This window comes from Ptychodera flava, chromosome 13, assembly GCF_041260155.1.
Source record: "Ptychodera flava strain L36383 chromosome 13, AS_Pfla_20210202, whole genome shotgun sequence".
NCBI lineage: Eukaryota > Metazoa > Hemichordata > Enteropneusta > Ptychoderidae > Ptychodera > Ptychodera flava.
In genome coordinates this window covers 37,859,263-37,928,470 of record NC_091940.1, presented here as the reverse complement: position 1 = coordinate 37,928,470, position 69,208 = coordinate 37,859,263, and the positions used below count along the sequence as shown (strand labels likewise).

The window sequence follows — 69,208 nt, the reverse complement described above, 5'->3', positions numbered from 1 at the left end:
TCTCGTGAGCACAAGACAGTTTTTTAATTTTTTGCTTTCAAACATGTCCCTTGTGGGCTTTCATACTATTTATACATTGGAGTATACAGTTTTCCCTTTACAAACTGGCAGTACAAGAGATTATAATAACAAGAGATTTACTCGGCAAATCAAACACAGAATATGAATACAATCATATAATTACAATAATTACAAACTGTAAAAACGATGTGTAACACATCAGACAGTATCTGCAATATTGTGTATTTTCAAATCGAGGGGTTATACATCATATGGGAAGCAAGCATTTGTGCATCTCCTTCGGGATTCGAAAATTTTCTACCAGCTGGATTCTTTGAAGGATGTAGATACTCGCCATTGAATACATGGCCCTATATCAGTGGGCTGTTGTTTGAAATCGGGTCATTCCAATTTCTCGCATACCATACCAAGTTTACTAAGTTTCAAGGCAATGGGACAAGCGATGTTAGAGGAAAAGATTTTTTTATCAATAACGGGAAAATTGCCCCAAAAATACAGCTATCACATTTTCACCACGATTTGAACAATTCTAACTAAAGTCACCCTGCATACCAAGTTTCAACCAAATCTGGCCTGTGGTTACCGAATTTTAGCAATTTGGAGGATTTTCCCTTTTTTACCTCATTCGAACAAATTCAAATCTCTACCCCTGGGTGCATCTGTACACCAAATACTAAGATAGTTGGTGCTGTGGTTTTGAAGTTTTTGATGTGGACGGACATACATCCGCACCAATATACATAAAAACGTACAGACATATAGACGCCACCGACCTACCATATAAGCTCTTTGGTATATATACATATAGCAATGTGAGCTAAAATCTTAACGAGAATCTGATATATGTATCTGATGCCAACCAATAAGCAGCCAATTTGAGTATTTGTCGGAAAGTGAAGTAAGTAGTGACCAAATTATGACTGGCGCAGATTTCTGACCTTAACTCTGCATACAAGTTGGCACCGCAAAAGAGTTGGAACAAGGAACTTGCAATGAATGTTAGTGTCAAGGGGTCAAATTTTGAAAAGGAAAACTATTTGCTAGTTAGAATTCTGACCAAACTTCTTGTAAGATTTAATCGTTCCCCTAAACAGCTATCAATACAATGTCATCATTGTTCACATTACGTGGTGCAGTAAAACCCTGCACTCAACACATGTTCACACCAGGAGTACAAATAGGTTGTAACAGTTGTTTCAGTCAAAACCAATATTTATCCAGAAAACTTCGGTGACCATGCCTCGCCCGCTTTTCATTTCCAAACACTTCTACTCTTCTTCTCCGTAGATTAACCTTTAGTTTGTTCAAACTCTCATGAAATCAGCCAGATTGCACTTTAAGGCAGTTTTTGTCATTTTGGTCAAGAAGACTGTTTCTCAAAACTTCTCCTCTTATAACCTCGAAGTTTTGTTTACATGTCTCCGGAGGTGACCCAAGTCCAATTTTTTTCAATTTATGACGAAATAAGTGTACTTCTGAGATGATTTTGGAGTTTTGAAAAGTTGGTGGAAAATGACTCAGATCGAACTTGCCCATGTTACTCGAGTCAACCAATTACTTTATATTCCATCCCTACGTAAATTGAAGTCAACTATGAAGGGGTAATGCTTGAATACCCTGATTCTACGGAAATTATGTTTGTGTTATTTTAGCTCCTGTATTGCAAGAAAGATTCCGAACACTAATGTAGACGTTTATACAAAATAAATATATCTGACCTTATCTTTCTTGTACTATTTCAGACCAGTTTGTGTTTCTGAAGAAGGGGAAAAATGTTTGACCTGACAACACTGAATTTTCACTCAAACTAAGATATCAGCCCGTCACTGGTTTCCAGTAGCTCATCGTGTGGTGCTCAAACTTTTGCTCCCTACTTACACGGCCCTCTAAGTAGACGTTCTCCACAATATCACAGGAACTTAACTACATACTCTTCGTTCATCGGATAATGTCTTTTGCACAGATATACAAGGAATCAGACTTCATATTTTCACCTCTCATTCTCCTTAACAGCTCCTGTCCTTTGAACTCTTTACCCGTGGACATAAATGTCAACATTTTCAAAAAGAGCCTTAAAAACGTGCATCTTTCAGAGAGCATTTTCATTCTCCTCAAAGAACCACTGAGCATTGTTTAACTTCGAATATTAGACGCTATATGACTTTGTTGGATAGTTAGACAGACAATGACAAAAATTGCAAGGTATTGCTGCACCAAAGATGTCACAACAACTAAGGGTGTTACCTATGATTAGCTTCTACCGTTTGCAAATTGCCAAACACACTCGTTCAATGAAAATGAAAACGGCGGGAATCAAAAGTCGATGTAGCTTAAATTTACGATAAAACATGCTACAGTAAACGAACTTTTAAAAAAAATCAGACTGATTACTGTAAACGGATCTGAATTTTATATGGAATTACTTTGGCCACTACTTACCTTTAGTTCACTTTCCGACAAAAGATACAGAATTTAAACTTTCTCCCTCATTAAACCTACATCATACGCAATGAACGACAGGTTTATTTAATTTTCCCCTTTCTATAGACTAACTGTCCATGACATTCTGTTTTCCTCATTGTCTTTATATTGTACAGCATTGTTTGCCTCTTTAAATGATCACAGGAACTTCATTTTCCCAACAGTCATTTTCACTATGATGAAACCAATGATAGCCAATCAAAAGCAGCATTCCCGTCCCGAATGTATCAATAGATTTACAAGTGAATTGAATATCAATCGCTCCTATTTGGAGTCAAACCCTTTTCTCTGTTGAAGTTAATGATAAAAATAATTTGAAAATTATTTGTATCATTAATACCAAATTTAAATTTTTCTACCCCTAATATGTACCTCTTATTCTTCAAGTAAACTATTACTACCGTACCGAACTGTAGATTTTGTACTTTTTGAAAATATATAGTGTGAGGGGACTTCATGTAATCTTTGATAACAAATGTTACTTTGTCAGCCTTTGAACGAATCGGGTTGGTGAAGTGCAACTCCACCTTAAAACCCATCTTTTCCATATAACATCAGTTCCACTGTGCTCAATAGTACATTCCTTCTTATCAGGAATTACTTGCTTTTAGTAAGAAACCTCTCATCTGATTACCTTGAATTTTTCTTTACAGGTCTCTGACGATGATCTGAACCACATTTGTTCAAAGTGCGATGAAATTGGCAAGAATATAAATTTGAGTCAATTTTTGCAATATCGTAAGAAATTTTCTCAACTGACATTTGTCCAATAGCTTTAAAATTTGGTATACAGGTTCCAAGTGGTTCCTTTTTTGCAAACCTTTGAAAGCATGACGATGTTATGAAGATTGTAATTTTGGAGCTCCGTCTTCACTTTTGGTTTAAATCGTTTTAGAAGCCACTGGACTAGTAACTTGGATGATATTAAGTATAGATGTCCTTTGTTTCAAACGAAGCCACGCATCTGTAAGGGGCACTTCAGATCTATATGTTTGCATTAGTTGTGAACGATTCCAAAGCCGTTTAATACTGGAAGTTACCTGTCTGTTGGTACTGGTGCCATCACATCATTGGTTGAATCTCACTGAACAGCTGTACATCGTTTATTGAATGGTTCATTCCTTTGGTGCACAGGAGTCACAATGCCATCAACACTACTGACATATACTGCATATTTGAATTTAAAAAAAAATTTTTTTTTGCCTCAGACAAAGCATATGATTATTCACACTGCTAGTCTGATAGCTACGAAATTTGGATGGTGACTTCCCGAGTATGACCTCATTCTGATTTGTTCCAATGATAGCCTTTTACTACAATTTTAGGGGGAAGTTTCTCTGTTTTTATGTCTGATAGCGTTCATATTTGATGTTGATGCCCAGAGAGGACTTCATTACTTTTGGTCACTTAGGGACTGGTCAGTTTCTTTGGCCTGGGGGGGGGGGGCGGTGGTTTATTTTTTGCCAACGTCAAAAAGTGGCTGAACCCACCTATTCCAAATTTTGAAAACAGGGTGACCCCCCTATTCCAAATTCCGAAAACAGGGTGACCCCCCCCCCACACGCGACAACTGCAAAACAAAAGGTGGACACAAATTATATATATATATATATATATATATATATTATATATATATATATATATATATATATATATATATAATATATATATATATATATATATATATATATATATATATATATATATATATATATATATATTATATTTTACATATATTTATATTTTAACAGTCATTCTGTGTTTTTAAAGAAATGGTTGACGTGTCAGTTGTAAGATAGGAATTTCAAAGTGTCAATCTTAAAGTTTGAATACAGTACAATAGTACATTTTGAATGAGCTGTGAATGTATTTCACACTTTCTATGCTTAACCAGATGTCCTGAACTGTTGTACAGAAATGGATGTCAATCATTAATATCAAAGAGGAAAAAGCAGTAAATCAAAAATTTTGATGGGTGTTAAGACTTGTCTGCCATCCAATTAAATCTCCTGAGGAGCCATAGAGAGGCATTTTAGCCAAATCTGATTTGTGCAGTGTCTGAGATGACCTTTTCTTGTAACATTGAAACCATAAAAGCACAGCTAATAATGACAAAAACTGCCTTTTTTAACTGTTATTTTGGTCATAAAAAAGCATTCTACAGAAAACTTGAGACACAAAGGAAAACAGTTGCATCAATGAGAACGAAAGATATCTTGTCATTTTCTATCTCTAAAATAAGTGACTGTATCAAATATATATTGTGAAATATTTGTGCATGTTGCTTTCTCATACTGAATTCTCATAGAGAGAACAGAAAAGTATCAGGAATTTGTCTTGCTTATCATATGAAATGCAGATTTCATAACGGTACACTTTCACTTAGCAAACATCAAGATATCTCTGGCATATATCTCTGATTTATTAAAGTATGGCGCCCGAAGGGCGCGGAGAAAAATATGAAACATCCTGATATCTCTGATATATATGTCTTGTATATTAAAGTCATGTACAGGAAGGGCGAGCTGAAAAATGTCTGATATATTAAAGTAATGCGCTCGAAGAGCATGCTGAAAAATATTGAACATACAGATATCTCTGATATATGTATGCCTGATATCTTAAAGTTGGGCGCGCTGAAAAATAGTTCTGATTATTAAGTTATGCGCCCGAAGGGCGCGCCGAAAAATGCAACTGAATGATGAAATTTGAGGCTGACACGATGCATTTTAGGCAATGATGAGCCTGTGTCGAAATTCAAAAACACACTGACCCCCCTATTGGGCATTTCAAAAACATGGTGACCCCCCTATCACCAAAGTCAAAAATAGGGTGACCCCCCATGAATCCACCGGCCCCCCAGGCCGAAGAAACTGACCAGTCCCTTAAGCTTGTAATTCTTCTCAAATACGAAAACACCATTGCATTATCTGGTTTCACATGCCAATACTTCGGAAAAATGGTTTGTTTGTCCACAGGGATGACCGTAATCATTCTCATTTGTAAAATTTTGTAAATATAACGCATTTTTGTCAGGATAGCTGCCATAATGAAACAGCCTACCCGTTAGCGCTCAAGTTTTGCATGTGAAACCCGCATAAACGCAGATCTACTGGGAAAATAGCGTCACTGACGCTATTTTAACCAATATCCTTTTCATTTCTTGCGGTTCTACTTGATACATCACCTAGTGTGTCTAAGCCCTACCACGTCGAGCATTACGACACCGACGTAGGCTCCCTGTATCAAAACATTGCACATTTCGTTGGAGTATTCTTTTAGAAAGTACACTTTGCTCACGCACATAACTTGCAAGTCAGTTTACATACTTGTAGTTTTGGTATTATATCACATATTCAGTTAACAGAGTCGAGCATTCCATCATTTACACACATGAAAAAAGAAAATTATCGCTTTACAATTGAAACAATGTAAAAGACTCTTAGAGGTTAATCGTATTTTAATTACTTACATAAAATCATTTACAGATCAAAGCTTACGGAAAGTTGACCTATTAAGTATCGTAGTAATCATGTACATGGGAATGCATCAGTCAAGATCTTTGATGTCGTCATAAGTACAACCGAATAGCAAATCTTCAATTAACATTGGTTGGATCACACATGTATTCGTAGTTCGAATTATAAAATAAACTTTTCCATTCGTTTCAGATAGACGCCTTTGGGATAAATAAATACTTATAGGTCTGTGGGTTGATGTAATTGAATCATTTTAAAGTTATACAGCCACTGAAAAATAAACGAGGGAAAATCCGGAATCAAGAATAACACGATGGAAAAATGAGAAGCATAACGTCATAACATATAATTTTATGCACCATAAAACACCACTGTGAATTAAAACTATGATTATTTACATCGAACCATTTTAGCGTTTGCATCGGAGTATTGACGAACGATTACGATGCTCACTAATACAAAAAGTTAGAAAGGAATGAACGGAGAAAACCGAAGTACATCTAATTATCCTGGATTTGTAAGTTCGTCACAGATGTCTCTTCTGGCAATTTCTTTCGACACCTTGTCAAATTCTCTCACAGAAACTTGCCTTCGTAATTTCTGTTGCCACTTGATCAACATTTGAAAGCTTGTTATGCAACAACAACATAGTTCCTGTGGTTTACCTAGATGGTTTAATTTCTATTTCGGCGTTGGACTGGATTGGTCGGATCTGTACTGTGTTAACATAGTTATTATTGGAGTAAACAAGTGTCTTTCATGAAAGCAGTGCAGCAGATCAAACTGCGTTACAGGAGAACAATTGATTTTTGGGGCTGCTTTTTGAAAAACGAATTTTTCAGCTTGTGAAGGAAAAAAGTTATTTGATCCCATTACGGCTTGTCAGCGAGAATAGATTTGTTCAAACAGACAAAGTAAATTTATGTAGCCGGACTTGCCTGAAGTGAACTAAATTTGGTCGAATTCAGTCATATTCTCATGACGCGCGCCACCTATGGCGACGCTGATAAAGCCCCGGCATTTATGATAAGAGCACGTAGCCCATATCCAGTTAAAACTGATTGCACACAATGTTTTGTCGCGATGGCATACCCTTGAAAATATTCAGGGGTGTTGTTACAGTGTAATAACACTGACAATATCAATATTGAAATACAGGAATATACTTTATGAGTTATTCTATAGTTTTCAAAGCGTAAAAACACCACAAGACGGGATTCAATAAACTATTTACAAATTATCAAACTTAATATACTTTTTCTCTATGCATGCAAAATATTTTCTTCCGGCTCACGGTTTTATCATGACCGCCTAAAGGAAAGGAACTCTGAGGGATCAGGAGTACAGCAATCTTCTGATCAGTCAGCCCAGAGTGGATTTTGACCAGTTATTTTTTGTTACGTAAATTTGAAATAACAGAAAAAATGACCGTAAACTTCTTATCATTGCTACTTACAAAGAACACTACAATCTATTTGTAAGTGTAGTTGTGAATCAGGGACATGTATGACATGAGGGTATAGTTATGAACCGCATGCTATAAACCTAGTAAACCGATGAAAAATTACATTGTTTCTGCATATGGAACAGGTGATTTGATGCAGGCAGACAGAAAATATCGCTGCCATACCATTTCCTTCATCCCCCAATCAAATTCTCTCAGGAATCTTGATAAATATAGTCCTACGCGATGCTCAGTATCTGTGGCAAATTCACAAGGTTGTAGTATTGCACACAATGTACAGCAATGCACGTTTACAGGTATTTATATAAGTGTACTGATCTGAAACACGGTTTAAATAATTGATCAACTGGATGTCTGGATAGATATATTATTCTTTGCAATAAAATGTACAGCATATGACACATTGTTCTCGATATGCAAATGCAAAACAAGGTTATCGATATTTAAACTTTCTAAATCGGATATGTCAGTATTTACACTCGTGTGTCTTGCAATGACACTTGCTTGTTTCGCTGTTATTATCGTTGTTCTTGATGTTGTGCCTGTTGTTCGATAGGTAAATCGAGGTTTTGAGTTTCGTCGTGGGTGTTCTGAATGCCTACATCCATTTGTTCTTGTCCTGTGAAGAAGATATAACAATGCATCAATGACCGTGGAATGTCACCTGAGAAACGTGAAACAGTTCGGGGACAAAGTAGCGCATTACTGTAAATTGTTTTGTTCAAAGCATGGACGTAACAAAAAGGGTGTTTAAAGGTACTCTACGTTTTTATTAATGATAATTCTTCAAGCAACAAATTTTGCATACAAACTATGTACAGAAGGGAAAGCCCTGAACTGCATACGCCAATACTGTTATAATCTACCAAGTTATTACATGATTCAGTAATACTATTTACTTTTTGTATGAAAAGAAAAGGTACTGTATCCTGTATTGCACGATACATTTTTGGTTTTCTGAAGTTTAACGATTTTCCCCCGAGTATAGTGACAGCCCCGAGGAAGTAGTATGTTTAGGTCATAAACATACGAAATGCGAAGAATAGCCGCTCCTAGTGTAACCTTGTTTTAACAGAATCCGCATCGCAAAATATTTTACACAGTGTCCGGTGATGAGCCAAGACTATGTCGTTTACGGCTCTTGACCTACCCCCCCCCTCCCCCCCCCCCCCCCCCGAAAAAGTACTGTTGACCATTTCAAACCGACAGATTTGGCGAATTCAATGATTCAGTGCTGTGCATAAAGTAGACTGGGCCCAGTGCATTGCTTTGGCTTTTCTTGGCAGCAGTTACTGGCTGGCCTATAAGCGCGTTCACCCACGATCTATGGAACAACCTGCCAGAGTATATTGCTTCGATTTCGCGATCACGTCACTACCAAACGCGACAGTTTGCTGAAGTTTGTTCCTTCAATTTACTGTATTTTGATATTCATGTACCCATGGACTTGTCTATGCAGAAGGTTAGAAGGTCAGAATACGCATTGAACCGAGTGCTTTAAATACACCTGTCAACAGAGATTATTACCCAATGAAAACTGGAAAGAAAGTGGCAGCAAAACTAGCAGGTGGTAAAATGTTCGGTGTTTTACATACAGGAAATACCTTCCGACAGATGAAAGTGTACGACGAACGTTTCTAAATTACCAACATTTAACAAGCTATTTGAAATTCTGAGACTCTTCTTTGGAATTTCATCAGCTCCAGGAATTTTTCAGAGATTATTTTTTTTCACAAACGTACAAACAGTATAAAATCCTGATTGTATAGCTGCTACGATGACAAACATCATTGCCTGGAGTTCACACGAAAACAACACGTTATGTCAAGAACACGTGGTGTAAAGGTAAGAACATGTGACAGAAATTTAAACTTAAATAGGAAAAAGTGCAATATCACTTTATAACAAACAGATGGTGTTTGTTGGGCACACATAAGACTGAAGGGACTTAACATTGATGAAGAGTGACGGAATACCAGAACCACAAAACTCAAGAATTGCAAAGATTAATGCTATGCTGAACTATGCTAAATTTATCCCAAACGTTGCAACTTAGAGAATTGAATGTACGGGGCATAGCCTGGCATCGGAAGAAAAGACATACTGTATATGTTCACGATTTTACCGATGCACCTGTACTGAAGAAACCCTGGATAGACAATATACATGAAGTAAATTTGCGAACTTGCAAAATTCTCGGGATTGAGACTTTCGTGTTTTATCAAAGTGAAATCACACTCGATGTACAGTATTAGCATGTCCAGATCATCCCTTTGCATGTTACGACCAGACTCCTGCGCCTGTTGTATGACTTGCTTGTTACCAATCTCTGTTTGCAATAAGCTCCATTTGCAAAGCTGACTTCAAATCATCCAGCGGGATTTAAATCCTAACAAACATTTTTTATGTTGTCTCTATTCTGTCCCGTCTTTAGAGAATAAAATCACTTTGATAAAGTAATCATGAAGTGCATTCAATGCCACGTTCAATGTTGTCCTCGTCATTCAAATCTCCGAGAATTGTTTGGTGTAGACTTGAATTTGTTACACTACACGTTACATATCAATTATTCGATGACGGTCTTATCAAAGTCATTTCAAATGCTACACTAAAATAGGCAGCTCACTCTGTTTTTGCAAACTAATGTTTGAATCTGCCCCTAAGTCTCTGAATATAACTCGACCAGGACGTATTAATCATTAAAGGGTTACACATATGTCAAAACTTGAATCGCCATCCAAATGAACCCAGTGTCACGAGTCAATTGCTGGAAAAAGGAAATAACTTCCACCGAATGGAATAATCATGAAATGTTTCAATGACACGAGAGACATTGAGAAAAGAGATTAACAGAGTCGCACTACAATGACGATTATCATTGTCGAAGTATTGTTTTGTTGCCCAAGCCGTTTGACCAGGCTTAGGCGAAGTGGAAGAGTCAATAAAACAGATAATATCTGAATATTGTCCTGGAGTTCACAGCAAACAATAGAGGATCAAAGTCGAATGTTTCATGATGGCAGTTTTAAACGCTTAGTAGGGAGGTATGGTTACCGATATCTAAAGTTGACGGCACCTACAGATTCTGATATAAGATCGCGTCGAAGTTAATGCAGTGGCACTACTTTTAACAGTTGTACAAAATGTTTAACAAGCAATTCGTTGGTTAGCTGTGGGTTTATAGCTGTGGTGGTTACAGACGGGATTCCTGCCTTTTACGGACTAGTTTTGACTTTTATGACTTTTAACTCCTCAAAACCAGCCCTTAAAAGGCAGGAATCCTGTTCTGTAACTACCACAGCTATGGACCCACAGCTATTTGTTGGTCAGCTACCATGATGTTCTCAGCCAGATTAGCATTTTCATCTACAACGGTATGTATATCTATTACGTTCACATAGTGTTATCATTTAAAAGGGAGAATCATATTTACCTCCTTGAAGTGTACTTTCTAATTCCTTCTGTTGTTCTGAGATTTGCTGGTTGTCATTAGTAGTTAACGCCAAGAGCAATCCCGACTCCAAACGATTTAGGCGATGATTTAAATCCTGAAAATTGCGTTTAATTTTGTGTCTTTTCAACACTCTATCAACGCGGCTCATACCACGGAAATCGCCCAAGAATAACTTTGCATCATTTAGATAACTATAAAATGCGGAAAATGCGCGGTTGAATCGCGTCCTGTCGTCTTCATTCAAGTTGTCAATTTCTTGTTTGGTACACGTTAAATCAGTGATCCTTTCTGCTAGCATCTGACATCTGTCCTGATTTCTTCCCCCTTCTTTCGAGATTTTGTTGATTTCTTCGACAAGCGAAACAACACGTATGAATGTTCCGGTAGCCATGATGGTGTGTGTGAAAAACGATGTACTTGCATATCTACCATGATGACGACTGTTGCTACAACAAACCACATTTTTGATAGTGATAGATACTGTTTAACATTATTTAAGATAAAAGGACATTTGTTGGTGCAAGAAAAGCCTATTTTTCCGAATGTTTACAGCCCATTGACCACCCTGTATGATAAGCAAATAAGACAAAACATTGTTGTGTAGTTAATAAATGAGCAATTTTTATTTTTGTTCCTGTTCTGCATGTACTGAATCAAGGGAAAAAAACGCTTGGTTTTTCTAGGGTTGAAGAAGAAAGAGGTGGTTGTTTGGTACACATTGCAATAAATATCTCTATGCCAGGCATTTCCAGTTTCTTTTTTGACAATATTCCATGCCTGGCATTCAGTGTAAAAATGATAGAATTATATCGTAAAGGTCTTGTTTGTAGTAACAATTCGCAAATTCTACAGTACAAAGTCATCTGAACTCAAATAAAAAGCGAGTTTGCCACTTGTTGGTGATAGACGATGGACACCAAGCAAGTAACTTGTCAGCGGTGAACCATGGGGGTTTACCCTGTCTGATGTGATGGGGTCACAATTTTGAAATGCTCAATGGGGAGGGGAGGTGGGGGGCGGGGATATCAGTGCATTATTTAATTACAACACGGGCTCGTAATTAAATAAAATGCATCATACCAGCCACGAATTGCATCATTCAGTTACAGTTTTCAGCGTGTCATTTTAATATATCAGAGATATCTGGAAGTTTGCAAATTTGAAAATCTGTGTTGCAATACCCTGTGGTAATTGTATGAAGTGCATTCACTGTTGTTCTCTTCATCCAAATCATCAAGAACCGTCTAATATAGGTTTTAATTATGCTAGCTTCTTGCATCTATCCCAATTACCGGTACATGTATATCCAACTTCATCAGCGATTTGGTCGATTACCTTGCGAAGTGATAAGACGGTGAAGAATGTTACCCCCGCTATATCGTGCGAGCAGAACGATTTACTGCCCATCTAATGTGCCTGCGGATGGTACAAAGGACTTGTAGTTATCGCTGTGCTTTAACAATTTTTTTTTTTATACAAGTAAATTCTTATTGGCCTGTTACATTCCGTCAACTTCAATTGAACTAGAGACTGACACACATACACACACACACACACACACACACACACACAACACACACTCTCTCTCTCTCTCTCTCTCTCTCTCTCTCTCTCTCTCTCTCTCTCTCTCTCTCTCTCTCTTTCATTTATCTCTACCATATGGCAAGCGATTGAATTTTTTACCTTGGGTAAGGCATTTAAGTTTTTAGTTGTGTAAAAGCATCGAACTTTTTTCGAAATTTTGTTGTTAATTGCTATTTTTGTCAGCATAATGGTGAGATGCTTTAGATATGAGAAAGTGGTAACGGAACTCTGAGTAAAAACGTGCTGTTTACATACGTTTTAAAGTTGCTGAATTTAGAAATACTGTGAGCGTTTACTGATAGTCTATTTATGTATTGGAGTATACAGTTTTCCCTTTACAAACTGGCAGTAAAGAGATTATAATAACAAAAGATTCGCTCGGCAAATCAAACACAGTGTATAGATACAATTATGTATCATATAATTACGATAAGACTAAGATCAAATATTGTTGTAGCACATTAGACAGTATCTGCAATGTGTATTTTCAAATCTAGGGGGTTATACATCATATAGGAAGTAAGCATTTGTTCATCTCCTTCGGGATAATGAATTAAGATAAAAGTGTCTATCAATTGGATTTTGTGAAGGATGGTAGATACTTGCCGTGAATACAAAGCTCTACATTGGTGGGCTATCGTTTGAAATCGGGTCATTTTAATTTCACGCACACCATAGTAACCATGCAAAGGTAACCTTTATATATAGCTTCACAAGCTAAAAAAACCCCAACGATAATTCAATAAATTGTACCTGATGACAACCCATAAACTACCAACTCGCGTTGTTTTTCCGAAAGACTCTGGCAGATTTCTGACCTTAACTCTCCAATAAAGTTGGCACGGCAAGATATCACTACAGCATCAATGCCCACATTGTTCTCTGTTCACCGTATAGTATACTTAGTTTAGATCTAGACCATCATTATATACTTTATGCTAACATGGCGCAGTAAAACTCTAAACTCAACACATGTACACAGCTTCAAGTACAAAGGGATTATAACAGTTGTTTCACTCAAAACCAATATTTATCCAGAGCACAGGTGTCTGGAGTTGCCGGTGTACATGCATAGATGTATACTACACGGCAACTCCACGGACCTGTGATCCAGAGAACTTCGGTGACAGTGCCCCGCCCATTTTTCATTTCCAAACTTTTCTACTCTTCTTCTCTGTAACCACTTTCCATTAGCGTTGAAATTCATTCTACAAGTCCCTTGGGTAACTTTCGCTTTATTTTGTTCAAACTCTGATGAAATCAGACAGATTGCATTTTGAGGCAGTTTTTGTCATTTTTGGTCAAAAAGACTTTCTCTCGAAAACTTCTCAATTTTCTTCTTATATCCTCGAAATTTTGTTTACATGTCTCTGGGAGTGACCCAAGCCTAATTTCTTCAATTTATGACGAAATAAGCAAAAGTGTATTTCTGAGAAGATTTTGGACTTTGAAAAGTTGGTGGAAAACGACTCTGGTCAAACTTGTCCTTCTTACTCAATTAATTACTTTAAATACCATCCCTACGTGAACAATGAAGTGTTCGTGCTTGAATACTGAATTTTCACTCAAAGTAAGAAATCGGACCGTCACTGGTTTCCTGTAGCTCATCGTATGGGGCTCAAACTTTCACTTACATGGCCCTCTCAGTAGACCTGCTCCACAATATCACAGGAACTTCATTACTCCGCGTTCTTCATTACATACTCTTCGTTCATCGGATGATGCAATTTTGCACACATATAGATGGAATCAGACTTCACATTTTCACCGCTCATTCTCCTTAACAGCTCCTGTCCTTTGGAACTCTTTACCCGTGGACATACATGTCGACACTTTCAAAAGAGGCTTAAAAACGTGCATCTTTCAGATAGCATTTTCATTCTCCTCAAAGAACCACTGAGCATTGTTTAACTTCGAATATTAGACTATATATGAATTTGTTGGATAGTTAGACAGACAATGACAAAAATTGCGAGGTGTTGCTGCACCAAACATCTCGCAACCAGTAAGGGTGCTACTGCTGGCCGGGGGTGGGAATGGGTGGATGGTAGGACGGCTCTTCGTCCATACCACTCTCCAGAGTCTCACCTCAGCAAAGCATCTACCAGGTGAGCGAGTTCAAGGAGATCGTTTAAACAGTACATAAACTAGGTCAAAGCCTGGAAGCCCTAGCATACGAGACTGTCAGAACGTACCTGGGATACGCTTGATATCGCAGAGTTCTTTCACATACTTCTCTGTATTTAAATCCCAATGCATAAATCTAAACTCTAGTTTCAGTTCATTTCACATTAAACCGACTGTGATAATGCGCGGACAGAAATCGTATCTCGTGATGATAACAACGTATGGGAAATAGAGAAAAAGGGAGAGCACATGGTAAACGATGATTACGTTTAATTGATAGAGAAATTTTTGGTCAAAGTTTCTTACCCTGCGTTCAACATCTATGTTGAACTTTTCACAAATCTACTTAGAAAATGCTTATGAATTTAGCCAAGACCTTACATGCTACATAATTAACTTGGAACTAATCAATTAACACCTTAAGGCAGTATGGGCCTCAAAAGTACAAGACTTAACGTTTGTACAAACTTTCCTCAAGGAATGTTTCAACCATTCTCTTTCAACATCAAGAATTAATCTTGGGGTCACCGTGCAAAGTTTTCAGAGAAACAAATTCCCCAAGATTTACCGATGTTTAAAATTCAAAATGGCTGCCAACCCTTGTGTTAACTTCATGGAGAAAAAAAAATCGATTTTCAAAAAAACCTAAGACGGTGAATTTTTTTCTTATACCAAGAATTTTAAAATGAGCCCCAACAATTAAGTAGACCAGAAGAGAATTGGAAAAGTTTGAGAGTCTGAGTATCTGTCCCCGAGGCGCGTTCTACCTTAAAAATGTTTCAAAATAAGTCGACATAAGCAGAAGACCATTATTTTACAGATGTGAGAATCTGAAAACTCTCTAAGTACATTCTTCATTATTTCTGATTTCTCTGGAGTTCGTATGGAGTGAGATCATAACACTTCAGTGTTTGACCATCCATGAATGAGCAAATTTTGCCACTTTATAATCTCTTTATATTCCAGTGTAGAGTCCTTATTGATCTTGCAAAAGCTGGAATCATGAATTAAAAGAGTATTCTCAACTTAAATAAAATATCTATCCTTTCTTATGGAATGAGGAGACGGTGATGATAGAGTGATTTCAAACAGTCATGTGGAAATGTATACAATAGTCAGAATCAGTGTCAAATCTATCCAAATTTGCAGTATCCATTTGTGATAAAATATCACTACTTATTTTGTAACCTTTCCAAGAATGACAGAAAATACCAGATTACATTGGAATTGATAAATTTTATAGTTTAATGGTTGTGACAATGGATTACAAAATCAAAACCCCTCCTATAACATGTACAGAATTGTAATCTTGTGTTCTGTAAGGCTTCTTTTGATTCCTAAGAGATGACTCTTATTTATCAATTTTATCAAATTAATTTCTGATGTTTAATGAAAATTTTACAAATTCAAATTCATTAACGATCTATCAGTACATACATCAGCTTCAAAATGAATGAGGTACAGCTGTGTGACATCATTGTCAAGTCACAAACTGTCATTTTGCTCTGCTGCTTTTCCACATTAAGACCACTAACTGTTCTCTGTGCTGGTGTTTTTCATCTTTACTGTACAGTCATGCAATCAAGATGATGAGAGTCATCCCTTACACCACAGCCAGAATGTGATTGTTGACAGTCACATGTGTGCTCACCTCTTGCCTGTACAGCACTTCTATGAAATCTCAATCATGATCAATTACAAGAGAACTATCCAATTTACATATCACTCACACTTGTCTGAGCATTCTCTCAAATTTCAGTTTTGGTCTGTTTCTATTTTGCTTTCATCAAACATTAAACCATACATGTAGTATAGACACTGAACTGTTTCCGTGAAAGCTCATTTTCAAGCTCATATCAGTGGAAAGTGGCAGTTTAATGTATACATGACATCAATGTCATTCATCATTGAAAAATCACATAAAAAATAAACTTTACTGAAAAAAGTAATGGTTTCATTTCTGCCAGTGAATTATTTTGAAAAAATTCTCCACAATGGCTTAGCAGAATTGATTTCTGTATCAAGATTTCACAAAAAACCCTGGTTTATAGGGACAAAGTTACACCTTTTGTTCAGATTTTCATGACAAGAAAAAGTGCCATCTTAATCTGTTCACCCCAATTCCTTGTAAAAAGGCCCACAGTCGCCATTGATAACAATGGTTTTGGGCCAAACCACGGAGGTGAAAGTGTCCATGAAGTCAAATAATGCTGAGTTATGTTGATGATTGTAAAAATATTATTTCCCTGTACTAATCACTTACGGTTTTCAGTTTCACAGAAAAGTTGTTGGCTCATTTGTATATTTTTCAAAACAATATAAAAATTTTAACACTTCTTTTTTTCTAGGTTGGAGGGATATGTTTCGTAGAACTAATTTTACAATGCTCAATCAAGTGACTAACTTCTCAAATAATAGAAACTTGACAAGGGCGTTGCAAGAGAGAACAACTTTGTCCCATGAAATATTTACAAATTTGTCAGTGTGAAAGGGCAGTCATTTCATTTGGTCTTCCTTGTATTTGATAAATCTGACGAGGTTTGTCTTGGCATTCATCACCACTGGGTAATGTTCCTTCAAATGAATTCTTCCCTGTCTTATCTGAAAACACAGAAAAAATGAGTAAAATTCATAATTAGAAAGTCAATGTACAGCATAACATTCCTTGAATCTTGGTTGTTACAAATCATCAGGCAACTCTACCCTGTAGCTTACCTTTGGTGCATTACCAGTGTTTACACTTTACACTGAGTTCACAAATGGTCACCATGGCCATTTCTACTCGTGAACAAGAAAGCATTTTCTTGCAAAAATGAAGTTGCACAGAGCTAGGCGAATCATACATGGTAAAGAATGAATTAATTGACAAAATGTGCACATATAAATCTTTCAAATATATGTTCAATACTAACTGGAACTTGGACTGGGCTGGGCTGGACTGAGCTTGGAGACCAAAGTGACATAATAATGTGTAGTCAAACTGTGCTCACTACTTGGGGTCAGAAGAGTCATTCAAATGCATTCCTAATCATATGCATTTATTTCGTACATAATGCACCATTGCGAGCTTCAAAGTCAAATGTACTTTGACAAATCATAAGTCAAACAAAAGTATTATAATTCATGTACAGATAGATGAGACGGAACAAGTTCATTGACAACTCTTTTTGATGGTAGTTAGTAATGAACAGGGTGTTCTTGTATTTAGGTTGCAATGACTCAATACAGCTGTCCACTTTAAAACGCATAGATTGATCCTTTGGGAAAATGATGCCCCTGCCAGGCATGACTCTGTCACAACACCAATCATCTGCAATGGATTGTGGGTAATGTGACACCTTAACTGATCTTTCCCTATAGGAATTAGCCCTAACCTCACAGAAATAAATAGGGATTCAACATTACAAAGGTATTAGAAATGGCATTGGAAACTGATAATTGCTTTGGATACAAACTCCTCCAAAATCTCAATCTGAAAACTTACAGGTAAGTTTCTTTTGAAAACTCAAAACTTTCTTTGCATTTGTAACTTTTCCTTTTGGCTACAATTGGTGAGATAAAAGTACCAAACTCATGATAAATAATTTTATATTTTAATTAGGCTTAGTTCAGAAAGCTTGAACCAGTTGAAACTACCTGCCTATTATAGTACCTCTTGTGTGAAAGGTCAGAAAAGGCCTAATGGCAGTAATGCTCTTATGACCTAGTGATGCAGATTTGGGTCTGAAAGCAACTGACATCAACGGGGTACATGCTCACTTACCTTTGATTTGAGTACTGGCAGCATTTGTTTTAACTTATCAACAAGACATATCTGTAAAGCTACATCATCAGCTACCTGTCCATCACCAAATGTGTCAAATATCGCATCTAAAGCCTCAGCGATGACCCACAGTTTCGGCTCTTTTGATAAAACATTTATCAGGTGACTGCCAATTGCCTGTGTAAATCAATAAATAATATGTACAATTTGATAGAAAACTTTAATATAACATTTAAAATAAAGACGTAAAAGATAACAAATTATACATTGCTCCCTCTACCCCACAGAATCATCCTGCCAAATTTCATGAAATTTGGTATGTTACAATTATTGTGTCATCTTCATAGACAGGATAAGGGTATCTGCAAAGGCCATAAAGAGACATGAAGTAGAGCCAGGCCATTCAGCTGCTGCAGTGCATCATGCCACATAACAGAGATTATAACACGCCACATGCTCATTCCGTGTCGCGATTCGCCAGAATACGTCACGTGACGAGAAAATAGATACGTCTTGTCCCCATTGAATCGACAAAAGTGACGTCAGAGGGTATTTTTTGAAAAGCTATTTCCCTAAGGAAATAGTTCTGACCAAATTTGGAAAAGTGCCCGGTCACATGACCGTAGTGTCGTCTGCAGCTTTGCAACAATGGCAGGTGACTAGAACGTGATGTGCGTCCGGGATAGGTGACGACACATTCTCTAAAACAGATTTTCCAACATTTTCCAACATTCCAACAGCGTAGGAACTTGAACAGCTCATCGACGGAAAAGATTAAGGTGCAACTAAGGATGTCGCTGGGTATGCTTAGAATATTTTTTGAAAGAAAGTGGTACCACGTACAACTGAAAGCGCTGTGGAAACATCGCCCAGTAAACTTGTCACAATGGATGGTTGCGGTGCAAAATATCAAAACACATTAAAAACTATATAACAATACAACATGAGCATGTGGTGTGTTATAAAACACCTATAGCCTGGTCTTTATTCGGGCTATAGCGCTCGTCTATTACCCCAGTGGCCATGTGTTACCAGAAACACATCACTATACCCCTCGGCCTACGGCCTCGGGGAATAGCGATGTGTTTCTGGTAACACACGGCCCCTGGGGGTTATAGACGGGCGATATAGCCCTCATAACCAGGCAATAGGTGTTTACTATAAAATGTGTCTGCCAATGTGTCTGCCAATGTGCATCATAAATCAAACAGGAAATAAGTCTTCATATTCTGGAGAAGACAAACCACATGAACAAGTTCACATGACAGGCAGCCATACAACTTTGACCGTTGTAAATCCAGACAAGTCTGAATAATTACTTAGTAAATGGATTTCTTTTGTAACGAACTAGCCAGTTTTGAAGCCATGGCAGATCAGTAATAGACGAACTGAAAGACGGTCAGCTAGTTCACGATTTGTTGTTCTAGTTTAAGGTTTGAAAGATAATCTCTGAAAGCATGTCTGGATAAAGGTTGTGGATGAAAAAGCAAACAAACTACAGAAACTAAATTGTGTTGAGTTTATTGGAAGTTAAAATTGAGCATATATAGTACTTACACTGAGCAATGCATTTGTATTTGGTTGTTTAGCCAATAGATTTCCAATGCTACCAAGAATTCCTAAAATGTTTGCTCTCACATTACTGCACTCCGATGAATGGGATAATTCACATAGCCTCAAAAGATGGTCCTCAGTTAAACCCTGTATGATGCAAAAATACAACACATGTTTGTGATCAACTTGAAATCATGGAGGAATATTGGTTTAAACCTTTTCACCCCCAGGCTTTGGTTCATTCCAATGATTTTCAAAAGGATGAGAGGACTCACATACAGTAATATGGGGATGATAGGATCAATATCACACATTACACAGACCTCCTTGATGGTACTTGACACAGATTAATTATAATACAATAGTATGAACACAGACTTAAAAATTCTGCGAAATTCTTCCATGAGTTAAACAGATGTGTGAACACACTTCAACATGATGCATTTTTCAAAATTCATGTTAACAAACCTGTGGTGCTTGTTGACCTGCGGCCATTTTTTGGAGGAGCGCCCTCATGGCACTTGTCATTGCTTCAACATACTCATCTGTAATATTATCTGTGAATATAAAGAAAAGTACCAGAAAAAAATTTTTAGTACTTAGTATTTAGTACTTTAAGATTTCAAAAATTAAAGACTACAGACAGAATTCATGCAACAACAATTGATTCTATTGGTGAAGATGACCAAATGGGATAAAATTGGACGCCATTGCAACGGTGGTATTGCCACAAACGGAAGACGTAATACCTGCCATAGACAAAGCATAGTAGTCCGTAATGGCAGCACTGACAGCAGTGTATTATGGGTACCACTTTTGTAATAGTGTCCAAAACTATTAAAGGTTGTAATGAACTGATATAAAATTGATCTTGGTTTTCATCTGAAGCAGAAAACTGAAATTTGTTTTGACCTTAACATGAACTTTAGAATAAATTCAAATTATAAATGCCAAGACCCAAATTACCATACAGACACATGAGTATGACCAGATGTTGAATGTTTGTTGTAAAGTTGATTCTTATTGTTACATGGAACTGTAAAGGTTTTTTAAACCAGTCTGAAAAAGGTACACAAGTTGCATGAATGATGCAACCACTGAGATACTGGTAAAACCTTTATATAAGTGTTGTACACTGTCACTGACGTAAATGTTTCCCCTGCCATGAAATGAGAGACGGACTCTCTTGAAGACTGGTACACCATATAATTCATCCTCATATAATTGTTGGAAACTGAAGCCAAACAATTGGTTGACTTTTACACAAAACTGCTATCAAAATGTATCTTATCAAACAGTTGCATCACAGTTTTGTGATTTCTATGAAACACAACAATGAAGGGCCACTGTATTGAATACAAGGATTGTCTGGTACAATAACAATTGTGTCTATGTTACTGACCTTTTTTCTCAAATGTTTGTGCCAACAAGAGCTGCCACAATTTGTTCAATGCATCATTTCCACCAAGCGATTCAGTTTCCACAACTGAAACCATGTTATGCAGACATATCAAAGCTCTATTCTGTATTGTCTGTAAGCTGAAAATAACAAGAATTTAACTAAAGTCAGTGAGATTGTTTCTGTAAAACAACAAAAATTAAGATGATTTATGATGATTAATGTAATGGCATGGAAGCTTGTTGGGACTATCATGTTCATCCAATACAGTATGTCACACAGTGATGTTATTTGAATTGTGCAACATTTGAATTTCATGTCTCTGTGTAAAGTCATGAAAAAAGGTCATGAAGACAGAAATGTGCACAATTGAATTATTTAGAAAGACTTGAGAAAAAAGTGAAATTTTCTTTGGAACCATAAACAAGCAGTCTATTTTCTCAAGATGTTGAAATATGAACGCTTTGCAAGTTTGTTGACAGAAATTGCATTTGGTACTGACAGCTGCATATAGCACAAGTAAAAGACAGTCCTTAATCAATGTAATCTTGAAGTGAGGTGAACTGACAGCAAGAAAAACTGAGAGTAAGTTGAAATGTACTGCAAATAGTCTGTCAAATCATGATGAATTCCTTAAAAGCTGGCAATATTGGATAGAGTGTAAACAAGTTGCAAAGACCATGAACAGATCTCAGCCCTTCACCATAGTCAAATTCAGTAATTTAGACTTACCCTTTCATTAATATTTGGCCTTTTGGATGACTTGTAATAACCGTGGTGTTTTTATCTGCTATTGACGTCTTGTCCAGAATCTAAAAAATACAGTGATGGATACTTAAAACAAATTTTCAAAACTCAAACATTTAATAGACAGATACCAGGATGGTCACCCCCTGGTTATTTACCATCTGGACATTTCCAAGCCACCAATTTGGGTAGGTATCATTGGCGTTCATGTCCAGGGGGTAACTTTCCTAGAACCAATATAGACGGGATAATATTTGCAGCAATGTCAAATTATGAGCAAAAAATGAACAAAAAAAGCATAGAGCCACATCTACTCGGTTTACCTCTCATTTTGAACTGGCTCTAAAATTGTAATATTCTCACTAGTCATGCTTACATCTCTTCAATTCAAACAAACAAATCTTCAAGTCTGAGATAGGTACTTTTAAATGATGCATACTTAGGTAAGTTGAAGATACATAGACAGTGACACACAATCCAATAATGACTGTGTATCATGGAGCACTATTAAAGAGACAATGTCAAGAGACACTGCTGAAAGTCATTACTGGCACAAGACCACAACCATAAAGATAGTTTGGGTGAAAAATAGTGCAGACCTTTGAGTTTTGATACCTGCATGGATGCTTGTTTGGTTTGAACTTAAATTTGAAGTATTTTTGTAAAGATAATTGCCTGCTTGAATCAAAATGCAGACTGTTGTGAATGATGGCTGTAGCATTCTGTGGTAATATTAGGAGTTGTAGGGCCCATGGAAATCATAGCAATCAGCCTGAATTTTGGCAAAAACACCACTGAGGGCGCTATTTTCATCACTAACTCAAAATTTCCGTGGACATGGTGGTAGTCAAGCTGACATTAACCTAGCACCTATCAAGAGGATTCGTTCCGCTGAATGTTTTAAAATAGGAAAATTGAGCTCAATGCTACTGTGGTGGCCTTTGGGAAATTAATTATTGGTCTTGTGCCCACTAATCTAAGTACAAACCTGTTTAGGGACATTTTGCGCTATCAAAGCAGAATGGATCTCTGCAGACAGGCACAAAGGTGACTGCAAAGAAGATGAGAAAAATTCCTGTTTAGAAGAATACATTTGCCACTTAGTTTCATTGATTTCTGTTTGATCTGTTTCTTACTTACTTACCAGATTGGTATATTAACAAAAGGAGAGAAAACTGTTACAAAATACTCCCCACACATACATTATACTTCTCTTTTTTTCTTCTGCTAAGTCTACATACAATGCAGTTAGGACCATTTTTTCATGAATATATGCATGTACGTTTTAGTCAATGTATAGCTTCAACATGCATTAAGTTTAAAGGAAGTTATTTCCTGCTTGTCTGAGTGTGAACAATGATGGCTATAGTTGACTGGTAGCCACATTGAGTCATATCACGCAACAAAATGACATGCATCTGTATAGTACAAAGTTGAAAGGAAACGCTGAAGGTACAGTATAAAATGGCACAAGAAAGCTAGATGATCAGACAGGATGAAAACAGTCACCTTTAAGATTTTGAATTCCCTTGATTGATGAATTAAAGGGGATCAAAATATCTCTATTCCAAGTTCCCTTAAACAATCCCTCACATCCCTCCTGCCTAATTCAGAAATGGTACACAATTTTTTTCAAAAGAAATTACCAAGAACGGCGAATTAGTGTCTGTGATGTCCATGTCTTCAGTTTGATCATCACTACTACTGCTACTTGTTGCATCCATATCTTCCCACTCTTCATCATCATCGTCATCTGTACAGAACAAAAAATACAGAGATGAAGTAAAATTTCCTTAAGCTGAGACAACATCCTGTACATGTAAGAGCCATAATTGATCTGCAGAAATCCCAAGTACACTGGTAAACACTATTGTGGAAAGTTTTTGTCTGACTAGAGTTACTTTAATTTTTCCTGTGATGGTAATAATGTTAATTAATACCCATAACTTGATAAGAGCTGGCCACATATATTTTCAGATTGAAGAAGTCAACTTAATGTTTCAAATCAGGTAGGATTTCACTGAATATGATATCTTACCATCTGGTACACACATATTAGATATGATTTCCAAAGCAACTTGTTGAGAAGTTAGCAAACATTTGATTTCTTCCATCCGTTCTTCCTTGTCTTTGAAATCCTGAAAATATCAAAATAAAACTGTCAAAATCAAGTCTGCTAACAAGACTTGCAGTAATATCAGTGTTCCCGGTGACTTTTTTCTCCTCGCGTACAGCATACGCATTAGTCTGCTAAAATTGCGTAATGGCTGGATTTGAGTGCGTAATTTCACTTCCACACTCGATTGATGAAAAAACTGACTGCAAAATACAATGTGCTGTTGAATAAACTACACTACATATTCGGATTGTATGATGTAACATTATTTTAATGAAAACAGTTTAACAAGCAACTTGAACAATGTTGAAATGTAACAGCGAAGGGTATACATGCGACCGTCAAAACCAGTTAGAGTTAGAGTTATGGCAGCTTATCCAGACACTTCTGCAGTGTTCAAAATTTATCAAGATTCTGACAAGCTCTACCAATGAATCATTTTTTCACAGACTCGTAGAGCAAACTTGAAAGAAAACAGATTTGTCTGCTTCGACGCCATGCTGCATGTGTGCTTGATCAAAATTTGGGAACAGCGAGACGCGATGATGGTGCACGGTTGGCATTTATAAAATTTGTCGCAACATTTCTGTCAATCACTCACTTTGTGTCATAAGTTTCAGAAACTATCGCTCGCCTGAAAATTAGCAATGTAATTCATAGGCACAGCTGACATGATAACGTGCCTGTGAACTACGCTGCCGATTTTTCAGACAACGCCCAGAGAATCTGAAACTTTCCACACAAAATGAGTGATTGACAGAAGTGTTGCAACAAATTTCGTCTGGTTGTCGCCTAAGCTCAGTCGCGGGGAGTGCTTTCGGAAACATTTTACTGTTATCCTTTGTGTATAGAAAACGCATAACAATGAAAAAAGCGTAGAGAGTCAATTTCATTGCGTAAATACGCACGATTTTTGCATAAACGCGAACTCTGAATATGATTAAATATTTTGTTGTACAGTGTATTCAGGTTGAAATTTTTACCAAATCTACATTGATGCCATTGGTGACAATTACATTTGATAGAAAGGAAATCCTGTTATCACATGCTGTCAGTCAATTGTAAAGCAAACAAGATAGATATGATGCCAGTACCATGTAGGGTAAAGGGATGGAGGGAATACGGTGAATTGCAATGAGACACTAAGCATGTAAATGGTTTTTTGTGTCATTTAAATTAATATGTTACTATCATTTTATGACAAGCTGCTTATATTGAAATAGAGACTGAATTAAAACACAAACAGACATTAAAACATAAAGCCATATCACCTTGTCCTCTTCTCTGACATCTTTGACAGGAATTTGGGAATTTTCTCCTCCATCTAAGTCTGTATGGTTGATACCCTGATTTGAAAACAAGACGGTAAAAGTAACTCCCAAAATTATCAAAATACTGTGGTGTATCATCAGCCTTTGAGGAACAAATATTTATTTTCATTTTAAGTAATCATTGGCAATATTGCCAGACACTAGGTCTCTGTATTTAAAGCATTACTTTAGAGATTACATAAGAGATCTTAAATTCTACTACGTTGCTATCAAAGTCCCGATGACTGCAACAATAGCACTAATTTTTCTGAATCTGGAAACACAGACTTTTGTTTTCCCAATTTATTGTATTCAACAAGATCATCAAATGTCAGCGAGTATGAAGTACTTCTTCAACACATTTGCTTTCCTGATCCTGTAGAAAGGGGGCGTTGCGTTTTCCATAAAATATCATCTTGTGGTTTATTTTGCTGACATAAATACGGTATTGTTTGTTTGATGTCAAACTATGAAAATAACCATTTCTGTATGGTGATCACTAATTATTTAGAAGGTACAATTACAAAAATATCAGACTTACATTGGTAGCTGCAAATTGTGTTAGGAATCTTTGTAGAGCTTCTAAAATATCAATCTCCAGTGTTTGTGAGAGAACTTTGACGATGGCCTGTACAGTTTCACTCTGCATGCCAGATGGGAGACAAGCTTTAATGTTGAGTAAAGTTCCTGGAATGGAGAAAAAGAATTTAAAAAAATACCCGACACACAGAGTCATTGATCATAATGTGGTACATTAAAAAACGGGTGACTGATGCCCTTACAGAATAACTGGCACTGTGATATCTAAGGTGATACTTGAATGCTTCTAGAATATCAAAGCCAATCTGGGGAGGAACTGAAGTGGCCATTAACTACCATTGCATGACCTTACCATGTATCTTGGTACTTTTACAGGTATAAATTCATTATATGAACTAGAATCTCAGTAACAGTCAACCTTCTTTACTAAATATTCTATTCTGAACTGCCAATTTCACTTCTTTTCTTGCAAAAAAACTTGCATTTTTGATACATTACAAAATCAAGATATCAAGATGTGGAGTCACTTTGGGGTCATAAAAATGGCATATAGTTAAATCATAACTGAAAAAATCTTTATTTGATATTCATAAATATAAGCTCTTTTTGGTATTTATGTACAAAACCAAATATGAGCTAAAAAATTGCATCTCGGGAATGTGGAAGTAAAACTGTATTGTACTTACCTGCAATTAAAGTTTTCAGCAAACAGTGCCGATAGCTGGATCCACTTGACATCATATGTGATTCCAAGACACTCAACATCTCAGGCACGCACAGTACTTGAGCACCTGTTCTGTTCTCTTCAGAAACAACATGGAGGCATTGTGCTTGGGATAAAAATAAACAGAGAACAGTTAAACCGGTAACTCTCGGTAGGGCCCTACCGAGAAAAATCGATAAAAATGGGCGGAGCAAAACATAACTAATATGGTATCTTAGTGAACAAAAAGTAGCAAATTAAAACAGCTGGTTGAACATCTCCAAAATAGAACGTGCACGCCACATAATGTAAACATTGACTGCACGGTGACTTTACGTATACTATTTTCACCCAATTTTACGGTTTACTTTCCATACGATACATCCACTCATTTCCCCAATAGGTTTGTCTTGAACATAGACTTTTTCGAAGTCTTACTGGAGCAGAGGTTCGGCGCGGCGTCGCCTCGGATTTGTACAAACCGTGATGACGTTGCCAGGCGATCGATCGACACTCCTTAGTTCTCATGCGTCATGGTATACGTTTCTCGTCCGAAAACGAAGCGTTTGTCATTGTATTCAGCGCGTTTTTGAATGATTCAACATAATGCATATCATGACAGTGGCAATAGCTATCCGCATCTTTGTATACGGGTAAACGATGCAGAAATCGTAGAAAATGTAGTTTTTCTGCCACGGGATCTATTATCGGGGTTTTCCTCGGCTCAGTCATAGTATATATAGTGTACATCACTCTTGCAGGGAGTCTTGATTGAAGATAATAATGAAGCACCGTTTTGTCCAAACGCCGTCCTAGAAATGCCGCATTTCAGGAAAGAACGGGGAAAAATCAAAACAGTTCTGAAAGAACAGCAAATTCGCCTACTAGATGTCCAAATTTATCGAGTGTGGTTATTTCAATGGATGACGGACATTTACCACAATGCTCAACGGCCAAGTCGTCTACCAAATTTTGTAGAGCTTTTGTCTTACAAACAATCCTTTCCTCATTCGACCTTAGTTCAGCGAGGCAGGGCTGTGTCTCCATTATAAAACGTAGTTTTCCACAGTTCTTGGATGGTAGTTGTAGTTTCCTTTTCAAAAATTTCGTTGTCTCATGAACTCGGCGCTGTCGGATGGGAGGGTACCGACGACTATTCCCCCGGCTTCGATTACAAGTTTTATGGTGACCGAAATGAAATGTGGTGTCGATTTGTTGTCTTATGATTATTTCAAAAAGCTTCTGAAAAGTACTTATTTTAGAAATCAAACCTGTTAATATTTAATCACCAAAAATAAAATCAGAATAAACTGATTTCATGAATTCTCGGAGCATTCGTTTCAATGTTCATCCCTCCTTATAAAATGGTGAGTTCTAGTATTTCGCTACTTTGAACGATCCCGCCAAAATCGAGTGCACTGCACTTCTACACTCTCCACGCAGTCGCGATACTAGTTCATTACAAACGCGTGGTAGTCAGAGTCAGACTGCTAATCACACTATGTCAGCTGGCTTTATGAAGATAGCGGTCACTGATGAGCACTAGAGGTAGCCTCGGGAATTTTCTTTGCCAGGAATGAATTGGAGCTAGCTGTGATGATGGGGATCGAGCGCGGACATTTGAGTGCAACTTATGGGACTGATAAGTATGTACGGTGACCTCAGCTGCCGCCGGCGACATTTGTCAAATCGACGTCTGATCACTGAGATCAGCACAAGTGACCCAGCAGTGACGACCGAATATGCCGAAGGCGATTGCAGGCGTCAAAAAAATCCCGGTTTTGTCAGCACATTGGAGGCTACTTGTTTTTTGAATTTTGACTTTGTTCGCTTTGTGTTACATAGGCATGCACGGCTTTAGATCGGGAAAGAAAATGTATATCACTTTTGGAAACAGCTAAGCGATAGTTACGCATATCGCATTGCGATGATTGCGCTTTCAACAGTACGTTGACTAGAGGGTAAAACTTGAAATTTGAAAAGAAGACAGAAGATATACAGACAGTGTAGACAAAGTGAAAGATCATGCCAGAATTTGTGCTGGTACTTGTCCGTGGTCTCAACCCGAACATACCAGACGTACTTTATGCCGGGCATGAATGACAGCATAGGCCTTCCTGTCTGTAAAATGTACGGCTCAGGTAGGCCAACATAAATGAAAACGGTCCTTTTCAGGACCAACAAATTTTCCAAAAAGAGAACTACCGAATCAAATGTGTTTGCATGTATTTGTTCTACACAGTGTGTGTGCGTTTGTATCTTTCGGTACGCTCCGAGTATTTGGTGTTTTTCCCCGCCTTGAACAATCAACGCTACGTACGGAAAAAGTAAACAACGTATCGCTAATGACTCATTTGCAATTTGCATATCATGTCAATCATGCAGATTCAAACTGAACATCGAACATTATACCGGCGATATTACCGGCAAATATTTTATCCTTTTTCTGGTTCCAGACGTCATTTCAAATTTAATTTCGTCAGAAACCAAGTATATTGTGCTCCAAATACTTATACACATATCCCATAATTTCCAAGAAAAAATTAATCGGTAGATTTCTAAATTAACGGTTTTTATGGACGGCGTCCAGAGCGTACCGAGTACGTTTGAATATCCCACCATTATGACCACTCTCGTAGGTTCTCGCGCTTTTATACGGGAGTTGGGGCTTTAAGTAAAATAACGGGGTGTGTATGATTGATGAATAATCAGCAATGACTACTAGGGAATTTTAGACAGAGACCCAAAATTTTATCCACATATTGAGAACATGTGGTGTAAGGTTGCGTGACGATTTAACAATGTTGTTGAGCATCTGTTTCTTTCATTCTGTGGGAAAGTTAACCCCTATCTCTTTATAGTGAGGTGTTTCCTCTGCATGCTGACAATCGTGAAACCATCTGTCAATACCGCAAGTGAATACAATCATAGAGTGTCTTTACAGCGCTTATTGTGAAGGAGTCTGTCTCCGCCTTGCTAATGTGACAGGATTTGTCAGCATCTGTACTAATGCAAGGATATCTACAAACACTTTTACTATTGTACATTGGTTTGTCTCACCCTGACTACTGCGACAGCTTTTCTATAGTCTTTGTGTCAGTAACCAAATTACAGAGTATGTCATGTTCATGTTATGTGTATAAAGTAGTCCTACTCGCTGACTATTATGGAAGTTTGTCTGCAGTGTACTATTGACGTTGTGAGAGCACGCTGACACTCAAATGACTATGTTAAAGAATGGTTGCAACTAGATAAAATTATAGTAAACACTCTACACAGCCTGCAAGGCTTCAATCTACATACACAATCCTGAATAGGGCTGTTCGTAAATAACATCGTTCTCTCATTTACATGCAAAAAATAGATGTCTATTAGCATATTAAATGACATTTTTGCAAATTACGTGTGCAAGAACAACAAAAATTATCTTAAAGATGATTACCAATGCTAAGATGAACACCAGAAAGACATATCAACCATACCACACAAGCTCCAACAGTAGCAACCCATGCAACACTGACAATTTCTAACTGCATTGTCAAATGTCACACACATGCAGCTATATTTAGTAACAAATCTGCAACTGCAACCGCAAACAACCCTGTTTGAAGTTCAAGATTCAAAAGCATATAGGAACTTGTATTCCCACAACAAAACTAACTTACCTGATGGAATGGCTAGCTCTATACCATATTTATCAACTTTCAGACATTCCACTATGGTACAGATCATACTTTCACTGCTCACTGTGTTCACGGCTACCGGACTACTTTCACTGAAATATCAGAACAAAAATATGAGAACGTAACATACAAAGACAATCTATCATCAACATCTTACCCTAGGAACTTCATCACCATTTCAATTCCGAATACTATACAAACATCAAAATGTATGACTTTCATCTTACCATAAATTCCACAGCAGATGAAGACTTTGAACCATAATGTCCTTGGTGGGGTCCTTGTTTGTTTTATTTTCAGACACTAGTTTTAGGTTTTCAGAACACTGAGGAAAAAATAAAATAATTACAACAAATGACGATAATCATATCTATTATTATTGTAACAATCATTTTGTGTTGTTGGCAAGCTGGCACGTAAAAGAGCATTGCTAAGTCATGTAGGAGAAGTACTGTACAGCCAAACAAGTTTTATTTATTCTAATAACATTGTTGTTAGTGGAAAATGCAGAAATTTGCTTCAGAAGAGGGGACTGGACTGTACAAATACTCTTCTGTCTGCTCTGAATATACGAGGAGAAAGTTGTTATAATGACACTGTGGGATGCATTATGATAAAGAACTCTTGCAGACTGTACGTATTGTGCTTCATTTTGTATCAAATATGCATATGTACATGTACATGTACACAAGAAGTATTGGTGACAGAGTTTTACAAACAGATCGCTTGTTATATAATTACATATAGTCTGCAATCATTTTTCCATTACAAAGTTCAATACCTGATTCAATAGGTGGACCAATGGAGTCATAACATCATCTTCCACCATTGTGATGCAGACTTTGTGTCCTCCACTTATGCTCAAATTCCTGTGAAAAAGAAGTACAAACATGTGTTATTAAAATGTTTGATATTGTGCAAATTGAATATAATGCCAGATGTGCTAACCTTCTTAGATATTTCACATGTGCACTTGATTTAGCTTTCGAAAATTCTGTATAAAATATATTTTTTAATAGAAATACCAAGAAAGTACTTTGGTTTATTGTCTGATTTAGTAAGATTTTTTGCAACCCAATACACAAACTAATATTTTTCCTTTCTTTAATTATTTTTAAATATACTCCATTTGTGAAATTATTTATCAGATCCCAACGTACAGGTTTCATCTCATTGATCAAGGAAATTCATGAAATACAGCTGCATATTGTAAAGATGAAAGTAAACTTGACCATACAAAGTGGCTTTCAATTACCAATTTTGTAAAACGGTAAGTAGCAGACAGTTTGCTCACATACTTCCTCCTCCATGTCTTTCCTATCCATCTCTTTTTGTCCATGCATTAAAGGGAGGCGGTTGTCAGAACTGCCCATGTGCGACTTTCTTGTTCACAAATAAATTTATTTCATGCACTGTATATAGATACATGATATCAACACAGGCTGCAACATTTAAATTTTATGATTTAGATTATAACAAACATGTTTTAACTTTCATCAATCGCCAACGTACCTTGGATACAGTATTTACATCGGTCATAGGAGTTCCTAGTGACCTTTGAGCGCAGTTCTGACAACTGCCTCACTTTAAGCTTATATAGTGTTCTACAGTACTGTTGTTTTTCTTTTTCTTAATAAAATATTGATCTTTTCAGGGTAAATCATCAAAACGTCAAGCCTGAAAGAGTTAAATGCTTCAATAAAAGTACTTTTTGATCTACTTAAGGCATTTCCTATGTTAAAGCCAAGTGCATCTGATACAGGGTACTGAATTAAACCTGGTAGATGTGCTGTTAGACGTACTCACACCAACCTGATCACCCCAATTCCCTGTAAACTGGTCCATACTCACAATTGATAATAATGTGATTGGGCTAAACCATGGTGGGGAATGGGTAAAACATTGACAAGATATTCTGCCAAGTGATGAGGGAATAGTGCACTGGCATACTCCATTGATAAAAGTGACTCACCTCAGAGCTCCAGCAGCAGCTTCTCTCACTGCCATACATTTGTCAATGAGTAACGGCCCAGCACATTTCACAATACCATTTTCTAACAAAGGCTGTACCATTTTCTCATCAAACACTGTCATTGCCAAGGATGAACAGCCACACTGGCGATCTTCTTCTTCTGGACTTTGAAGCTGTAACAAGTTTACAGGATGTGACAGAATACATCACAAAAGAACTTTGAGCATCATTATTTGCATGTCTTTTTCTACATGACTGAAAATACAAATGGTATCACAGTCAAAGGATAAAACTGATCAATCTTACATAATGAAATAACTTGTCTGAATCCAGCAATCTGATTGGCTTAGCTACAGAACATGAGGCCCCTGAACTTGCATGATGTATCCCATTCTGGAACAATACCTTTTACACCTCACTTTCATCGGCTTATATCATATTGGTCATTAAATGAGGTTATAGATTGTGTGCCAACATATATTGTTAAAAGATGTAGGACTCAAATATGTCAGCAAATTAGCTCAAATAATTGCCTTACGTTTCAAACAAATATGCTTATTTTACCCAGTGAGGCGTTATATCCAATATCAAATATCCTGCTAACCATTTATAACATCTTAATATTTCATTGATATTAAAATTATGGATAAAGACAATGTGAAATTTTATAGTCTTATTTATTGTAATTTTGCACTATAGTGGGTCTAAACAATGATCCAAAACAACTCCTTGTAACAAGCCTTCAATGATGATATCACTGAACTGACATTTTCTAAATTACATGTTCCATGTTTGCGCCAAATATGCCAACTATTTTTCTCAGATGGACCACTATGGTAGAAAAGTTGACTCTCTTGGCAAAATCCATCTATCTCTAGTGGCATGGAGTTCCATAGAACTGTAAACAATTGGAGCAAGGCTAAATACTGACTAAAGATCTGTTGAATTTTACAAGAGGACGGATCAAAACTTCTGAATGAGAAATCATAGCTGTGAATTAAAACTCAATGATATCAATAGGGTGCAGAGGGGCTACTGCACTTTGACCAAAGATGGCCACCAGAATCCTTGATTTAATTATGTAAATTTCAATGGAAGGTAATCACTATAGGTGTAAGGGTGAGCAAATTTGGATAACTGAGGTTACTATGATGGATGGATGTGCCACAGGAATTTTAAAGAATTGAGTTTTAAAAAAGAGACATCATGAGAAGTGGAGACAATACTAAATTTAACAGGCAGAATTTATAAACCTGGCCATGGTTATAGAGGGAATATGATCTGGCAAACTACTTCCATTCTTCAAGTTCAATCCTTCATTTGCATATTACTGTCAGTGTCACTGTCAATGACGTGTCGTGTTGGGCTCTATGTATGAACTAAAATTGAATAGTGTATCTCCACCTGTGACGGTGTTGGGACGGACAAAGCAGCTTTTCCTTTTTCCTTTTGTTGAAACGCACAACGGTGATGATATACAAATCATATTATCTATTCTATCAGTGTCACCTGTGGGCACTACTGATGTTCAAGCCATGCAGGTTAGACGGCAATGTCTGAAAAACATACCGGTGCCCAATACTGCCTGCTCATTGTACATGGCACACCTTCTAAAAAGTCTTTTACAATCATAATTCTGAAAACTGCCAAACTCACCTTTTCCAAAATTGCCGCTGTTTGCGTTTGCGTTGCGTTTGGGGGAACTTCAAGTTCATTCTTAGCTGTCTCAGCGTCTTTCACACTGCACAAACCTGTTGGCTGTGGCTTTTTCACCGTATACATTTTGTTTTTACTTTTACCCATGATGGCACATAAGAGTGCAAGTGAAACAAAGACATCACACTTACACTCGGTAGAATTTACGTTTCCTTCGCGATGTTTCTCACAGTTTTAGCTCAAAGCATGAAGCGAACAACCTCACGTTGTACACAGAACAGCTGGAAACCATGCTGCACATTTCAACTTCCGGATTGCGTGATGCACTTCCGGTCAGTAACGTCAGAGTACGTCGACTGCTCGTTGAACATGTCACCGGTCATCAGTTGACCAGTTAGATACCGCCCCTTTTCACAGAAAGTATTTGAAACTCCTAGACCTCAGATGCGTCGTTATTTCAGCTGAAAACGCCAGAGTTCAAGTTGTCCATATCTCGAAGAGAGAGATTTCATCAAAAAGCATGGCTGACTTCGACGTTTGCTCAACGTTCTGTCTTATTGTTCTCGCGGTCACTTTTCTCTGGACGTTCATTGGCCGAAGATGGGAGTTAAAAACGTTGGCATTGGCTATGTTTTTTCCCGGGCTCACTGCTATTACTTTTGAAATAGGCAATATCCACGACTTCATCAGGCACGTTCTTGGCCTTGGCAGTCACCATGGAAAGGTCTACACGCATGATATTAAACAGGTACTTTTACAATGAAATATGTTCTTGTACAAGACTTGTAGATTATCACTATTCGGCCTGTGGGGTCGCTGTTGTGATTTTCGACTCACTCACCTGCTGCCGTGTATACCTGGGATTGCCAGGTGTATGTGTAAGCTTTTCAATCAAAGGCATATCAAACTATTAAATGTTAATATCCAACTGTCAAAAGTCATGGACTTAGGGGGAAGGAAAGAAAAAATGTCAAACAGCAGTAAACTGTAAAGTAATTGAACTTGATCCATCATTAGTTTGCTGTTGTCTGGAATCAAAAGTTGCATCATTTCAGTCACTTTATTATTGTTTATCTATGTATATTTAATAATATTGTTCTTGTTTTTATTGCAACAATAACAGAGAAAATTCATGCTGAGAACAAATTAAATGGAAGTACACAGAGATCATAAATAAAGCAGAGCAAACTTTTTGAAGCTGTGATTTTAACACTATAGAAAGTGTTGTATGTGTTAATCAATGACCATCAAAGGGTCATTACTTTTTGCCTTCTATTCCCTTCCACTGTCAAGGCCAGTACATAGTGCGATTTTGTATCATCAGTGCTAACTACCCTTCATCCTTTGCTCCATATTTCCATTCAACAACACTCCCTTAAAAAACAAAATCTGCTTTCTTCATATGCTCACACTGTAGAGATAAACTGGTGATATACACATCTTGATGTCAGTAATAGCAAAAACCTCCTCTGCAAATGGGAAGGTGTGATTTTGGTAAATCAATATCTCAATTATCAGTTACCCATCATTGTTAAAGGTGTTATTGGTTAATTTTAGTGGTGCTGGAGAAAGTGACGATGGTTCCTATTCAAGGGACATTATCGCTATCTTTTGAACCTTTTTTCACCAATAGTGTTGCAAACGAGCAGTTGCTGATGTCGTTCGACTTATTGAAAGATGTCTATAAAATGGTGGACCATAGACAACTTCCATCCAATTTTGCCCACACTGTGTAGAAAAACCTCGGGTCAAAGGTTTTAGATGGGCTACTGTTAACCCCTGACTCGAGGTTTTTCTACACAGTGTAGGCAAAATTGGATGGAAGTTGTCTATGGTCGACCATTTTTTAGACATCTTTCAATGAATCGAACAACATCAGCAACTGCTCTTTTCCAACAATATTGGTGAAAAAAGGTTCAAAAGATAGCGATAATGTCCCTTTAATGATCCACTAATTTGTTTGTTTGTTATTTTCACTGCTGACAATAATCCTCGTTTGGAATTGCAACCATAGCAATGGTGTTTTTGTCACACAAGTCAGTGTCGCTACTTGTTTTCTTTTCCTAGTTTATAAATTATTCAGATTCATTTAACCTTCAACATTGTAAGGCCAGAGTTGTCAAATTGATGGTTTTTAGGTGGCGGGGTATTCTCAACTATAGAAACTTGCATTCATTAATGAATTGTGTGTTTTTATCAAGGATAAATAGAATATCCCCAGGGACAGGTTTTTTTATCAGCGTTATCTAAAAGCAAATTGACTAACTTGCTAACATTTCAATGGAAAACACAGGACTGACCCCATGTTACGTTAATACTCAATGTCAACAAGAAGAACCAGAGATTGAGAACTGCCCCTTTAAGGTAGTTCGCGCCTCGAAAGTGAAAGACTTAACTTTTGCTCAAACTTTCCTTGAGAAATCTTTCAACCATTCTCTTTCAAAATCAAGAATAAAAAATGGGGGTCACCATGCAAATTTTGGTATTAGGGAAACAAATAACTCAAGATTTACTGATATTTAAAATTCAAAATGACCACCGTCCCTGTGTTAACTCCATGAAGAAAAATAAAATATTCCAATTTCAAAAAACTAAGCTGGTGAAAAGTTTTCTTACACCAATAGCTTTGACCCCCAAAAGTGGTATATCAGAAAAAAATTGCAAAAGTTTGAGAGTCCAAATTTGTGTCCCTGAGGCGTGTTCTACCTTAAAGTTAAATCAGACTTTATAAGTCCAACAACTATACTGTAGTTTGATCCAATTCTATTGGTCAAAGTAAAAAAGGGTGTGAAGGTTAAGGAAGATCGACAGCTCAAAGATGAAAGATTACAGAAGTGCCAAACCCTAATTCTGCCATTTTGAATGGGCTTCTATATACAATATCCCTAAAACTTCAGTAATGTGAATAAATTTTAATGTAAAATAGAAATCAATCGGGTCTTGAGTTGCCTTGTAAGTGATGTGAGGGGATTTTATCAATCTGCAAGTTTCCGTCGGATTATGTAACTGACTTGAAGAGTTCTGACTTCATCAACCGAGAGGTCTTCACAGAATGTCAGTTCTGATTAACTGATCAGGTTGTAGACAAGCTAGTTAATATTTTTGATTGTTGTTTACATTAATCTTTTATTTTGTCACTTCTAGGTGTTTTCAATCATAACAATGTCTCTTGCATCAGTTGGCATCGTCATGGTTACACTCTGTCTATGTGCTCTATGGAACATCGTCATTGGATGGGGAACTGTTAGCAAGGCTCGGCGATTTATTACATGTTTCTCATCTGTTCATGAACACAACAAATTTCCCATCGTGGGATTCTTAAGAGCAGCTGGAGAAGAAATAGGCTGGAGATGTTATCTTCTGCCATGTCTAATGTCTTCCTATACCACACCTATTGCACTTGCAGTGAGGTAGGTGTCTCTCAGCTTAATATTACTGATTGGTCTAAGTGGAGAAATTTGGCCAGGCTTAACAGAAATACACATGTAAATTTTGCTTTTGGCAAATAGTACAGTTTTTGTCGGTCATAGATATCTAAGAAAATTTATCAGAAAATAAAATCATCAGTAAATTTATCAACCAAATGATTTCTTAATTTTTATTTTCATGGTACAATTTTATGTCATAATGGTAGAAAACTAGAACTCCATCTAACTTTCACCTAAATGACATTCTAAATGTGGCTATGGCATGCCAGTCTGTTGGAAGAATACCTTGCATAAGATAAAATCATATTTAATAATTAATGTTATAATTATACCGGTAGGTATGGGTCTATGACTATCCTTAGCATTAAAGCTATAGGTTTTAATTGATAAATTGATTTCTCACAAAAATATTCTCTCTTTTTTCTGTTTTGTTTGTGTCAGTGGTCTGATATGGGGGTTGTATCATGTTCCAGTAATGATAGTACTGTCCTGGAGACTCAATGTACGCCAACCCTGGTTGACAGTTCTCATCCAGTGTTTATCCGTTGCTGTGCTTGCTTTCCCTCATGGATGGGTTTCTATAAGATCTGGATCTGCCTTCTGGGCTCCAACTGTCATGCATTTCACTTGGAACATGCTCAATCCTGCAGGTAACTATGGCATTATAACCTATTCACCACAATGGTTTATTCCAAACCCATTCTTTTCAATGGTGTGTATGGACCTATGTACAAAAGCATGGGGATGACAGGATAAATGTCTAATGCTGTGTATTTAATTGTTATCATAAACATTTGTCAAAGACAGGTTTTTGTTTACGCAATATAGTGTATGAACTCAGTTTTTGTAAAGGTCAGTATGTATAAGTTATGAAAAACATCAATATTTTCGACATCTTTTGAGACTTTTTGTCACATATAAAGTTATTTACTTTATTCTGTTCCAGTCAGCTGTCAAACCTCTGCTTTCACGCTCTTAAAGAAGCAATTTACATGATGTATGCTCAGCTTGAAAGTTCTGCAGTCAGTATAACTGCCTTTCTTTTGTTGTAAATTGCTCATGTTTGCTGTTAAGCAATTGCATTAAATCTATTCTTCATTTAGGATCATCACCGGGGTAAGTCAAATTGTTGCATGCTAGTTTACTAACCCTGCATAATAATTTTGCAGTCCTATATGCTTAGCTGGATAGGTCACCCTACAAAGTAGCATGGCAGTCCTGTACACCAGCTTGGCATTTTGACATGCTATCTTGACATTTCTATATGCTAGCTTTGCAGTCCTAATGTGCTAGCTTGGCAATCCTATATGCTAGCTTGGCAATCCTATATGCTAGCTTGGCAGTCCCATGTGCTAGCTAGGCAATTCTACATGCTATCCAAGTGGTCCCATGTGCATACGCCATCATACAGCTGTATCACAGCTATTGGACCATTGCACCAGTAAAATGGCAAATTCATTGCCAAGCCAATTACATGCTTTTAAACCTTGGACCAATTGATTTTGGCATCTCTGTTTTCTCCCTTTGTCTTTCCTTTGTACAAGTGTGTGCTTCCAGCAAATATAAAATGAGAGACAAGGAGGTGATAGGATGGTTAATTAATTGGTTTCTGCAAGAATGTGCATCTTACTAACTTCACTGTATACCTTTAAACTATAGCAATTGTCAAAAATGGAAAACTTTGAATCCATGAAAGTTGCTGAACTTCAAATAGCAAGCACTTCATGGATATATCTACTCAGCACTTATTACTTTCGCATGATATTTCCAGTATTTGGAAGCATCTACACTAACACACCAGGCTACATTGTGGGAAAACAGTGGCTAATCAACGGAGAAGGTCTAGCAGGGATTATTGTCGGAGTTCCAATCGCTCTGCTGGTTGCATGGGATCTATCTTGATTTAAGTCTCAAAAGCAGCAACTTACATTGATGAAGGCTGCACATATTGAAAGGCTGAAATTTTCTTCATGGACAATAAAATCAACTTTGTAAAACAACAGCATCGTAAAATTGTCTCATTTATAAAAATATTTCTGAAAGACTGTCATGGAGAAAATAAGATGATTGTCTGTAATGAATGTATAAAAATTGAATATTTTTTCATAGAAATCATAACGCCACATTGCTGTGATAAAAAACAGAAATCATAACAGCATATTTCTTCAAATAGCAGTGTCCTACATTTAGCACTTAACTTTCATCCTTCAGTATCGGTGTTAATTCTCCAGAGTGTATGATTATGCAAATCCTCCTTATTTAGATAAAAATCCCAAACAAACTGTAGACTGTTCAATTTGATATTTGATTCCATCCTACAAGCTAAAACCAATCCAACCTCCTAAATTTTCAAGCAGAGGGGACTTCCCCCTTGTGCGAGAAACCTGGAGAAAACACTGCAATATTTGTAGTTCTGAAATTGGTTTGAAGGGACTTCAAGAGCATCAACTATGGAAATGCAGTTTTGTGAATGGTGATTACTTTTCACATATAGTTTGCTGATTTACACAGTAGCCATTGTGAACGCATTCACAAATTATTTACAAGATTGTAAAAAAATACACAGTGACCACGAGAAGTGTATCATGTGGTATTAAGGCATAAATCCACCGTCAATCAGATGGCCTTGGCTAACTTATCAAGCCTTGTCTAACTTATCATGGAAAGTTGGCATACTTCTATAAAATCAACAGTTTTTTTGTTTTGTCAATATTCAAATTGATTTATACTACCTCAAGAAAAGACATGATTACAGTAATGCCAAAGTCTTTGTTTGATTGTGTAGAAAAAAGATACATATCTTTGGAAACTCGGACAAAGTACTGCTAGTCCGATACCTTGATAACCTTAGTAATAAATACTGCGTATCTGCTGTTGTGTGAAGTTTTTACAGTGAGGTATTGCTAAGGCAAGTCATTCTTAATCCCTTATTTGTGAATTTTGAAATTTGCCCAAAGTTGCATGCTCACAGCTTAATTGCCAACATTTAATGTTTTTTGAGGATGAAGATGGTTTCAGTATGGCATATATTACAATGATTCTTAAAGTTCAACTTCCTGAAAGGCTTTTTACAGGAATTCATTGAAAATCTGTCTGCAATTTTGTATGGAGGAGGAACAACATATGCTTTGTTGAAGGCATGTTACCATCAGGATCTCAGTGAAGTGTGCACATAAATTCCCAATAGCTTTGCCTCATTCCAGTGGTATGTTCTCTCTATGTATGCCTATTACATGGTTCATATTTAGATACAGTGTATACTGGTTTAACACCATGGTCCATTTTGTAACACTTAAAGAGTTCTAAACTGTGTCATAGCATACTGTAACTCTACAAAACTGTTTTATTCAGCCAAATTTCCCTCTGAGGAAAAAAGCATGTCCAGCTATTGCTATTTGCTATATATTAAAGCTTTGTTAATACCAGTGAATTTTCTGACGTCATCCCCTTAGATTATCACTGATAATATATCCGATTATCCAGCTTAGTGGCTCCAGATGTTTTGTACATCAACAAATTCCCTGGCATTGCCAAAACTATAAAATAATTGCAAACTTTTCACTTCATAATGTACTCGGCTTTGCCTCGTACATTATGTCGTGCAAAGTTTGCTTTCATCCACCATGGGCCAGGAGGGGGACCAGGGGTACATTATTGCTGAAATACAGACAACTATATGATGGCAGAAGTGGTAGAGGCATGAATCTGATGGTCGAAAGCTTTATTGACAGACTGGTTTTATCTCTTTTCAAACTTAAAAATCATGTTCCCACTTAAAGCCCTTTCACCCCCAGTTCCCTGTATACAGGTCCAAGATCACCATTGATAACAATGGGTTTGGGTGGAACCATGGTGGTGAAAGGTTAATGATGCCTCATGTCATGACCTGTAATGGCAACCTAGACTACCAACATATTCAGAGACTTGCACCCACTATATGGATATTAAAAGACATCCTGTTAACCCAGTGATTTGACATATTCTACAGACTTCATAATGAATATGTTGTAATGGAAGAAAGGAATTTTCAAAGAGATGTTGAATAGTTCCTGGTAGTCAAATGACTTAGTCAGTCAGCCTGTCCATTGTATGCTTGTACTCAATGGAATTTACACAAAGTGTTGAATTTTAAAGCTTGGTATTAAAGCGGTAATTAAATGGTAAATATAAATAAGATCAGTTGCTATGCATTCATTCATTCATTCATTCATTCATTCATTCATTCATTCATTCATTTATTACCATGTTTTCCTTTTGAGCCACAAGGTCACATATCTTAAAGAGTACTCTGAAGTCTTAGAAGGTGGTTGTGTCTACAGATAATGACACAGAGAACACTTATTGACAGAAAGGTGGTTTTGTGACAGCTTTGAATAAAGCCTTGTACTCATTTATTACAGTAGCTACAACTTTTTAAAGTTTGTGCCATCATTTGTGCTTGGTTTGCTTGTTTATTACCGTTTCCTGTTCTCTTCTCCCAAGGTGATATCAAATGCTTTTAAAGGGACAGGTTTGTTTTCAGGTTTATCTCCAAACATTTTCATTAACTGAACTGCAACATTTAAGCAGAACAAAGAATTTACATCATGCAATTGTAAAACAGTCAATCAACAAACACTACCGGTAATGTGAGAACCAGCAATTGAGGATTGTTGCTTTGTGAAGAAAGTATCTCAACATAGCCTGTGCATTCATGTGTATGTGTAACATCAATCCTTATCTTTGATGATTGAATTGTCTTTCATCCAGGCTCAAATCCATTGTTAAACAGTTCATATTATATACTGTTGTTACTGCGAGAAATACTTTGTATTTCAATACCTCACGGAAAGAAGAGAAGGAGAACTTGTTTATTAAAAGAACAATAATGATATGAATATTCAGATAGGGAATGTTTTTGTAAAATGTATTATTTATGAGCAGATAAAACCTCAGTTTTTAAGCCTCATTAGGAATTCTAATATGCATCAAGTCACATAAATGTCAATCAAAATTGGACAATTTGTTGCCTATGTCATAGGTCGCAGACAATGCCAACAAAATCACAAGGATGATATCTTTTGGAAGCACTGGTGGATTTTATTTCAACTGTTATGGATAAAGTACAGTATCATAATCTCTTTTAAAAAAATCAAACCAAACAAAAATCAAACTTTACAATATTTTTCATTGGACAGTGCAAATATACACATATATGATCTGAGACTTTGTACGTCTGTACTTTTAACATTCTAATCATCTATTATGTGAGCTTACTGCCTGCTTAGTATGTTTATTTATAGTCTAACCAGACCAGAATTCCGTTCATCTTCAACAGCTTACTGGATCTGAGCTCTAAAACAAAATTCTTTCATTAGACACAGTCTACACAGGTAATACACCATTTTCAGCGTGTAGGGAGAGTTGTAGTATTGCCACTTTTGACACACCACAAAGGTTATCCCATTCTCTTCCCAAACCACACTGGACTTCAGGTTACAGTGGTTACACTCATTGCCAAATGTAGCCGTCACATGACCAAGGCTCTAAAAGACAGCTAGCGTCCATTATACCTACATTCACTGTGCTTTTGATCCATCTTGTATATTGCAAAATTATCTTAGGTTCATGTTATTTTTTGGTTAATATTTTAAAATAAAGTTTTTAAGACACAATGGTTGTTGGGAAAGCTAGCGCTCTTCCCAACTAGACAAGGCACGTTATGGTTTCATGTATTGCACTCTGTCATTGTTCTCCTGTGTTTTTTCCTCCAAATTCCAGTAACAAGCTCTTGTGAGTAAAAATCCTGAACTTTTATTGGTAATAAGCTTACTTTGTTCAGAAATGTGATTTCTCATTTTAAAGTTAGTCTTAAGGCACAAATATTGATGTAAATAATGAGAAGTTGAAAATACATATTTGAGATGGACAAGGCACGTTGATGAAATTGAGAACAGATGACTAAAATTATTAATTCTACTGATTTCACAATTAAATTTTTAAAAAAGTTACCACAATCATAATGTTACCACAACATTGTAGCAATTATTAAAAGTTTAAAACATTGGGACTTGAGAATAATTTAGTCAACAATTATTGAGTTGCTAAAACAGTTTTTAAAAGTGCATGCGTATTTTGGTAAAAGGTTGGGAAATGAACTACATTTTCTAACTTGTCAGCTAATGATTTAGTAAGTTAAGAGATTTACCAACTGCCATCCTAAATTAAAAAGTAATGACACTATCTGGATGATTATGGTGAAAGTGTTAGCACCAAGCTTTCACGCTTGAAAAAAGTCATTAAAATTAGCGCTGTGATTATATTTATCAAGACTAAAATGCCAAAAAATTGAGATTATATCAAAAATTCAAGTCTTCTCCAAGGCTCTTTTCTCTCGATAATTACAAACACTGTAGCCATGATTTTCTTTGTCAATAATGTTTACATTCTAGATATGACTTCTCACTCAATAACATTTACATCCATGCCATTATTTTCACTCAATAATGTTCAAATCAATGCTATAATTTCTTTCAATGATATGTACAAACCATGATTTGTTTTTGAGTAATATATGCATCTACATGATTGCATAGATGACGAGTGTCTGGCAGAGTATTTTGGTTGAACATACTAGGCAATCAAGTAATAAATAATAATATAATAACTTTTTAGTGAGGTTGAATGTGAGTATTAAATAGTTAAAACAGGCGTTACGTAGATTTATTGCCTGGGTTCATTGATCAATTCTATGTACAACTAACAACTACATACAAATATCAGCTCATTGCCGTACTCACTATATCTGCTCTGCAATCTATGCCTAACAGAGTACTATATTGACTGGGTACTGCCTTAAATTGATTCTACTAAAACAGCTATCATACAAAGACAATTAACTTTCAATTCTATCTTTTGAAGAAAAGTACATTACATAACAATAAATGTCTACTTTAACGATGAATTTAGTTTTAGCTACTTTTTTGCGAGAGTTCAAAATAGGCTGCCTGTTGTAACTAAGTATACTCAGGTCAAAACAATAAAATACTCTCAACTCTTGGCAGTATAGGTGCGTCACATTCAAAGTTCAAATAAAATCTTTCTTTCTGTAATAAGTCATGTCTGTTGGATTTGATTATAGGCTCTATGTTCTGCAATTTTAATTCTTGGTCAGAATTGGGAGCATTCCTGTCTCTGTCATGTGACACCATTTCTGCAGATATGTATACGTCTTCCTTGTGAAAATAGAGAGTGACTGGTAAACGGTTTCCCTTCAAATTCTGAACAGAATAAGCACCAAAACTCATTTGGTTTCAACTTTCGTCAAAAATTCTTAATATATAATTGTAGAAAATGTAAACTGAAAAAGAACATGCATGAATTATATTGTTGGATCATGGTTTGTTTTCATTTGCGAAGAACAAAACATTTGATTTTAATTCAGTGGTAACTTCAAAAGGCACTTAATGGTTTATGCGAGATGAATCTGGATCTCTACATCTTAAAAATATTTAAAATATTGCGTAAAATTCTCAGAAAAAAAATTGTATTTCTATCTAGAAAGTCATGCAAAAAAGTGGAAGACTTTGGGTGATAGATGGTTTTGTTGCCACTCAGCAGAGAAGCAGCCTAGCAGTGGGTTTAATTCAGTTGTTGAATTCATCACTAGCCTCGGTAGAATTCCGTGTTGTAGCTTGCTATAAATGATTGATGATTCTTCGCCTGAATTTCACGTAAAGCCATCTCTGGTGAGTGAAAAGGTATGATGGCGTCTCCATCTGGGCAGCCATCGTTGTTATGCGGTTGGTGTACGCTATGGTAGGGTACCTGTTGGAGTGAAACGCATGGACGAACTACATGAGCGGGGGCGCTGTACTACAACGGAAGACATGGCAAGCAATGTTTTACGTCAGCCCATGTCAGAGAAGTTGACTTTTACCAACAATACAAAACTGCATCATACAACCAATCTCATTCTCAATTAAAATATTCTACAATTAAAAATGAGATGATCACCTATGAAAACTAACCCTTACTACACACAGTTTTTAAACAGAGATAACACTCAATATTGACATTTTCGTATCTATGCGTTTAATGGTACATCAGAAATAACTCCATTATCTAAGAGGTGTATGTGCAACCGCGTTAATATACCCTTTTAATTTTTGTGAATCTTCTGTGATTTGTGCAAACTTTGTAAGTTTTTGGAATGGTTAAGGAATTATGGGAAAAAGGAAACTTTAACAATTGATTTAAGGTAAAACCCACCGACAGTGCATACCAACTTTCATGATAGGGTCACTATGTGTCCACATTTTGCCATTTTTTAGTACATCATTAAAATAAAGTGAGTGCAGAAACCACATTAAAGTAAAGGCACGTACATTTATTAAAAAGCAGAGAGTTTTAGCCTGATCCCTTCACATCAATTCTGAAAAGAGAAAAACGCAAGAAGTTAGGAGCTCTATACCAGTAAAGTCAACTTTTGCCCCCTCTAAAACCCATTGGTACACCCAAAACACAGCAAGGAGCCAACACAGAAAATGAATAAATATACAGTATCCAAATAGGCAGACTATGTAATGAACACCAGAACCAAGTTGGCTATGACCACACCATAAAGACGATATCCTACAAGCACCAAATTGCATAGAATTTGTCTCTACCTATGGTGGGGTAATCCCTCTATGCTGGCACACACGCACTGCTGTCGTGATCATAACTTCGGTCACCATGGCTGTTCAGTGTATGACATACTACTCACTGACAGACAGACAGCCTCTCAGCATTACACTTTTGCGCATGACGTGTGCGCTAGTAGTATCCCTTTTCATACAAAAATTCCAGAGAAAGTGTTCTGTCAATATACTCTGGGGTCAAACAATACAGTGTCAATATGAATTTGAAATCGCAGATAGTCGTGAAAACAATTCGTAGACTCACAAGTAGTTTCAATTTAAACACAAATAATACAGAACCATTAGTCTTATTGCTTTTACAGAAATTCCAGTTGGATTCGCTGACTCTTCTCAATATGTTATGCTGCTCACTTCAAAGGAAGACCGCATTTAAATATAAAGCACACAAAGTTACAAACCCCAACAATGAATCTTCTGAGTATACTTTAAGTATACCTCGGAATGTACCAAAATGAACATTGTTTGCAACTGTTCCCGCGTTCTTCAGACAACAGCATTTCAACATTGCAATCACTCATAGCATGTGCAATACAGAGATCAATCGGTAAAATTGTCTCATCTGAATGCTTCAAAACACAGCATCTTAAAAATGGTACTGCTTACGCCAAACATTGATGTTATCTATCCCCATGACCAAACTTGATCACTACATTGTACTTACTTTCTCGGGACAGCAGCTGTGAGTAAGTAGGCAAAGGGTGTTCCACATGCACGCATTCATTTCTGACATTCAAACAGTTTCCTCCAGTTGTTGTGATATTTCCCCGTTTTCTGCATCCAAGTACTCCTCACATTTATGAAACCGTTTTGCCACCAATGTGTTCACAGTTGATATTTTTAGTGTCATGTTTTGAAATCAGTCCACTTTCTCCCCAACAGATGCCAAGTCTGTCTGCCACCAAATATTCCAAAATGATCTCCACGGATAAAAACCAACATGGCTGACCCATATGCCACCTGTCTCTATGGTGACCACCACAGCTACTGTTGAATGTTGGATGAAATGCATGACAGTGAAACACCTTTGTACCGACATTACATGTAAGTTTGTTACATTTCCACAACCTAGTATAGGCGTCTACAACCGTCAAGTGTGTCAAGAAATAAACCTTACCCCATATCCTTGAAAGAAGGACACAATGTCATTAACTGAGGTTGTAAACGGCAATCCCCTCATGCGAACTACTGCGCCATTATGTGGTGAATAGTATGCCTGGCTTGTGGGAGACACTGGAGGACTTGGAAAGTAGTAGAGGGGTGGATGATAGTAGGCAGCTGGTGCTGGCGGCTGTCTTTGAGGTATCGGTATGGGTCCCATCACTGAGGCTGCTGGTGGAGATGGTATTGCACCTGGGTATGGTGTAAATTGAGCTTGGGCAGGGATGGCGCCAGCTGAAGAATGGAAAATAATAATGTACAGTCACTATGATGAAATGTTTACCATTCTTGTGACATGAAGGATAAGCAACTTCATCTACATTCATAGATAGTTGTGTTTCTACTGCTTTCGGTAATCTAGCCCTGATGTTATGAATAATTGTTTCTGAAGCACAAAAATATGGCATTCTAAACAGCGCTTGTAGATGTCATTGGAATGGATGAAATCTAAAATTTACTTCTTTTCCAATCCTTATCGGGTACGTGCTTGTATGTTTGGCACTATTATGATGGTTATACAGTGAAAGATGAACAGCTCCCTCACAGGGTGAAGTCAAGGATAAAAAGACATCAAGATTTTACAGGTGAGTTTGTTCAGTTTAGGTAAGTTGATATTCAAAGTATTTCAAATTCTACATTGAGATAGCTTAGTTTTCATGTGAATTTCCCCCTTTCACATCTTTTTTGACTGGTTTAGTTGTTAAAGGATGACGAGCAATGGATGGTATATTTGTGAATTCACACATACCTGGTGGTGATATACCGCCTCTGTTCAGCGTTCCACCCATCAAGACAAAATTCATCTCATCACCAGAACACTGAAACACTTCAATGTAGCGTTCACCCATGTGTTTACGATGGCACTGTTGGGCGGCATGCAAGGCCTTCTCTGCTGAAATCATTTGGATGAAAGCATCACCAGATGGACGCCCCTATTTCAATGCAAATGATGGAATGTCAAAGGTCAGCTCTTGAAATGAAAAGCCTTATATGTATCAAATTAAAAACAGTGCACACTTGCTTCACACTCAAGCCAAACCCTTATTTTTTAAATGAAAAAAGTTTATACTGCACCTTAATATCATAATTGGTGTCTAAAGTTCTAGATTACAATTATCAAAGACATCTGACCAGTCACAACCGATAAAAACTGATATGCTTATCAAATTTCAAACAGACATGTATCGACAGAAGAAATAATTTACATTGGAAGCATCGAACTAATACATTACCCATTTTCAATGAGTTGTAAACAATTTTAAAAATTTAATTACAGGCTGAAAGCCTGTGCTGACGTGTTTTGCACAAATCATGTTTTGAAATGGTCCTGAAAAAGGAGAGCTTGTTGGTTGTAGTGCATCATAAAAGAATAACTTTCTTTTCCAAACAATTCATATGGAAAATTAGTCCTCGCTAAATCAATAGATGTTTTTATCTTTGTGAATATTTTTTGTGAAATGTTTTTGTGAAATATTCAATGGGTGTCTTTGCTAAAACCTGCCTCCGGGAACAATTGGGGTGCAATGACTGCAAACAATGTTATTCACAGTACAGTTTAGCATGTACAAAGTTCTATGATAATCGAAAATATTTCATGAATGTAGATACGTTTATCATATTCTTTGTTAAAGGTCTCTTCTCTCAAACAATAAAAGGTAATTCTTACTTGTTGATTCAAGACCATGTGAACACCGTGAGGGCGAATGTAGTGTGCGAACTCTCCCAAAAACTTCATGATATCCTCAACCGTGGCTGAAAATGGAAGTCCCCTCATACGTATGCAATCCCTCATGGATCCTGTGGTAATCATCTGTTGGGGCAGCATTGGCACGGTGCCGGCAGTTGGCGGAGGTCCATTTGGAATCAACGGATGCTGCTGATAACGGCTTAAAACCTTCAAATGGAAAAAACATACTATTAACACAACTGAAAATTCAGGAGAGATTTGAGACAAAAATTAAAGATATTAATGAAATGTTACAAATCTCAGAGTTCAGTATGTATAGGTCATTCAAAACGATGAAACTGTTTAGCAAATTTAACCTCCATTTGCAAATCATTAATGTGGCATTAAATTGACGTCATCTTGTAGGTCATAAAACTGCATTTTGATATAGCATCTAAAATTGTTTCCAGAATTTCAGACTTTCAATTTCAAGTGTGAAATGGTAGGTCCAATAACCGCGTAAAGGTCAAACACAATGTGATTCATGCATACATTAACATCGGGCTGGTTCCAGATTGCCATTGAATCAAGCAGAAACATGAACAAAAACCCCAAACGAGACTGGATTCAGGTACAGAATCAATCACTTAGTTCTGTCTTCCCTGGCGCATCATTCCCGACTGAAGCCACTCATTCCCATGATGGATCAACCACTGCTCTCAAATGCGAAATGCCAGACTGCACCAAAGCTGATTGACCCCCTATCTGTTCACCAAGAGTTTTTTAATTTGTATGTAAAGTTTTGCCATGCATAACTGCAACATTCTGTGTGCATTAATTTCATAGCGAGAGCAAAGCCGGGTATAGTGGGATCTGTTGTTCCCTCCGTGCAACAGATGTAGCCCCACCAGTTTGTAAATTCAGAGTTGCTATGGAAACCTGAATACTGTAAGAAGAGGACTGTCAGCTTGTGGTATTTTAACTGGTTGATAACTCAAAATTACTTTACATAAGAAGCTTATTGTAAAACGTTTCATTTTAAGCTGTTAATCCTGAGGGATGTACTTTGGGAGTTTTATTTAAAAATGCCATAAAATTTATGATAGATGTCTGAAATTCAGGAGTTGATGGCGAAGACCACATCGAAGCAACTATTTCAAGGATATCAAATTTTGCGGAATTGGTCACACTTTGGAGAATGCATAGGATTATTAAACTTTTCTAATTGCATGAAATGATACACAATTTAATTTCTTTATAAATTACGTTTACTGTAGATTACTTTTGTTTAGGATTACAATATATGTATTAATAAGAATGAAGTAATCACACTTTTTTGTTTTTTTTGTTCGGTCAGTTTCTCTCTGATGGAAATATTCAAACCCAATGTGTGAGACTATTCTTGTACATAATCAATAACTCTCGGCATAACTTACTCCTACAACAACACTTTAAATTCCTCACCTTTTTATGTTGGATTTTGACCTTTGAACCGACCTTTGAACTAATTTACATTTGTAATGGCGCTAACCACTGAATGACCCTGAATCATATGGGCCATTGTAATGTCGTATTATTCCATATTTTGCATTCATTCAAAACGGCAACACAACATTTGATTGCTATAACATTTCATAAATATCAAGTACTGTTTTAAAAGTTCTGCTCTTTCCAAACAAGAAAAATTATTCCCAATCTGTCCAAACTTAGAATCAGCACCAATCAGTTTGAGAAAAAAAAATGGTATTGCTTTCAAAGTGCTTAAATGCATTAAAGATAGCTTCAGGTGAAAATATATTGTAGATCCCAAAGGCACGAAATGACAAAATTACTTGTGTTGATAGAATTTATGAATAAAGCTGATCACGCGTAGTCTTTGTTGACAACAGTCTGCAAGCCTTGAATAAGTTTTAGTTACTATGGCAGCCTGGAACACCTTGTACAAAATAGAGGGAATAGTAATGCAGTTGATATGATGGTAGTTTTTACCTGTTGTACTTCAGCCGTGGTGCTTCTGAAAAGCTCGATGTATCTAGAGCCAAGGTTGTCCTTGTGTTTACCAAGTGCAGCTGTTGCATGCTCCTCGCTTGCAAATAAAACAAAGGCATCGCCAGTTGATCTGCCATCCGGATAACGCACAAATAACACACCCTCTTCACCTCCGGATACGGGATAATCATCACCAAAGAAGGCAATCTAACAAGACAGAAGGAAGAGCTGATCTTAGTATGGATGAGAATTGAATTATTTACCATGCAACATTATGTCTATGTCCTTTTTACCATGTCACTTAATTTGCATTGTTACTCAGTCAAATTTTGCAACAAAATTTACAAGTATGGATCAGACAGTTGTTTTTTGCCTTTGTAATTATGATTATTGAATTCAAGTTGGAAATGCTCAACTTTTGCAAAAAGCATGTGGTTTACTCTGAACTGCTATTATACCATTACAACCGCTTCAAAATATGGAATGTTTGTAAGGGTGTGATTACTGAGCATGAAAAGCCCATATTTGATTTTGTGTGCATTACTAAAATATTTATCAAAAAAAAGTGTAACAAGGTTAGCACGACTACTGAATTAGGGGCTTTACCTCGAAACTTCACTTTTTTTTTCATTTTTAGAGATTAAGGAAAAGATACAAATCCTTGGTGCCAATGGTATTTAGAATGTGAAAGGTGAGAGGTCAAAGTTTATGTCCGTGTTAAAGCCTTATCAGTTGTTTGTTCAGTGACTATTTGTCACACTATAAATCTTATTTAGCATTTTGCTTCATTTACTGTTTCCACAACATGGTAAATTAGGATTGTCTGAAAACACCACAATCATAAAATGCCACATGATGCTTTGAATATTTCAAATTTGGTACCAAAGTGAAAAGAATATAATAATGGCCATGATGTGTATGCAGAGAAGTTTATGGAAAATAATGCTACTTTTGCAGCAGCTGGTACGCATGCTTTCTCTGCTGTAGAAATTGTATCATTTCGGATTGAATCATTAACAGACAAATTTTTTCGTGAGTTTGTATTTTTTAATTTTAAGCAGCTTTTCACAGGTCCCTTTCAGTAATCAGTTTACATGAAATGTTATAAGTTAATTGGTAAAATGATAATTTCTATCGTAATTAGCACGAATTTACTTCAGTGAGGCTTAAAAGTATCATTTGTGAATAAATGAATATCATACAACAATAGAGGAGAACCCATATTGGCGCAGCGGCCACCAATATGCCATGAAAACAAGCAGACATCTGATCCAGCAAAGCTGTGTATTTTTAGATAATGTACCATTAATACGGCCTGTTGGACAGAACTGACGCGATAGTGCATTAATTTCAGGGTATGAGTCACATGTGTGTATTTAAAGTTTGATGTGCTGTGGAATTCTGTAGATCTCTTGAATTATAAAAAGCATCAAGAATTCTACAAAATTTTCATTTCATTTTCACTTTTTTTCAGCCTCGTGTTTATTCACCCAAGAAATGGACATTTCTGACAAAAAAAAATTCAGATGTAATATCAAATTTATGATCAGCCCTGGCAATTATACAGAGGAAAAATTATGTGACAAAACATGTATGGTCATTTTTGCAGAATCGAGGAAGCTAAGGACAAAAAATATACGAAGGTTTGTTCACGAAAGCATCTGACACTGCCAGTGTAGTGTGGTATGGTGATGGTTTATTTTTAATAGTTTGATGAAAGTCTGCAGGTAGTGATCTCATTCAACCAAACTTAATATTAATGAGCATCTAGTCCAAGAAGGGACTGGGAATACAACAAATTACGTATTCTGTGTTTGGAGGTTTCCACTGCCAGCTTTTAAACTTGATAATAATGTTCCAAGTCCTGTTGGTGCAGTGCATCAATACAGTTTATGACAGAGACATCCAGAATGGGTTCACTAGCATTACTTAATGTGAAAACAACAAAACTGTTGAGCTGATTTTGCACATGTAAAATATTAAAATTGGAAATAAAACTAGTAATTGAAACTAACAAATTATGTTATGTCCATCACTCTAATTGAAATGTTTAGCATAAATGTAATTACAAAGACAATTCTTAACAATTAAATAAAAGAATTTTCTCCAAAAGTACAAAAATGAGCATTGATTTCAACAGGACGACAGAATTATACCATGACTGTGAATTATAATTTGTATGCTAAAATAGTATCATTAAATAAACATTAGATCATATATTGTTTTTTTTTCATGGTCACAGCTTTACTCCCCTCTACTAACGTGTCGGGGATGTGTCCAGTTATATTACAATTTAATTTTTTTTCAACAGTAATGTGAAAAAAGCTTCATTTTATGAAATTTGATTGATTTGTAAATTTCAGATGTGTAGCTGGTTCCATTAAATCTCATGCTTATTTTGTTTACATGTATTTCTGGTAAAAGATATGCAAATTTGACATTTCATCAAGCTTTGCCAACCATTTTATTCACAGTGGATATCTTTTTACACAGCATCAATATGGCCTCTCTGTTATCATATGCAGCAAGCCATTTTTTTGATGTCTTTATTGATTGTTGACTTACAATGGCAATTGTTCATTCTGTGGGACATGATGCTCCCTATTTTGTGCTTCACATGTCTGTGTGTGTGTGTGTGTGTGTGTGTGTGTGTGTGTGTGTGTGTGTAGGTCTACCACTGAGTTGTACCATATGGTGTTGCAATTGCTGATCCATTTGCCTTGTAAAGAGCCCAATGCCATTGTAATAAAGGGAATATTGTGTTCCTAGTTGGCACTGTACATGTCCTACAAATTTATGACTTAATACAAATATTCCTTCCCATACAGAATTCCATAGCCACATACAGCAAACACAGACAAATTTAAATGTCATGTAATCCAAGTGATTCAATTCCTCCTTGTAAATATTCATAATTGTCATAAGACATGAAATTATCATTCTGAGTTTCAAAGATCCAAGTGGTCCATGTTTGCCCTTGCATGGCATAATTTGACCTTCCATGGCATTGAATGAAATAAATATGTATGAAGAAATTATATGGTTTTACACAAAAACACAGGTGACATAGCAAATGAAAGTAGCTGTGTTATATGATATTTGATGCATGTATCTACACTGGGATCCCATTGAACAGGTTGCATTATTTACTGCAATATTTTGCTGGTATTTTAAGTTGACCAAAGTGCACATGATCTAATAATAATATTTAATGCTGAAGAAGGGGACTGGATGGCCCCGTTTCATATCTAATTTGACTATGTAAATCATAGGATGTGTCTACATATTGGATATAGTGCACACTAGATTTGTCATAAAGGTTAGATATCTGTAACTTTGGCATTTCAACTATCATGTACTTGTGTATCTGCAAATATGAACATTTAGAAATGCAAAGTGGGGAAATTCTAAAACTTTCATCTTGTGTGATTTGCATTTGACTCATTTTCAGGGTTTAAAAAGTTGCAACCATTGAACACAACACCGCCAAAATTTCATCAAGTTTTGGCCAAGGTTTTTCACATTTAAAACTAAAGGGACTAAATATGACAATGGCAACCTCAAGTTTGAATTAAATAAACACTACACTTTTGCTTGAAGAGTTTCACTTAAGGGCATAATTTGATGACCTTTCCTGAAGGTATCAACGTGGAACCAAAGTGACAGTATGATTCTAATGGTAAACAAGTCCTCTACAAATCAATTTTATGAATCAGTTCACAGTAAGTGACCTTGGCCAGGCCACCAACTAGGAGAGTTCATCTTCAAATATATGAACCAAACATGAGTTGTGCATCTCTACTATAAAGTCATTCTCAGACCTACCCTATCCACATCATGTCATGTAATAAATTCAGGATGAAAGCAGAAACAAAGTTAAAACAAAAGTGTTTATTTTTTACTCACCACATCTTTGGCAGTTGCTGAGAATGGCAGTCCTCGCATACGGACAATGATATGGCCATTGTCCCTGGCTAAGAAATGACTGGCTTCACTGGAACTACCTGCAAGTTACAAATATATCAGAAGGCTATTTACTCTGTTTTGTTTTTGTTTACCTGCAAAGAGGTTTGAAAATTGTCCAATGAGCATACTAAAAAGAAATAAAGTGGTGTCATTGTCACTCACGTACATAGCTTGTAATTATACTATGCATGGTTTTTGTACCATTAATTAATAATAATAATATTTTTATTGCTTGCTTGTAAATATAGAATTTACATCACATTTGTGGCAATAAAAGTGTGATACAAAATAAGTTAAAATTTTCTTCAATAAAGATAAAGTATTACAGTATAATAATAGTAGCTAATAATAATATAACTAGGTATTTCTTTGTTTATATAAAGTAAAAATAAATCAGCAAGTTGTTCATTAAAAGATAACTCTTGTTTTGTTAGTAGAGAAATAAGCTGATTTTCAGTATCGTCGTTGGGAAATTGATTTTACTGAAAAAGTACTTTCTTTGGACTTTGTATTTCTGACAGACTAATTTGATGAGAACACCAAACAGTAGTTGGTGCAGTGGCTCTCCGATGAGGGGCACCTGCTTCTGAGTTTAACCACTGAATTGACAACTATTTAAAAGGAATTCCTTTGTACTTCATGAAACCAGTGAAATCCTCAGCTATTATCATGCATAGCCTGCACAATGCTTGCAGTAAATCATACAATGCTTCACAAAGCCCACCCTAGAATCTATAGTTGAACTTTTTTATTCACATCCCACTTGGAAATTTTTCAGCAGAAAATCCTTCATTGAACAATCGGTATGGTAATCATATTGACCTTTGCATTTACAATGTTGTAATTGTTTTATGTTTTATCGTTAGTCAGGAAACTAAGATACGCTGGTATTTTGTGTTGGCTGCAGTCATCATCATTTTTTACATTTGTTTGTTCGGGACTCTGGTAATCCCGCTTTCAAAAATCAACAGAAATTGTAAAAAGATGAACATAAAGAGCTGTACCAGAAGTACATGGAACTAGACTTAAACACTCAACAGGGCATGGCGAGTTACAAAGAGACAAAGATGACAAGCAAATTAAACAAGTTTTGAGACGGGTGCATTTGTTTTGCTGCCTTTTTGCAGTGTTCAGTGGTCTGACAAACCGAATCAGTCATCCGTGGAAGTAACTTTCAATAGAAGTGTCACCACTCAATACTCCAAGGCATTGACTGATCATTTAAAATATAAAATATTGACCACACCTCAACTCTTGAACAATTTTGACTATGGCAGAGTTGATCCCTAGGCTATATCAGTGTAAATTATTGGATAATGTGGGCAACTTCGCCCAGTGCTAGACAGAACCAGACAATGGTCAAGATTCTATGGCCAAGGACATCTGACCTCCGACCTATAGAGCTAATAAAATGGAGGTGTTTAAAAAAGAAAGAGTTAAGTGTCTAACCTGCGGCTATTTTGATGAACTCTTCACCAGTGGCTTTGTAAACCTGTAATGTAAACAACAATAAAATTATTTTAGATTGTATCAATCTTGAAAGCTGTCATGTAATTGGTTGACTTCTATTGATTTAAATTTCAGGATAGTAATGGTGTAAGCTATCATTTAATTGGTTGATAGTATAGATTGCTATTTTCTGATTTGTCAGTCTGGAGTTGTAATGCAATGCTCAGGACAAGTATACAACTATTGATAATACAAGATGAAGTTTATGCAAATGAGAGATAAAATGTGGAAAACCTGGTTCTATCCTGGAACTTTTGAGAGTTTTCTAGCTTCGCTCATTTTCAAAGCTGCCGACATGGTTTTGCCATGAAGTAGTGATAGAAACTGATGTATGAATTGAAACTTTTGTTGTCGATGAGTTATGTGTTTCTTTGCATTGAGGAGACAGTTACTGTAAAGTTTGGTGTATTGTCAGTAGTTGTTGGTCTGTGTATCAGGTACAGATTAACTCAGTCTATCATTGTAACATATCATGCAATTGAGATGTATGTATGCTATATAGTATATATGTTACTGTAGTGTTGTTGTTTACAGGTCAAGTATTTAAGTTCAAGTCCGGACTACAATTTGCTTGTTTGTTGTAAACTACGGTAAATGTTGGCAATACGAATACAGGAGTTGTCCAGTCTGATTACTTGTATGGAATATATAGCGACGCTTTAGGAATTAGTATCAGAATCTGTTGGTAAGACGCAGAACAAAAAAATCACCTAGCATTAAATTGTGTCTCTGGGGATGGTGTTACTTTAATTGTCACCGTGTCAGCTCATCAGAGTATCTGGGCCATTGTGTCTCAGCGCAAAACATGCCGTTATCGAAAAGTTGCAAACCAAGTCGTTTCATTGCCGTTATTTCATTGAAATTTGGAAATGCAGTCACATACTGAAACTTACTTCAATATAGCGATGCCCGAGATGATGCTTGTGCCTTTGTAAAGCTAAATCTCTGTGTTCCGTGCAGGTGAAACGAACCAGAGCCTCACCATTGCGTCTTCCCTGGGGGTTCAAACACAGCGCAACACCACCCCTGCAAGAGAAAAAAAAAGTTTATAGTTTCATTTACTATGCATAATCCAAATACGCTGGGGGTTTTTTTTAATTTATAGGCCCTTTAAATGCAGTATATCCACCATTACAGATGCCTATTTTGGGATACACAATGTCTTATTTGAATTTTGGGGGAGTGGCTTAGAGTGACAACTATACAAGACTAATAGACAACGCAGTTTATCATTCTTAATTGACGTGAGCTTTTCCACAACAAGTGTTCATCGTAGCGTCAAATCTTCTTAAACAGCTGTCCTGGGATTAAGCTTATGGTGGCACATGTTCTTAACATCCGGCATCCCAAATCACGTGACGCTTATTCTGTCTACGTGGTTCTTTCTTTCCAACGACAATATTCAGTATTCACCAAAGATCTGATTTGTATGTGATTTTGCCAGAACCAATATGTAGAGAACGGACACTTTCAGTGATGTTCCAAGTCGTTCTGGTTCGCCAGCTCTCGGCCAAGTATTGATTGGTTCCCAAAGTGGCCTTACAATGACTGTCTACCAATAGAGATCGTGGTAAACACACAAATCAGTGCGTCGTGCCAACCATCACAATGTATTCTCTTGTTAGACATAAGAGCACGACAAAAAAGCGTGGTATAATCACTTTCAAGTTTCTACGCGACAATTGTTCATGGGAAATAAAAGGGAGTCAATTTTCGTTTCATCCGTCTCGCGGGATAACAGCACCTGTTTGATTCACCGAATTGAAGTGGAAAGCAAATAGATCTACCGAATTTCAACATCGGTATCGCTTCTGTTAAAAGAGCGTGTACTTACTTTGCTATATCAAGCCCCTTGAAGAATTTGGCGACGTCTTTGTCGGACGATTGCCATGGCAACCCTCTGGCTTTAATCACGTGATCACTATCAACAACTTCGTGTTTATCGCTGAAAGTGAACAAGGTTAATAGGGAATAATTCCAAGGTCATTGGGAGCTGACAGCCTTTTGGTTAGACTGTCAAACAAATGCTTAAATTTCACTCAAAAACATATCATCGATAACGACGTTCAAAAAATGGTATCTAATTTAGAGTGCAAAAGTGCCTTATTAACGTTCCTTTGAAAAAAGTTCAATCCGTATATAAGTGGAACTCAAGAAAGTAGTTTTGTCGTACTGCCTCGAAAAAAACCTCGAAAACCAGGGACGGGTTAGTTACGACGGGGAACTTGGCGACTAAGAATGCTAGTCATGTAGTCACTGAATTGAAAATCGTTGAGCATGGCATGCCAGACAAGTCGAAGATGACCCCTAGGTCATGGGTCATTTTATATACATACATTGTAAACTGTCTGTGAGGGCAATAAAAATAAGGCTGGTCATCCAAGGCTTTGACAAAGTTGTTTTCGTTGCTACTTTACAGTCACAGACAGAAACGCCCGAAGCGTTATCTGTTGTAACGTCGTGCGCTATTTTACAAAATCCAATTTTTGGGGTTCACTTTGCGTTTTGTTGTCCAATTGTGAAGTTTTAAAAATCTCCGAAATATGCTTCTCCGTAGGACAAAAATAGGAAAATATTATCTAGACTGTCGCAGTACAGTTCAGCCACTACAATTCCTGTCTTCTCGACCGTGCACAGTTGAAAATAATCGAGCTCCAACGTCGAGAGTAATTATCAACCCTAGCTTCGTTAACCAAACAATGTCACATGGTTTCACTGTGATGTAGTTGTCATCTAGGAAGTACAGGTCGTGAACGTTCATTAAACGCTATTCAATTATTGTATGCAATTATTAACTTTTACATGCAAATAGTCATCAAGGCCCCAGGGTGCAAAAAAGAAACCACTAGTCACCAAACGGTAAATAGTATACACTTACCACGTGCCCGTTTCGAATTTCGATTGGATGTGTTCTGGAGAGGTAAACTTATGTCCTGAAATTCACAGATTACACAAAAAGTCAGCTGAATGAAGGAAATTTATGGAATGATATCAAATTGCTTTCATTGGAATTACCCAATAGAAAACAGCTTCAAAAGTCTTAGTTTTGCAGAGGATTAGTTGCCCTGCGGCAGCCCTGCTAGATGAAAGAGGATTGTTTTCTTTGCGTAAAAATTGAAACATTTACATCACAAACGGGTGTGCTCTTTAGTCTGGTTGACTGTATGCCTATACGATGATGATGGCATGCTGTACAGAGTGTAATTGCTATGGTAGAAAGTTCGCGAACTAAGTACGCCAGATAATCAAACCGATTGGACAAGGTCTCCCGATTGGAATTATTAGCAGGTTTTAAAACCGTTTACCACATGCCTGTCAGTTTTGGAGATCAATCGGATATAATAGGACAAAAAACTACAACGTTAGAATTCGATTACTCTCGCATGAATACTATACTGTTTAAGAGATTAAGTGAGTTCTGATTGACATCGATTCACCTTTGTATCTCTGTCCCTGTCATCAATCTGGGGACACGATACATCATGTGTCACGTGATGTATTTTCAGTGTGTCGAATTTTGACCTTTGATGAATGTTTCACTCAGATTTTTAAAAAGTACAGCAGACGACACCGAAGCAGGAATTTCACAGCTTTTCATATTGCGAAGAAGTACTGTCATGAGGTACTGGTGGTCAGTATTCGAGTATATGACTTAATTGCCAAAAAACTAAATAAATTCTGTAATTTTATGACATATTAGGGCCTCATTGCACATAGAGGTTCAACAAATGCACATATGTTGCCATGTCAATGGTTCTGTAATGACATGGAGTCTATGTTATGTTCCAAGTTATTTATAGCTTTGTTGAATATAATTCTGAATAAAAAAATTCTAAATTTAATGAAGACAAATTTAGTGGCAATACGTCTATGAGGTGAAATTTCGTCCATCATGCGTGTGACCGTTTAGGTATCATTTGGGCTCGGTGGTGGGAACATTCCAAGTTCTTCGGTGATTGTTGTATTCGGTACAAAACCATAAAGAAGAATAATATTTTCTTTCAAAAGATTGAAAATTTTGAGCCAGTAATACCCGCCATTCGTGTGATCCATACACGTCATCGGACAGACTTAAAGCCTCCACAGGTGGTGTATGCAACGATGAAATATTACCCTTATCGTGACATTTATAGATAACTGCAAGCGTTATTCCACCACGCTGCAAAAATGTTCTTTTGGGTCAAGTTCCCAATTGAAATCAACGAAATGCAGTCAGTTTACCGTCACTCGTCTTGTTTAAAGTAGAAAATAACAAGAAAATATATACTTACCATCTGATAGAAGTCTTTGAATAATAACCCCCATAGCTCTGACGTCACCCGTGGCATACATCGTGTTGGGAGAGATGTCTAGTTTCAAATCTGATTTCACATGTTAAGGAAACGTGTTAAAATATCCTTAAGTACTGACGCTGTTGTACTGAAAGTGGAAAACCCTATAAACCGACGCAAATACAGGACAGAGTTAGCAAACTTTACTTGAAATTTCGAGGCATGGTGGTGCAATGAAGGCGAAAGCAGTGGGACTAAAAAGCTTGGGTAAAAGCTTGCATGATGCATATATTCAGGACTTTATAAGCAACAATCAAAATATAATGAAACATTAAGATAATAGCCGTCACATGTTTATCAAGGGCCCGATACCTTGACTGTGGAGATCTGAACAGAAAAAAGTTTTCTATTTGAGAACAGAATCTCTCTTTTAGCCTCAGACTGAAGTTTACTGAGTTTCGACTCCATAGTGCTATGAGACACGGTGTGTTGTTGGGAATGGGTATGTGATAAACTACTTGAATACTTAACATACTTATATTTATTTCGGAAGTAATGATTGATTGAGGTAAGTTCAAATTAATTCACGAGTGTTCTTTAATCAGGTAAAAACATCACTGACTTTCCCGTCTTTTTGTCGTTCCTCTTCGAAAACAGCGCCTGCACGTTTAAAATGCAGTCTTTAATGGCGATTATTGGTAAAGCAAACAGAATAATAAGTTAAGTCCGTATCAGGTCCAAACCGTTCATATTTTGGGCCGTATTTTTAGCACTCATGGTACTCAGTACTCATTTTAATTTGAAAATAAGAATTACAAAGGAAAAAATATACTACTTGTTTCCACATGCTCAGGTTGATAGATCTGATTGACAATGCACCATTATTCCATTGTGAAAATGCCAACATGCTGCCTGTACAATAGAATTTATTAACGTACACTGATATAACTGAAACAATCGCACCGCGGTATCACGTGATCATCTGGCAATTTCCGGAGTTTTAACAGTGATATTGTGTATTCACATGGAAATAACACGTATACTTCGAACGGTTTCCATAGATTTACATAATTTATCTAATAAACTATTCTAATTGTATGAAACAAGGAAAGTTCAAAGCTTGCTGTATCAAAACGTGACACTGCGAATGGTTAGGGTTGTCTATATCACAGGTGATGAAAATGAGCCACAATCATTCTCAATAAATAACGCGATTCATATATATTTTACATCAAAAAATTGAAGTATCTTCGAGTCACATGGGAGACAGTGAAAGCTTTCTTTTAAATATGACTCATGTTATTTCCTACAATATGGTTCCCGTCACGAATAAAACATCTTATTAAAGTCACAAGCGCATAGATACTTTATCGCGTATTCTCACATTTGTAACGTTTTCTTAATCATCTGTAGAATATACCTAGAAACATGCCAAAGCGTTGTCAAAAATAATATGGACGCATTTTAAATATACACGTGGGAAAAAAACATATTTACCATTCTCCGCAACATCAATAAAAAAGGGGAAAAAACATTTTTAAAGATAGGTAGTGGACTTAGGCCGATTGCGGATAATATAAAACGTGTTTGTGGCTAAAACAGAACACAGAAAATAGCTACATTCCCTCTCTTTGCCTGCTCTTTAAATTTATTTTTCACCTTTCTACAATGAAAAAGGATTCTGTTTGCTCCTTCCCTTGAAACTACTGAAGAACTAACACGGTGGCAGAGTACATTTTAATTTCAAGTACGATCTCATCATTATTAAAGATTACATCAACGTTACTGATATGTGTGCAAGGAACTTTCCTCAGAAATGATAAAGTAATTCGATTGATTAATAATTGATTAATTGATTGACTGATTAAGTGAATGTTTAATCAAGGCGTATTAGGAAAAAAGATGACACACTTATGCTCGTTCATGTTTAATAACCAATACGCCATGCTACTATGACATGGAGACACATTAAAGAAACTTTACTGAGTCGAATTTATTCTGTACGATTAATTTTCATCTAACTCCAAAAGTTTAATTCTGTAGACCATAAAACAACAATTTCTTGCTGCGTGACAATTTCGCATACATTTGAACTGTTGTCCGGTGACTTTTTGAAACTTGGTGAACAAACGTAACGTGACCATGGCAGGAGATTATCAACTCGTCACGTGACATTGAAGCAGCGAGATTCGTTTCTGACATTTTTAGACATGTAAACAGTGACAGGCGATGTTATGTATAGACACTTGAATAGAGAATGTGGAAATATTGTGACAAAAATGGACGCTGGCGCGGGACAGTGGGTTGGTGCATTGCAACAGGTTGATGTAACGTCACGGTGCCAGATAAGACTATGATCACATGACACCACATCGTCCCTCGATCACCATCAAAATTGAAACGGTGTGTGACCTACACGATGTAAAGTGAAATGAGGTGGCACTTTGACTGAGTTGAAGACACGTTCTGTATCACCACGTAGAGCAATAGTGCATGGGTGGGACCTAAAATAGCACCGCTATGACATGAAGGTATTTGTATAATAGATTGGGTTTAAACAACTACTAAATTAGATCTTTAAATAAACATGTATCAAGTTGTATCCAAGGCAGTACAATTTTTCATAAATGTAAGATAAAATATCGAAACAGTCAATATTTAATACATCTCATTATGAGTGTTTCGATTTTTATTATCAAGTTAATATTATTACCACAGCAAATATCTGCATTTACAGAATTGAGTGGAACTTCAAACAAAATGATTGTCTTGATTTATCGAATCTAGCAACCAACAATAAATACTAGTTTATAAATTTATTCAGTTATAATTTCTGTATCATGTTTGCCAACGTTAAGGGGGTACACTCACAAATTATGAATCATTAACTTACAACGTGTTCCCCACTTTGAACATCTATGGTCACGTGCTGCTCACACATCGTGTCGTTTGCGAATATGGCGGGGGAAAAAACATTTTTAATTTTTTTGGTTCATTAAAACAAATGTTGAAAAATCACATCCAACTACAGCCTACTCAACCACTCAAAACCTGACGGTGTTGACATCGCAGCGATTGTAACTAGACGCTGTAAGCTCTGTTTCTGTTTTTACCTGAAATCTTGTCCTCATTATAATATATAAGGTTAGTCAATCCTAAAATAGCAGTTTCATTTTAATATTTTTTAGAGTGCCATGCCTGCGCAGAAGGCCGCTGGATCTAACTGCAACGCTTTGCTATCGAGTCAAACATCATTGTAACACCTGACATCGTGTATCGATTTTTAGTCGATATGCATGTCCATACACGCTGTAACTCTGGACTGCCTTATTACAACTGCATACAACAATTGACTCCATACAGCACTGCCTTTAATTGGTCACAAACAATCATTTATGAAACCTTCCGATCGAATTTTTTCTAACCTCTCAAAAAGCTTACTTGGGGTTAAAACTACTGTTTTTCCCACAGTATTAATGAGAAAGGCATGGTTGACACGAGTATACTGCTTGATTAACAGACTTTGCTACGGTAATATTTTTGGAACAACTTTGATACCGGGGTTAATGTCCACGTTGTCGACCAGTTCATCAAGAGTCAATCAAATGTGTACATAGTGATTATACCCAAACAGAGGAGCTTGAATGGTGTAAGAGAAAGCCAAAAACAAATGTGGTTCTTTGCGACATCGCGACAAACACATACAAAAACAACAAGGTCAGGTGAGCAAAAGGTGAATCGTTGAGAATAAAGGAAAGGCGGTGAAATGTTCTCGTTTGCGCTGACTGGCCCTGTGAATGGTGCCGTGAAATAAATCTAAACTTGGTGGTTTTAGCGAGAAAACACAGCTCAAAATAATGTGTTCGGGAAAAGGTTGAAATCAGAATAGAAAGATTTTTTTTAAATTTTGCAGAGGCAAGAATGAAATTGCTAGAGTTGTGTATAGCAAAAATGAAAGTTTTGGAAGCTAGCTATAGCAGATGCCTAGATGATGACCAGAATAAGGGTTTACAAGAGGCGAGGGTACATTCAACAGCCAGCATCGGTTGCATTGTTATCATTGTCGTCTTCTTGAATGGTTTTATTCAACCATAACAAGGTTTTGAATTTTATGCTGGTTGCAAGAAAGGCATCCCCCGTGTGTATCTGAAAACTACAAAAGTAAGTCGGCAGGAGTAAACAATGTCTTCCTTATATGAAGACTGTTTTCCGAATCATGTAATCATAAAATCAACATAAACACACACGTGTGCTGTGAAATGCCGTCTGGCATGTGAAGTTGCTATGCTGGTTTCAGTCTATAGGAGACTTTCTAAAGCTGGGAGTCAACATTTCCTGTTGTCATTCTAACATCTTATTCACAGAATCGACAATTCATGTCGTTAATTTCAACATCTTATTCTTAGTCTTTTAGTGTCGGTCTGCATGTTTCGTGTTCTTTTCACCCTTGAAATATACACTTTCCATTCACAAGAATTGCGCGGATTCTACTCTTAGCGGCCGATTAACACTACACTAATTGCACAGCGTCACTCTTCAAATATCACGATGACTGAAATGTCAAACATCTAGAAACAACGATATTTAAAGGCGACAGTGAAGAAAGCCGAACGAAATTGATAACTATCATAAATCTTGATATCGTATTGTTTTTCGTTCAATATGGTTGGTGGACACCGCTGCTGCTATTCAACGGGTATTACAAACATTAAAGCTATTTTGAACCGTTGTTCCCTTTACTAGGTTACATAATATCTAAAGGCACGCTGCCAAGTTAAGTAGCAGCCCGTTCATAAAGCCCGGGAGCTTACTTAAACATTACAAGACAACTCCTGAATTGTTTCATAATACCACAATTTTATGTGTCTTGGAATGTGTTTTTTTCTCGCGGGAAAATACTGCAGCAGATCACATTTCGAGGGAGGGGGTTTGTACTGGAAATGTTCAGAAATCAAATGAGATGCCTGGTTCATTCCTATTTCCACGCCCCACTGCGATCATTTTTACTTTTTTATGTATACCAAAAAACAAAAACAGAATTACATGTTGACAAAGTTAAAACGTCAGGAGCACATCAATGACCTGACAAATGCGCCATGATGGTTAATAATTATTCGTCTGAACGAAAGTCAGAGTACACTTTCGACGGCACGCCTTCCGGAATGACTTAACACCAGTTGTCAAGAAATGAAGTGTATATCTCTTCTGCATCGTACCAATAAAAACATTTCATGAACTTCGACGGTGAGAACTCACAAATACCAACTAAGTTAAGGGGTTCCAAAAGTATGCTTGGATGTGAAGTGTACCATCATGTTATAGCCGACTGACAAATATACTGGTCGACCGGTTCTGGGTCTTGGCCCGGCAAACAATGAATAGCGTTTAACATGCATACCGAGTTGCATACATCCATTCAATTAAAAGTCATTTAGTATTCCTCTGCTATTGTATGCTTGCTGAACCCAACGCCTCTGTAGATCTCCTAGCCTATACGTCTCGTAAGACCAGTAGCTCAACACCACTGACCATGGTCTTTTAACTTGCATCATAATAGCCCTCTGAAAACTGGACCATAGGTTTTAACAGACTTTGTATCGATTTATCTCGGTCCTGCAGAATTAAGATATATGACCCCCAGGAGTGTATCTGACTAAGCTGGTTAAAATCGGTCAAAAATTAACAGTTACTATCAGATACGCCTGATATACTAAGACATTACTGATAGAAAAGGGTGAGTTAAATAGTTGTAGCTCTCGTACACTTTGACCTTTAAAATATCCATTTTAATTCAAAAGACGCTGTAAACACCAACTCTTTATATGTGAGACCACGTGAATGTCGTAAACCCAATAGAAATGTAGTAATGTTAAAAATGACTAAGGTAAATTCTACGAAGCGTTCATTTTTATTTAAAGGATACATTCCGCCATATCTTTCAATGAGTTCGGAGGTGGTGCCAGCGTGTGAAATCTGCGGAATTCTTTCCGTAAATCGAAGAATCGGTAATAATGTTCCGGCAGTTCTATGTTTTTACCAGCGGACTGAGGGTGCAGACATTGCCGTAGCTGGAGCTGTCCGTCCGTACAGATACAGAATGTGGCACCTTCTGTTGAATTCAGTACATTACGGACTTGGTTGTCGATCTGAACAGAACGGAATTCAAACACACAAATTAGGGCGCGATTTTATGTCTGTAGTTTGCCCGTTTCGCAAAATTTCTAGCTAGCGTGTGTGCACGCCACGCTGCTTTGTAACCCTTGGCAGCGTGCATTGAATCTCGTTAAAAACAACGGAAGCTAGCTGTATGAGTGAACACTTGACAAGCAGGGCTCTTCAATAGACTAACTCTATTACGACACTTAATCTAATTCCGGTGTGAATTCTATATGTGATTTGTGCGTGATTAGCGCCCAGGTCGATCGACCGAATAACTACAGTGAAATGCAACAAGTGCCTACAGTCTTAATACGTTTCTGTGCACTATATATGGTATAACCAAAGCGAAAAAAAAATCGGGCACGTATCTGCTGATAACAGGCCCACTGTAAATTTAGGTTGAAATGGTGGCAAGCCATATTTCATTCGTAAAGTGCCATTACATTGTCAGAATCTATGGCGTTACAGGTATGTTAGGATATATGCCTTGTAGCATTAACTGATACAATGTGTACCTGTTGTAATACAGATTCCAGTGGTTCTGCATTTTTAATTGAATCTTCTTTAATCCCCAGCTCCGAACAGAATTCCTCTGTGACTTCCGTGTGATCGGCCCTAACGTACGACTGTTGGAAGCTAACAACCTGTTGATCCAAAGAGCAATGAGGGAAAATAGTTGAGTGGGGAAAGCACAGTGGAAACCAAGTATGTCATCATTTTATACCAGAGTGGCGCACAGCTTAAAGAGTTGGGTATCCCTTTATCCAAAGTGCTACCGGCGTGTCGATTTCATTCAATGAAAACATTACACAGAGTGCGCAATCTTCGCCTACCTTGTTCGTTTCAACATCGATGACCATCCATACAAGTAGCACTATCTCTTGTTCATCGGAACCAAGGTATGGTCCCCTCTGTCCTGGCGTAGCGCACCACAACACCACCAGATAGTTATAGGCTGTTGCCATTATCAGATGTTTTGCGTACCGATCGAAATGCTACCAGGGAGTCAGTCCGTTCTTTTGCGTGCTGGTGAATGCAAACCAAATGTTTTGTTAGAATACTGTTCCATGTGCAGGGTAATAGCTTTGTGAATACCGGCGTCTCATTGGCTGAAAGCACGGTACGTGGCAGATTAATGAATAGGGTTGGTGCGTACGCACCGATATCTGACTACCAGTCCCTCTAGCTATCACCGAAAATATACTTAAGTCATAGATATAGATAGGTCAGACCACTAACAACAATAGTCTTGTGCTGAAACATCGGGAAGAAATTGTTTAGTTTCGATTGGGGAAGCCAAGTTACTCTAAATACGTACTTGAGGATATCGATTTTCCGACGCAAAGCCGTGATTTTGGCTTCTTGCAGTGATTCATTACTGTGGCCTAGTCAAGCATGGTCGAACATGAATTTAAATAACAAGAGAGTTAAGGGGCCGTGGCTTTACTATCGGCAAATCATATGAATAAATCGTTAATTACACAAACCTTCGTAGCGTTCCCAATTCACACAAGACACTCTTGCAAGCTTACTCGGCTTTTGTATGGCTTCCCGACAGTTTGTCGGCATTTTCGCGGCGTAAATTTGGCATGGACGAGTGCCACTGTCGCTGTTTGTAACATGAACCCGGTCGGATATTCCAAATGCGTCGGGTTTTGATTGATTTTTACACGGATGGTTGTCGCAGACACCTTGCGAAACTACTCTAGAGTTTCTTATGTGGGCGTGGCGATTTGAAACCATACTTCAAGTCCTTACACAGTTGGGTGTACATCAGAAAAAAGTTCGCAAAATTGCGACAAACGCAGTCCTGAGATCAAATGCAGTGTCTCGGTAAAGAACAGTTTATTATTGGTGTTCTGGTGTGGTCGGTGTTCGGGAATTATAACGAGGTGAAGGGTTATCCGGGTGGTTTTGTGTGCTGGGTCATGTGTTGTTTTTCAAATTGTACGCCATTATACATGGCGTCTTAAGTGTTTTGGCCACTTTGAATAAAAATCAATCATAAATCAACATTATATGCATATCGTGCTTTTCTTATGCAAGCGTTACAATGAACAAATCACCGATAATTTTTTGTGTTTGGTGTGATAACGCCAACCCACAACAATGTGCAGATCTCACGTGCTCTGTCGATTTTACCAATGTACATTTAAACACGTAGCTTGTGTTTTTCATACCTTCGTCTGTCTGTGAGAATTCAACATATTGACCTTCATATCAAGTAGCGTACATAGCTTTTCTTGATATCGACATATCTTATCAGAGCTGTCGCGAACTTTATTACCCATATGCGTGCGCCAACGACTACCAGCGGGTTTTAGAAA

The 69,208-nt window shown here is 36.9% G+C and overlaps 3 protein-coding genes across 8 annotated transcripts; 1 reads left to right on the top strand and 2 right to left on the bottom strand.

Moving 5' to 3' along the window:
• Positions 1-15,827: 15,827 nt before the first annotated feature.
• LOC139148382 (HEAT repeat-containing protein 3-like) lies at positions 15,828-34,439 on the bottom strand. The gene is made up of 17 exons (XM_070719819.1): positions 34,055-34,439; positions 32,399-32,571; positions 31,208-31,295; positions 30,654-30,751; positions 30,409-30,518; positions 26,727-26,870; positions 26,042-26,187; positions 25,462-25,536; positions 24,113-24,212; positions 23,721-23,827; positions 23,063-23,125; positions 22,060-22,139; positions 21,331-21,467; positions 20,397-20,485; positions 19,932-20,075; positions 18,375-18,551; positions 15,828-17,212 (listed from the first exon to the last, which is right to left on the bottom strand). The coding sequence occupies exons 1-17, from the start codon at positions 34,199-34,201 to the stop codon at positions 17,108-17,110; spliced, it is 1,983 nt and encodes a 660-aa protein (XP_070575920.1). The 5' UTR covers positions 34,202-34,439; the 3' UTR covers positions 15,828-17,107.
• A 135-nt stretch (positions 34,440-34,574) lies between these two features.
• LOC139148383 (uncharacterized) lies at positions 34,575-39,482 on the top strand. The gene is made up of 4 exons (XM_070719820.1): positions 34,575-34,802; positions 37,199-37,464; positions 37,924-38,132; positions 39,254-39,482. The coding sequence occupies exons 1-4, from the start codon at positions 34,575-34,577 to the stop codon at positions 39,382-39,384; spliced, it is 834 nt and encodes a 277-aa protein (XP_070575921.1). The 3' UTR covers positions 39,385-39,482.
• A 3,058-nt stretch (positions 39,483-42,540) lies between these two features.
• Positions 42,541-67,998, bottom strand: LOC139148381 (epithelial splicing regulatory protein 1-like). Of its 6 annotated transcripts, none has more exons than XR_011555917.1 (16): positions 67,715-67,947; positions 67,397-67,525; positions 66,646-66,868; positions 60,723-60,812; positions 59,330-59,384; positions 58,286-58,396; positions 57,345-57,477; positions 56,392-56,434; positions 54,883-54,980; positions 50,977-51,183; positions 48,988-49,215; positions 48,070-48,253; positions 47,278-47,555; positions 46,131-46,290; positions 45,849-45,895; positions 42,541-45,288 (listed from the first exon to the last, which is right to left on the bottom strand). XR_011555917.1 is itself a non-coding variant. In XM_070719818.1 (15 exons), exons 1-14 carry the CDS (start codon positions 67,844-67,846, stop codon positions 45,890-45,892), a joined length of 1,917 nt encoding a protein of 638 aa, XP_070575919.1. In that variant the 5' UTR covers positions 67,847-67,998; the 3' UTR covers positions 42,541-45,288; positions 45,849-45,889. The 6 variants fall into 6 exon arrangements, 2 of the variants coding, with proteins under 2 accessions (XP_070575919.1, XP_070575918.1); XR_011555915.1 differs by having other exon boundaries at positions 46,825-47,555; positions 67,715-67,940; XR_011555918.1 differs by lacking the exon at positions 45,849-45,895 and having other exon boundaries at positions 67,715-67,941.
• Positions 67,999-69,208: the final 1,210 nt, after the last annotated feature.

Coding starts and splice junctions, on each gene's coding strand:
- LOC139148381 (XM_070719817.1), bottom strand. CDS start 67,846: ATGGCAACAGCCTATAACTATCTGGTGGTGTTGTGGTGCGCTACGCCA. Junction 60,813..66,645: donor ATTGAAAGATATGGCGGAAT/GTATCCTTTAAA, acceptor ATGTGAAATCAG/ATTTGAAACTAGACATCTCT. Junction 51,184..54,882: donor CAGCAACTGCCAAAGATGTG/GTGAGTAAAAAA, acceptor CTGTCTTGTTAG/ATTGCCTTCTTTGGTGATGA.
- LOC139148383 (XM_070719820.1), top strand. CDS start 34,575: ATGGCTGACTTCGACGTTTGCTCAACGTTCTGTCTTATTGTTCTCGCG. Junction 34,803..37,198: donor ACACGCATGATATTAAACAG/GTACTTTTACAA, acceptor TGTCACTTCTAG/GTGTTTTCAATCATAACAAT. Junction 38,133..39,253: donor GAACATGCTCAATCCTGCAG/GTAACTATGGCA, acceptor TGATATTTCCAG/TATTTGGAAGCATCTACACT.
- LOC139148382 (XM_070719819.1), bottom strand. CDS start 34,201: ATGGGTAAAAGTAAAAACAAAATGTATACGGTGAAAAAGCCACAGCCA. Junction 23,126..23,720: donor ACACTAATTCGCCGTTCTTG/GTAATTTCTTTT, acceptor TCTTCTTTGCAG/TCACCTTTGTGCCTGTCTGC. Junction 17,213..18,374: donor TGCCAGTACTCAAATCAAAG/GTAAGTGAGCAT, acceptor CTGTGTTTTCAG/ATAAGACAGGGAAGAATTCA.